We start from the raw sequence: 72,089 nt of genomic DNA on the forward strand, positions 1-72,089 counted from the left end.
TCTCCCTCTACACTTCCAAGCTTCAAACCTCTCAAGTCCTACACCCATTTCTTCACCAACCCATAGCCCCACCCTTCTATCCTCCATTCCAGTAGCTTGAGGTTGTTCTTCAGAGCCTAGGAGTGCTATATTTTGGTCCAAAAGGCTGTCAAAGAGTAGTCTTCAAGGGTAAGTCCTCTTCTCCCCTTTTTGACCCTTTTCTTGGTTCATACTCTAGCTCCTTGTGCCTACTTTTTCGAGCTCCGACCCTAACTGAAAATAGAATTTTTTTGAGCTCTATTTAATGTTTGTTTGAGGGCCTCTCACTGTTTGAGGCTTCCTTGTGGCACTTGCTTCTTTACCTTTCTTTATGCCATCTCCTTGCATAGTATTTTAGGCCTATGTATAAATTGTTTTGAGCTCTATCATAAACTGTAAAGTGGCTTATTTTGAGCCCTTCTTCAACATTGTTGAAGGGCTCATCACTTTTTGAGGCTTCCATTTTCCACTTGCCTTTGTATCTCTCTTTTGGCTCCATTTTTGCATGAGTTGTTAGCCTCTTATGCTTCTATTTTTGGGATCTGGCCCAAACTATAAATGACCTTATTTTAACCCCCTATTTATGTTTCATTAAGGGTCTTTTACTATTTGAGGCATCCTTTTTGTACCTTGTGTTATAGCTCTTTTTTTGGCCATGTTTTTCATAGTATTTTGAGCATGCTTGTGCACTGTTTTGGGTTTGATCATAAACTGTAAAATGCCATTTTTTGGGTCCCTCTACAACATTGTTGAAGGGCCCTCTCTTGTTTAGGGTCAGCAGCTGTGACTTGCTTCTTTATCTCACATTTAGGGCCATTTTCGCATGCTAGCTTAGCCTCATTTGTGTTCATTGTTTGACCTTGCTTAAAACTGTAAACATGATTTTTTTTGGGCTGCCTTGAATCTGTCTTCACATTTAATGATCAAATAGTGCATGTTTTGTATAGCTATAGGCCATTGCGCATGCCTAGTTTTGCATTTCGGGTCCCATTCCATGCATCGGGTGCCATGTTTCCATGATTCGGGGCTATTTTGGGTCATATTTTAGTGCTGAAATTTGCATGCTAGTATGCCATATTCCATGCCTTGCCATGTCTTGTTAGAGTGGCATTCGTGCCTTAGGTTCGGTCCTCGGTTTGCGTGCATGTGTGCACGCATTCCGAGTTGTCTCATTTTCATCTCATGGCCTCTTATGTGAGTGTGGCTGAGGTCCACTCATGTTGGTGTAAGCCCATATTGCATTGTGTATGCCATTTCATTTCATAGCATTGTGTATGCTAGGTTGTATGTTAGCGCATTGTGTATGCCATGTTATCTCGTGCATCGTGTATGCCATTTCATAGCATGTTGCATGTTAGGTTGTATGTTAGTTGCATTTCATGCATATCATGCATATTGCATTGTGCTTGGGCTAGGAGTTAGCCCGAGCACGGGAAACGAGGGACATTTCGTACTTCGAGTGACGGAACGTGTCTCAATTCCCAGTCACCGACACTCCGGATTATCCATGATAGAGTTAGGTTTTATTTGAGTTTTCATGTGCACCCATCCTATATTGAGTAGTGTAATTCGACTCCTCGGCCATCATGCATCGGGATGCGTAATTGGTGGCACGAGGATCGAGGCATGCATACATTTGTGAAAATACATTGCTATGTCCCTTTCCTGCTCTCTGTTGCAGCAAATCAAGAATTAGCAACCTTCCGGAGCTTGGCGTGCTTTCCAAGAATAATTGTAAAACAGAGGCTAATTGGGGCATCCCAGTGGATTTCCGCGCAAGACAGCCCAAACATACATCATTCATCAGAGTCGAGGCAGTCCCTGGCTTGCATGCCGTGTTTATAGCTTTCTTAGATTAACTTGTAAATTAATTAGGTTTTTTTTTGTACTTATTCGGGACTGTATTGTTTATTCATTCGGGACTGTATATTATTTATTCGAACCCTCTGCGCGAGGGCACAACTGGAATAAGTGTGCGTGCGTGTGATGTATGTCTTCTAACCCCACGTCTTTCTCCCTTTTATTTACCCGCTTATGATGGTTAGATTAGGGCATGTTTAAATTAGCATACAGTATGACAGCATGTTTACATCATTCATCTGTATTGCATGCACCGGGCTCGGCGCATCATACTAACTGCATTTGTACTTCAATTTCAAAGTTGAATACTTGTTAGCTGTTGCATCTCATATGCCATGTTTAGAATAGCTGAGCCTGCTATAGTTGCATTTTGCATGTGTTGCATTAGGCATTTCTGTATAATTAGGATCATGCATGGATTTCTAATTAGCTTCTATTTTGGCTTGGAGTACTCGGTAAGTTTTATGCTTTAGCATCCTTGCATGTGTGTGAGTGACTGCCATGAATAGCATGCTTACCATGAGGCTATATGCTTATGTGATATAACTGCCTGAATGCCTGTGAACGTTGGGTTATTTGAGTTGAAACAATTCATCAAATGTGTGTTTTAAGCCCACTAGATAGTGGCAAAATCATGTTTTTCTAAGCCCACCTGAGGGTGGCAAATCTACGTCTTAGCCTACTTGTGGGTAGCACCATCAAACCATTTTCAAATAAACAAACATGAAATGTTTTGTTCCAATTCAGGCGATCCAGTCTATACTTGTATGCTGTGCGCATCACATAGTAAATCTAGGCTAATAACCGGAATAAGAACACACAATGTTTTCAAAAATAGATATAATGGTTAGTAGAGGCCGATCTTTGATCGGGCGAGCGGGGGTGCTCACGAAGTGACCTTCTCCAATCGTACCCAAGTTCCCGAGCCGAGGTAACTTTGGTGATGACGGACACGTGGCCTTAGGCAAACGAGTCAGGGTTTCCTAAATTTCCCCAAAATAAAATATTTAGGTGGCGACTCTGTATCTGGCAAAGCAGTCCATGTTTGGCACTTCTTTAAAAAAAATCTGTTTTCTCAAAACGATTTGCCGGATTTGGACTCTTTGGTTCAGATTACGAACTGTGACAATTTGAGAGTCCTGAGCTGTAGTGAGCCCAAAACGAACGGAACGAGGGGGGGGGGGACTCGTTCCTCGCCGGGGCGTTCGGGAGACGTCTATAGTTTCTGGCGACTCTGCAAGGGAGTTAGAGAACTTGACTCGAACTCATGATATTTGGTTTTGACTACACTTGTGTGTTTCTTTGCATTGCATTTGCATTGGTGCGCCTAGGACACCGTGTTTGCCATCTGCTATTCCTGAATGGTTTGCCAGAGGCTTGTCTTGTCAAGGCATGACCATAAGGCTGACCGGTTGTGGGCTCTGCCAGTATGGGAACACAAACCCCGGTTTTACCGGAGCACCCCTTTTGACCATTCGACCTAGTGCATATTCGGATCCATAGTGACCATTCCAAACTAGGACAGGTTGCTTACCCGTTTATAGGTTGTTTGAAACCGCTGCGTGCGTAGTGAAACCCTAGCTCCTGACAAAATAGGACAGGGAAAACCCTACCCCAACATAGGGGTGTTTTGGCTCTCACTTATCTGCTATGTGCTTTTAGAGTGCGTCTCTACAGGGAAATGCATGTATCAGTTTATGAGTTTTGGGCATCAGGCCTGCGGGCATCAGTCAGTGTTTGAGAATCAGTTATCTGCGGGTATCAGAGATTCAGTTTTGGGGACAGTGATTCAGGGATAATAATCAGTGTTGGAGGATAGTGTGTATTCAGCTTGTCGACCGTGTGTTGTTATGCCCGACTGTGTGTCATGCATTTACTTTAAGCTGTTATACTGTCCGTTTATCTGTTTATTTATTGCTTTATTTATCTTTTTACTAGGGCAGTTCTAGCACAATTGCTTCTGACCCAGTAGATATTCCCCAAGCACTTTGGACAAGAGGTCGCCGACTCAATCGATCCGAGGATCTGGTTGATGGACAGCCAGTGTTTCATTCTCTACCCCCAGTTGTCAGAAGAAGGCCAAGAAGACGCAGTGTGTCTGAGCAGAGGTTACCAGAACAGTGGTCTACCCTAGCAGTGAACAGTCGGGCTGAGGTTTTAGTTTCTGCCATAGAAATACACATGCCCGTCAGTTAGCAGGATCAACAGAGTGTAGCCGAAATGGAGGATATGATGCGCTAGCTCCAAGAGAGCATGAAACAAATGCAGGAGGACGCCGCCCGCCAAGCAGAGTTCTCTAGACAACAGGCCACAGTCATGGCTCAGCAGGCCGAGCTAATCACTAGACTGCAACAGCAAAATGCAGCATCGGCCTCACATCAAGTTCCTCCTCCGCCAGGGGTCTCGTTACCCGAGCAAGCACCTACTGTCCAGAATGCTCTGCCAAACACCCAGAACACCTTACCCAATGTCCAGAACATCCAAGAGGACACGGACCTTCCAACGGGGCCAGTCCCGCCCCCGCTTCCACCTTAACTGTCCAAAACCCATACACCCAATCACCCGGACTCTCCTTTCGAGTTCGAAATAGACCATACAGCTCTGAAACTGAGCAAGCTCAAGAAGTTTTTCAAGAAATCACAAGGGGTAAAGGCTATTCCGAATATCGAGGACGGATATACCGATGTGGCCGTAACATTGCCAGATAGATTCAAGATGCCGCAGATTGATCGTTTTGACGGATCCGGAGATCCCATGGTCCACCTCCGGTTATTCTCAGATATACTGCGGCCAATGGGCCTAACCCGACCACAAAAGCTTTCGCTGTTCGGTCGAACCCTGTCGGGTGTGGCCGCTATCTGGTACGCAAAGTTAGAAGATGAGGTAAAGAGAAGTTGGGATGAAATGGCCGAGGCCTTTGTCGCACAGTACTCGTACAACACCCAGATCGAGATTACAACTCGTGATCTCGAAACGACAAGGCAGGAGCCCAAGGAGACTTTCTCAGATTTCGTAACTCGGTGGAGGGCGAAGGCATCGATGATGACTTTGAGGCCCACTGATAAGGACCAAATCCGAATGATTGTGCGCAATCTCCATCCAAAATTGATGCAGAAGATGATTGTGCTCCCCTTTCCCACCTTTTCGGATCTACACGAGATGGGGGTACAAATCGAGGATGCGATGAAGCAAGGTCTGATCGACCAGGACAGGGAGCAACCCCGGAGAACATTTAACCGCAACAATAATGCAGGCCCGAGCGGCGCTGCAACCGCAAGAGCTTCGGAGGTCAGCATGGTCACCACCATTCCCCCTCCCCTTCCAAGACCCATGGCGGCCACACCCTTCTCCGGTGCATCCGGAAGTAATACTCAAACCTCTAAATACCAGCCCAGAGGCCAAAGAACCTTCACCCCACTATACATGCCTTTGTCTAAGGCTCTGGGGGTCTTGATCAGAAAGGGGCATCTAAAACCCCTAGAGCCGAGGCCATTGCCGAATCCACTCCCCCCCTCTCACAACCCAGCCAAGTACTGTGCATATCACCAGCAGCACGGTCATGATACTGACCAATGTTTCAGGCTGCGTCACGAGATTCAAGACCTCATTGACAAAAATGTGATTTTGCTGCCAGAAAAACCCAACGTCACAACCAACCCCCTCCCTACACACAACCAAGCTCCACCTCCCAAAAGAGTCAATCTTATCCAGACTGGGGTCGTGTCTTACGATCCTAGCATCTATATTACTCCCACCCATCTACCTAAGCCGGAGTTGCTCCTTCCCGACTGCACTGACTTCTCGTGCATGTTGGACATCTCCACAACCCAACCAGAGTCGACGGTGGTGACCATCGAAGATGGGGCAGGGCAGACTTCAGGAAAGAATGGGATTGTTGAGTCTAGGATTGAACAGAGTTTTGCTGGGAAAGTCTATGATCCAAGTGAGTACATCCTGTCAACAAGCCAGAGAAGGAAGAGCTGTGTGTGATCCAGGAGGATGGATTTGGGCAAGGGGCAAATGATCTGACAGCCGTGGAGGAGGACTTTGCCAGCCTGTAATTTTTCGATGACCAAGAATCAGGGGGCGCGGCAGTCAACTGGTTCGATTATGAGGAATCGGCAGAGGCCACTGGATGGCTGGATGATCAACTAGATGTGGTGGAAGAATTCTAACCAGAACAAGGCTCGGCAGGGGCGAGAGTATCAGCTATGGTCGGAAGGGCTGAAAGTCAGGTTACATTGCCGGAGAGCGCCGGTACAAAGAATTTCGCTCAGGACAGAAGCATTGTGGATGCAGGGAAAGTTGAACAACAAACTGCACTAACGCAAGTAGAACAACAGGGTTCTGAGAGAACAGGGAAAGCCAAAATCCATGAGGGGATCGGAAGTGCTGCAGGCACAAGAACAGAGGATGCTGTGAGCATGAAGGCTGAAAGTGCTGTGAGTACAAACATACCCGAGCCAGATAGGTGCCTTCTGAATGCCAGTGGAATGTGGGAAGACGATGACTTATGTCTTGCCCAAACTGGGGAGGCAATCAGCCAGACGACACCTGGTACCTCGATGAGGTTGATCACATGACAAGAAGTGGGTGGTACTTCAAGCCCCCGCACCTAGACCAACCCGAGGCATCTGGGAAGGATAAAGAAGCTGAGAAACAGAAAGAGATGCAGATCGAAGAGGAAGCTGTACTAAAACAGCTGAAGAAGATACAAGCAGACATCTCCATCTGGGGATTGCTTATGGCGTCGTGAGTACATAGACAGGCTGTCTTATCTGCCATGGACAAGTCCAAACTCTCTATAGATACTACACCAGAACAGCTGGTTGGGTTGGTTTTTCCGGGAGGAGGTTCCCCGGCATTAACCTTTTCAGACAAAGAACTACCGCCTGAGGGCACAAATCACAACAAACCCCTCTACATTTCCGTGGAATGTAGAGACAAGTGGATACCGGTGGTACTTGTTGATACCGGGTCCGCCATCAATGTCTGCCCAGCCAAAACAGCGTATGCAATCGGGTTGAAGCCCGCGGACTTCGTGCCGACTACTCAAGTGGTCAGAGCATACGATAATACTAGCAGGGAAGTGATGGGGACTGTCAAAATTCAGACCCAGGTTGGTCCCGGACAACACAACATTGAATTCCATGTCTTGGAGGTTCCCATAACCTTCAACCTACTTTTGGGGCGACCGTGGTTGCACCAGGTCAAGGCAGTCTCTTCCACTTTACATCAAATGTTGAAGTACCCTCACGGGAAGGGGGTGGCTATTGTCTTCGGGAATTCATCAATCCATTCGCCGCCGGAAGTGTCCACACCAGTCTTGGAAATCGAGCATGGCACTGAGGATGTGTTCTTATCAGGGTTCACTTTGGCTGAGGCTCGAGTGGTGCAGAATATTACGGCTGTGAATGAGGGGGTGTACATTAGTGCTCAATCCGTCTACCTCATGAACAAGTTACAACACATCCCCAGAATGGGATTGGGAAGGAGCGGCCGGAAGGGCGTCGCAGCATTGGCCGAAGTGCCACACAACCCTCACACCTTTGGCTTGGGTTATCTGCCCACCAAAGAGGACCAGGTGAGGAAGGGTAAAGAGATAACTAGGAGAGCCAGAGCAAAAAAGGCAGGGAAGCCTTTTGAGTTAATGCATCGGCCCATTCAGGGTACCCTAAACGGACGCTTCGTCCGGGAGGGGGAGGACTTCCCATTTTGTGGCTTCCCAGAGCCATGGCTGAACGCGGAGAGGAAGCGCATGCCTGGTTTCGAGATCTTCTTCGACTTGCAACTACCCGGGGATGACGTTGCTGAAGAGCAGACAGACCCATCAGCTGGGGTTGGGCAGTGTAAGGCAGTGGATTCCGAGAGCACCGAACTTGAGATGGGGGTAGCACTGGCATGTCTACTTTCAGATCCTTCGATCGACCAAAAGTGCTTGGGAGATAACTCCTTGGTTTCCATGATTAGGGATGAAACGGCTGCGGGCCTTCCAGCGACTATTTTGAATGCATCTATCGCACCCTCCCTCACTTGGCAGTACGAGGAGGGATTTTTGTCCAGCAGCACCGGGTCAGGTAGTGAGCCGGAATCTGATTCCACCGAATCCTGTGAGTCGGAATCAGGTTCCAGCTCGACTGAGTCTGAGTCTGGTAATCTTGGGGATGATAACCCGGATGCCACAGTTATGTCCAGGTCGTCTTTTTCTTTCTCATTTGAGTCTGTTGTAATCGAGAACTCGGACGATTTGGATGTGCCTAATGAGAATCAAGTAACTGTGGTTTCTGAGTACTTTTCTGTGCCCTTAATTTATTGCATAAACTCAGACTTTCAAAATTTTGATGAAAACGATGAGGACGAAATTCCTCCGGTTTTGCAACGTTTAATTGAGCAGGAGCAGGAGAGATTTGTCAAACCCTTAACGGATGAAATCATTACCGTGAATATTGGTACTGAGGAGGACCCGCGGCTGGTCCAGATCGGGTTCACGTTGTCTTCGGAGGAACGCGAGCGCTTAGTCGCTTTACTAAAAGATTTCAAAGATGTTTTCGCGTGGTCCTACGAAGACATGCCTGGGATCGATCCTGAGATTGTACAGCACCGGATCCCCCTTGACCCCGAGGCCCGACCTGTCAAGCAGAAACTCAGAAGGATCTGCCCGGACTGGGCTCTCAAGATTAAGAAAGAGGTCACCAAGCAAAACGATGCAGGCTTCCTACTAATATCCGAATACCCGACTTGGTTGGCCAACATCGTTCTAGTGCCGAAGAAAGATGGCAGGATCCGGGTGTGCGTGGATTTCAGGGATTTGAACAGAGCTAGTCCGAAGGACGACTTCCCCTTGCCGCATATTGATAAGTTGGTGGATTTCACAGCAGGGCATGCTTTGCTTTCATTCATGGATGGCTTCTCAGGGTACAATCAGATAGTAATGGCACCAGAAGACAGAGAAAAAACTGCATTCACCACCCCGTGGGGAACATACTGCTACAGAGTAATGCCGTTTGGGTTGAAGAATGCCGGAGCTACTTATCAACGGGCCGCGACCACAATATTGCACGATATGATCCACAAAGAGGTTGAGGTGTACGTGGACGACATGATTGTCAAGTCCAAGGAAAGAGATGGCCACTATACCGCCTTGCAAAAGTTCTTTCAAAGGATCAGGGAATTCCGGTTGCGGCTAAATCCTCAGAAGTGTACGTTCGGTGTTACAGCGGGAAAAATGCTGGGATTTCTGATTACACAAAGGGGCATCGAGGTTGACCCTTCAAAAATCAAGGCCATCTTAGAAATGCCACCACCAAGGACTGAAAAGGAGGTGTGAGGCTTTCTGGGTAAAGTGCAATTCATAAGACGGTTTATCTCAAAATTAACCATGACTTGTGAACCACTTTTTGTTCTCCTGAAGAAAGGCAAGAAATTCCAATGGGACGGCCGATACCAAGCTGCTTTTGAACAGATCAAGAAATATTTACAGAACCCGCTCGTGTTGTCGCCACCAGAGCCGGGAAAACCGTTGATATTGTACCTTTCAGTGACTAAGACTACAATGGGCTGCATGCTCGCACAAGAATCGGAGGATAAGGTGGAGAGGGCCATCTACTATCTGAGCAAGAAGATGTTGGATTACGAGACCCGCTACACTCCGCTTGAGAAGGCTTGCTTAGCTTTGGTATGGGCTACCAGGAAGCTGCGACACTACTTGTTAGCTCACTCCGTAATGTTGGTTTCACGACTAGATCCCATCAAATACCTTTTTGAGAAACCGGTACTTACGGGTAGGGTAGCTCGTTGGCTGTTGTTGCTCTCCGAATTCGATCTGAAATATGTAACACGCAAGTCAGTCAAAGGAAGAGCAGTGGCAGAGTTCTTAGCCGATCATCCAGTCGAAGGGGGTGAAGCAGTTGAGTACTTATTCCCAGATGAAGCCATTTTGCACATCGACGACGAATATTGGACGATGTACTTTGACGGAGCGTCAAATCAGTACGGGTATGGGATAGGAGTGTTGCTGATAGCACCCGACAATTTCCGTATCCCTCTAGCCTTCAAACTCCGGTTCAAAGTCTCGAACAACGAAGCAGAATATGAGGCATGCATTGCCGGTCTAGAAGCGGCCCTAGAATTAGGGGCAAGACGGTTGGACGTCATCGGGGATTCAAACCTTGTTGTATCTCAAGCAAAAGGAGACTGGAAAGTCAAAGAAGAAAAGATGATGATGTACCACCAGACCTTGGACTTGTTAATCCCTCGGTTTGAAAAGCTAAACTTTGCTTATCTTCCAAGAGAGAACAACAGGTTCGCAGATTCTTTAGCAACTCTATCTTCTATGATAGACATCCCGTTTGGAATCCGGATGCGTCCAGTTGTCATTGACCAGAAATTTGCGTCAGCCTATGAGTCGATCGCTGCTATAGATGAGGTTCAGGACGAAAACCCCTGGTATTACGACATTTAGAATTTCTTGGAGAAGGAAGCATATCCGCCAGGGGTAAATGCCAAGGATAAAAGGGCAATCAGAAGAATGGTCGTTCAGTTCATCATCTGTGGGGGTAAGCTGTATAAGAGGTCATCTGGGAATGCACAAGCTGTGTGTTGAAGACGAGGAATCGAAGCGCCTGATGGAGGCCATCCATGGAGGAGAATGCGGTGCGCACATGAACGGAGTAATGCTAGCACGAAAGATCCTCAGACAGGGTTACTATTGGTCCACCATGGAGGAGGATTGTATTAGTTTTGTTCGGCGATGCCACAAGTGTCAGATTCATGCAAACCGCATGAACATCCCGCCGTCGAAGCTGTACAGCATGACTTCGCCATGGCCATTTTCAGTTTGGGGAATCGATGTGATCGGGGCTGTCACTCCGAAGGGGTCGAATGGGCATGAGTTCATCCTGGTTGCGATAGATTATTTCACGAAGTGGGTCGAGACCTAATCGTATGCGGTGTTGAAGGCGTCACACATTGCAAAGTTTATCAGAAACAACATCATTTGTCGTTATGGGGTCCTGAACGAGATCGTTTCAGATAATGGTTCCCACTTCAAGAAGGAAGTGATTGACTTGTTGGAGAAATACAACGTGGCTTTCCATAAGTCATCTACATACCGGCCGCAAACCAACGGAGCGGTCGAGGCCGCCAACAAGAATATCAAACACATACTGCAGAAGATGGTGGAAACCTACCGGGATTGGCCAAATAAGCTGCCATTTGCTCTGTGGGGCTACAGGACTTCAATTAGAACTTCTACCGGAGCGACTCCGTATTCATTGGTTTATGGGATGGAGGCCGTTCTACCTATCAAGATTGAGGTTCCGTCGTTACGAGTATTGGCTGAGTGTCAAATAGCCGAAGCAGATTGGCAGCAGAGCAGATTTAAGGAACTCATGCTTTTTTGCGAGAGAAGACTGAAAGTACTGTACCATGTTCAAGGCTATCAGCGCAGAATTGCCCGGGCTTTCAACAAAAAAGTTAAGTCCAGGAATCTAAAGGAAGGAGATTTGGTGCTCAAGGACAACCGAGCTCCCATCCACGACCCAAGGGGCAAGTTCAAACCCAATTGGACTGGTCCCTACATCATCAAAGCTATTTGGTCAGGTGGAGCTGTGGTTCTGATGGATCTAGATGGCCTAGAGTTCTCCTAACCGATCAACATGGACAAGTTGAAGAAATATTACCCCTGAGAGGCTCGTTAGGCCGAAAACCCGAAAGGGCGACCTAGGCAAAAGTTAGAGCACAAAAAATTGAAAAATATAAAAACTGAGCTCGTAAGGTTGAAAACCCGCAAAGGGCGACCTTGGCAAAAGTTAGAGCGTAAAAGGGGAGTGAAAATACTCGAGTGAACCTAAGCCTGAACTACGTAAGGCTTGATTCCCATCTTTGGGATACGTAGGCAACTTCACCCTGAAGTTCAGCTATAAACTTTTCCCCGATCAACTTTGTCCATTTTGACCATCTCAGTCATCTTTATCCATCAGCATTTATCGCAATCTCCGGTGCAGTGCTATTCAGACTAGGGGCAACTTTTCATTGCCACACGGTATCACGGCACTCTTCAGACTAGGGGCAACTTTCCAGTTGTAGGGATCCGGGGTTGTGCATCTCAGTGACAGATCTTAGGCGTGTCTAGTTCTGATCCATATCAAAATGGTTTTGGAAAGTTTTAATAAAAGTTGACTTTGTTCAAATTAATCTCTTTACAACTAAGACCATTTTTGGACCAAAGCGGAAAATTTTCAGTACCACAACCTTCAATTTCAGTGATTTCAAAACAGAGTTCTCCTGCTCTTGCATACAATCGAAGTTGCTTTTATTACATTCATAAAGAAAACTTGAAAGTACTAATAAAGCAATAAATCCGGGGCATAGTCAAGTCAAGTATCCCTGCGCCCCCTCCCAGAGCTGGTCGAAGCCTCTGACGCCAAGCTAGGCCCAACCTGTGCCTCTTCATTGAGCCAGTCCAAGCACTCGTCTGACAAAGTGCAACTGAAAGTGGGAGCAGGAGCGAGGAGCTCTTTAGTCCTCCATGCTGTGGCATATCGGGCAAGCTATGCACCTCGGACTGGGAAAGCAGCCGGGTACTCAATCCCCTCTGGCAGGCAAATCTGATCATGACCGAACTGGCGCAGGAACCGGAATGAAAAGTAGAACACACAGTGGGTCAGACCAATCAATTGGATCCCGATCAGCCGGGACATGCTATAGCTCATTGCCGGGAGATTGAGCCAAGGACAACGCCAAGCAATGCGATCTGCGGACAAATTGCACATCCAGTCAAACCACCACCTTTCATCAGGGGCATCGACTAGGCGCTGTCGAAAGAAATAGCCTCGAGCTGAGTAGGCTGGGCAAGAGTCCACAACTTGCAATTTGTCCATTAACCATACCTGGGGAGGGATGAAAAATGAGAGAATAAAGAATAGAGAGATGTACGATGAGGGAAAAGCGAGAAAAAGGCTTTTGTGAGAAAGACCGAGCCTGAGGGCTGAGTGATGTGAGCAAATACATATGTAAGATTGGGTGGGAAACATTACCTGCAGCAGCAGTGGACTCCCAGCAAATCTAGTCGTCTCCCGGCGATAGATAGAATCCAAGCCCATCAGCGTCTCGGCCAAGGTCATGGCGATGCAGCTCTTTCCTTCTTTCAAGCCTTGAGCAACTTCAATCAGACGAATGCTAAATTTGCCAAAGCCCGGGGAAAGTAGAAAGTGAGACAGCAGGCACAAGCAAAGGGCGTGTTGCCGGAAACCTTGCCAATAATGGTTGCTGCGGTCACCGGCATCAGAAAAGCGATGAATCAAACCAAGGATATCCAGTTCCCCATTACAGATCAGAGACCGAGCATCATGCGCGGTGAGTCCACACATCCGCCCTAAAGCTTGGGCGTGGCCAAAGCGGAACTGGGGCAAGATCTCTTCATGACATTCAGACTCTATCAAAACTTGAAAATCTTCAAAAGTTGGACATACCTCTTGACCGCCGAAGCTAAAGACATGCGTCACCGGGTTCCAAAACCTCGCCGCGGCATGGAGGAAAGGGAGATGTAGCGGGGTGCGGCTCAGCGTGAATAGTGCATTCAAGCCGAAACCCCGGAAGTTCAACTTTTCCGAGCCATCTAGAGAAGCGATCCAAGCTGTAAGATTTTCAACGAGAAACGCCTCCATTTTTGTGCAAAACTAAGGCGAATTGAATCAAAACACGGAGCTAAGGCTTTTAAAGAGGAAAAGACACTATTCAGGGGGACAAGTGTCAAAAATTGGGTGGTCGCTGTGCTAAGTGGCCGGCCGGCCATCTTTTCTGGCAGGCCGGCCATTTCTTGTTTCAAAACTGGCCGGTGGCCCCCCTCTCTGCAATAAATCTGGCCGGCCGGCTCCCAAAAGTGGCCGGCCATGCTCCTATGTGTGTCTTCAGCCCTGTTTTACCCTCCGAGGGAAAGTTTCAAGCATTTCCATGCGACGGATGTGTCGAAGGCCTCTATTTCTCTCTGTTTCGGATGCGTTCCGTTGCCCAGATCGTCCGAAGTACACTTCGTTTTGTTTTGTTTATCAAGTTGTTGTTTTGTTTGTCGAGTTGTCGTTTTGCTTATCGAGTTGTTTGTCGAGCTGTCGTGTTTTGTGTTTTTGAGTTGTTACTCTTTGTTTAAGCTTTTTGTTTGAGTCTTGTTTATCAAGTTGTCAACACTATTATGCTTTGCTTATTAAGTTGTAAACTTGCTAAGGTTTTGTTATATCTTAGAAAGTTAAGTTGTTGCGTCGGTTCACTACCTGACTGGGCAAAATGCACAATGCACATTTCCATTCAATCTTATTATGATGCAGAATGATGCGATATGATGCTAAATGTTTAAAATACAATACTTTTTTCAAAAATTGTTTCATCCCATCATGCCTCGCTTGTTACAACATTTTACAGACTAAGGCACAAGTTTTACAGAGAATAAAACTGCCCGATAATGTACAATGTACTACAACTACTAGCAAAAAGATAAATAAAATAGGAAACAGCCGCATCTGTGCTCTCAAGAGCAGTAATAAGAGGCCCTCTTCGTCCTCTTCTGCGGAATAGACTCTCCGCCACCATTGCCATCGCCATCATCTGAATCGGAGTCGTCATCCTCGGGATCCCCCTCAGCCTCGCCTCCACTCCCGGAACCAAGACCGGAGCCGTCCTCTCTATCAGCAGATGTCTCCGACTGACGGTCTACAGCCTCCTCCTCCTCATCCTCACCAGGCTCCTCCTCCACAATATGTGCTCTGCGTCTACGAGACGACCCCTCCCCTCGAAAAGGCCTGGATGGCCCAGCTCCGTGAAAAGGCCTGGATGGCCCAGCTCCGTGAAAAGGACCGGATGGCCCAGCTCCCCGAGAAGGCCCAGGCGGCCCGACCTGCGGCTGAACATATACCGGGGGCATCTGAGAATAAAGAGTTCAATTTAAATACATCAGTCCAAATATGTACATCAGATGCAGATACAAGAAAAACTACATGAAGTGGGTACATGTCAACACGGTGTATAAGTGAGGTGTGTGTCAGATGTGCTCTACACAAGTAGCCTATCAATGTAGTAGAAATCAGCATATCATCAGAAGTATGGTAAATGCCAAAAAACTAAAGGGTACCTGGAAGCCCATGATAGACAACTGTGCCTCCCTCCGCAGGACCATCCCCTCAAGTGAGGCTACCATCTCGAGCACCAGATCCATATACTCAACGGGGGGCTGCAGATGCAAAGGCAAGGGCATCAGTAAAGGAATGAAAGTCCAAGTATCTGAGTAATGAATCAAAGTCGTAAAACATACCGGTGGTGAGTTGGGGTCTCTGACATATCGATAACCGGGCATCGGAGGCTCTATCGGGATCGGAATCGGAGAGGTAGTCCCATACTGCCACCCCAGCAGCTCAGTCGGCATATCCGGCCACCCAGGATGAGGAAAAGTCAGAGGAATCGGGGGAACCGATCCACCCCCACCTCTAGATGTACCAGCCCTGCTGGTGGAAGGGGCGTCTGCAGCCCGAGCCCAGGCCTAGCTTGAAAATGGCATACCAGCAGGCCTCATCATCGGAGTGCGAACTCCCGTCAATGGAGGCATCAGGTATGTGTGACGGTAAGTGGCGTAATCCCCCTCCTCAAGATATAGCAAAGCGTCAGTACCCAGCATAGCATTAACAACATCCCGGGAAAAGAGCACATCAACAATCCGCATATCGACTGGGGGTGCTGAGGGAGGGTCTTGAGAAGTGTACCCCCAGACCTGACGCAAGAAATGCTCCCCCAAAAACTAGGCCCTACCAACCGGCCCTTTGAACAGGAGCCTGTACCGGGAGGCACCCTACCCTCCGGCAAATTGGAATCGGAGACCCTCACCTAAGGGTGCCCAGGGCTGCCATGTAATCTGCAGATAACAGGCGCATAAACCAAGCAGAAATCGAAGATGTACAGGACAAATCAAAGATGAAAACAAAAAGAACTGAGAGTTCTGAAGTACCTCCGATGAGCGCACCGTGTCGAAATACTGTCGCAGGGAAAGGAGAGACTCCCGAGGTCTTGGCCGGTGCTGGCCTTCAAATACAAGTGAGTATGGGGTCACGAGGGGTCCCGCTACCACCAACTCCAGGGCCAATGTCGGGAAATATACATAGACCCACAACTGTAGAAAACAAAGCAGAATATGAAGTGCTGAGGGCAAAATGCACGATACAGAGTATAAAGTGCGCCGTGTGTGCGATGTGCAGGTAATGAGGAGTAGAAATGTAAATCAAAAGGGCAGAAAGTACCTCCCAGGCTCTCCAATAGCCGCCAAGTAAGTCCCCCCGTCTGCGTGAGGTCGCGCTCATGTAGCAATAAAGGGTGGCCAAGCCGGCGCCACCACAGTCATACTGCCTGACCTGTGACAGGTCCACCAAGGCACTCAACAGATAAAGCCCAACAGTGTTCCCTCTGTCGGCAAACAAAGTGGTCCCGAAGAGGAACATCAAAAAGCCGCGGGCATACTGTGCTGCCTCCTCAGGAGTCCCGGGCTCCATCTCCATCCGCCGGAAATGGGAAGAGAACCAGGTGTATCGGACTCTCCCCGAAGCTCTGTCAACAGGCGGGCAAGCCCCCAGCAGATATATCCAAGCGGCCTCCCACTGGCCCATGTCCTTGTCGTAAGGGATAGGCCAACCTCCCACGTCAAGGCCAGTCAGCACAGCAAAGTCAAACGGGGTCATGGTCAAGTCCCCCGTGGCAGAAAAATGAAAGGAGTTGGTGGTGTCCCACCATCTCTCCACCAGGGCGGCCATCAGCTTCTGGCAGGACAACGAGATAGCCCAGTACAGAAGGGCCCGAACCCCACTAAGTCAACCAAATCCCGAACAGCCTCCGGGAGCTCTGCGTACCAGTCTCTTGCCGCGGTAGAGCCATACCCCCGCACGGTGCGAGAAGTCACCTGCATTCAGGATGAATACATGTTTCAGCATAAAGTGAATAAGCTGCGTGCAAATAAAATGAATAGGCTGCGTGCAAAGTAAAGTAAGTTGAGCTGTGTGTTCAACTCTCAATCAGTGTGTGCTGCGTGTTCACCTTCAATTTGGGCTGTGTGTTCAGATAATCAATGTTTTGAGCTGCGTGTTCAGAATATCAGTGTTATGGGCTGTGTGTTCAGATAATCAATGTGTTGGGCTGTGTGTTCAACTCTCAATCAGTGTGTGCTGCGTGTTCACCTTCAATTTGGGCTGTGTGCTCAGAATATCAGTGTTTTGGGCTGTGTGTTCAGAATATCAGTGTTTTGGGCTGTGTGTTCAGAATATCAGTGATTTGGGCTGTGTGTTCAGATAATCAGTGTTTGGGCTGCGTGTTCGACCCTCAATCAGTGTGTGCTGCGTGTTCACCTTCAATTTGGGCTGAGTGTTCAGAAAATCGGTGTTTTGGGCTGCGTGTTCAACCCTCAATCAGTGTGTGCTGCGTGTTCACCTTCAATTTGGGCTGTGTGTTCAGATAATCAATGTTTTGAGCTGCGTGTTCAGAATATCAGTGTTATGGGCTGTGTGTTCAGATAATCAATGTGTTGGGTTGTGTGTTCACCTTCAATTTGGGCTGTGTGCTCAGAATGTCAGTGTTTTGGGCTGTGTGTTCAGAATATCAGTGATATGGGCTGTGTGTTCAAATAATCATTGTTTGGGCTGCGTGTTCGACCCTCAATCAGTGTGTGCTGCGTGTTCACCTTCAATTTGGGCTGAGTGTTCAGAAAATTGGTGTTTTGGGCTGCGTGTTCAACCCTCAATCAGTGTGTGTTGTGTGTTCACCTTCAATTTGGACTGTGTGTTCAGAAAATCAGTGTGTTGGGCTGCATGTTCAACCCTCAACCGATGTGTGCCGTGTGTTCACAATCAATTTATGGGCTGGGTGTTCAGGAATTCAAGTGATTAGACCGTGTGTTCAGAATGCAAACAGAATGCAAGAAAATTCATAATACGTTGCAGAAAAGGTAAGAACGAAGTAAATACCTCTCGTGCCTCATGGGAGAGATGATACTCTGGCTCCCGCAGAAGGAGATCCCCGGGTGCTCGCTCGTCAAAATCGGTGAAATGATGGAAAACAGCCCGCGGGAGAACGTGTACTGGTGGGTCATACCTCTCGGGGATGAAGAGGCGAACCCTCGGAGGCAAAGATATGATGTCAGGCTCGCCTTTGGCACCTGGAGAACCTCTGCCGTGGGGAAATTGACCCGCCATTTCAAGAAATCTGCAAAAGGGGCAAAAATGAGCCAAAATTGGAAAAAGTCAACAAAAGTCAACTCTCGGGAAATGAAAAAGTCAACAAAAGTCAACTCCCGAGAAAATCTTCCAAATATTGAGACAAACTCACCTCAACTGGCGAAAATGAGAAAAGAAGCCCCAAAACCATAATTTAATCGGTTTAAAGTGCTTAGAACTGAAAGATTTCGCGAAAACAACTTGCGTGGGACGTTGGAAAACGCGTATAGAGCCCAGATCTGAGAGAGAAAATGGTTTGGGAAGCTAGAGAAGGTGTTTTCGGAGCTACACTTGTGAGCCCGAAGTGTTTGGATGGATGTATTTAAAGAAAAGCGGCCGAAAAGACAAAACTGCCCCCGGATTTGGCAAAGTGGCCGGCCGGCCACTTTTTCTGGTAGGCCGGCCATTCACTTTTCAAAAACTAGCCGGTGGCCTCCCTCTCCCAATAAAACTAGCTGGTGGTGTTCCCCACATGCCCTCCAAGGTCCCTGCAAATTTTGGGTAGGATTGGAGTCCCCGAGACCTGAAAAAGTATAAGAGAAGTGCACTTTCTGTCGCGAAATCGCTCCGCCGGAACTTCAGCTTCAACTTCCGATGCATGTCTCATCGTTTGCTCATCGAAAGTGTGGTATATCCTTCTTAACATGTTGTAACCTCTTCGGGAAGTGGACCAGAGGCCGCGATCGAGTCGCCCTCGCCGAAACGCGCGTTTCTTCCCGCATTGCAATGCACTTTTCTATCAAACACCGTGATTGTCTGCATTCGATATCACATTGAACGTATGCTGTTAGATATGTTGTGCTTGTTGAGTTTCTTTATTTTGCAGGCACGATATTGTATGTACGGCTCATTTGAGGCTGGTGCGACCAGACGAATCGCGCAGGTATCGTATCTTCTCCGTGTGAGACGCGACGAGAATTGAATAATTCTCTGCATTCTTAACTGCATGAAATGTAGTTGTTGCTTTGCATTCTTGCTTAAAACTGTTGCATCTATTGTGAATACTTGCTTCATTACAGCTTGCTGCATTTGCATGACCCTGAGTTACCTTTGGCTTCTTGCATTATCAGTTGCGTTTTGCTCCTGCTTGCGGGCATGCCTGCGGGCGCATCTCTGTTTATCTCGCCTGTTTGTCTAAGTCTTAGGCCTTGTCAAAAATGGGTCGTCTCTGGGCTTTGACATTCACTCCTGTCACTTATGACTTTCGAGTTTTGTCAAAGAGGGGCAACTGTAGACACCCCATTTTTAACCGACCTTAAGACTCAGACGTCACCGATTGAGCGCTTGGTGATGTTGCATATCGTGCTCATTCAGAGGTTTCGGAGTCTCGGCTGCAAGCCTTGCCTCCCGACTTTCGGACTTTTTTGTGCTTTGCTTCGGTTTGCGAACCAGGCTTTGTTTTCTCTATTTTCTCTTCCCGAAGGGAGGGAGAGGTCCCGCAGATCATCTCTCAGTGGCCGTAGGCTACGTTTTGTGGTCGTAGGCCATTTTGCCCGTTTGGAGTCCAGTTTCTAGTTTTTCGGAGCCGTTGACCGTGTGCCTCGGTTCGGGACCGTTTAACCACCTCCGTTCGCTCCGGTTTTTGGCATACATCTTGTTTTCTCCCTTTTGAGGGACACTGTGGCCCGAAAAATCAACTTCGTGGTCGACCACCACTCCCGGTGCCTAACAGTCAGTTTTCGGGGCTCCGGGTTGCGCGTTTCGGCCCCCGAACCTTCATTTTGCATCGGTTTTGGTTTGTTTTTGGCAGGGACCTTTGTTTCATTGGTAAGAAGGTCGTAGAAGGGTGGGAGGCCAACAATTGTTCAAACAACCAATTTTATTCCTCCATCGCCCCCCGTCGCCCGTTTTTCCTCACTTCAAAGCCAATGTTGACCACCCTTGAGCCATTTTCTTGAACCCTAAATCCCATATTTGTGATATACACATTTGGGAGGCCACCAATATTTGGTGGCCGGCCAGTAATTGCTTTTGAACCTTTTGAACCCCTTTGAAAAATGGGTTGTTCTCTCTCCTGGTTCACTATCTCCAGTGTTTGACCACATGATTGTGTTGAGCACACATGGGAGGCCACCAATATGTGGTGGCCGGCTAGCAATTGTTCTTGAACCTTTTGACCCCTAGCCGACCGGCCGTGGGAAGTAGCTGGCCGGCCACCTGCAACCTCAATAACCAGCCGGCCATGACCCCCTCCACTGATACAGTTCAAATATGTATCTCTTTTCCCCCCAGATTTTGTATCCGGGGGGCCAACTATTTGGGGGGAAACTTGAATTGTTTTCCCCCCATTTTCCCCCCATTTTCTCCCCCCTCTTTTGCCTATAAAACCAGCCTCCCAGCTCTGTAATAAGGGTTAGAAAAATCACCTTTGAGCTCCCATATTGTATCTCTCTCCCTCTACACTTCTAAGCTTCAAACCTCTCAAGTCCTACACCCATTTCTTCACCAACCCATAGCCCCACCCTTCCATCCTCCATTCCAGCAGCTTGAGGTTGTTCTTTAGAGCCTAGGAGTGCTGCATTTTGGTCCAAAAGGCTGTCAAAGAGCAGTCTTCAAGGGTAAGTCCTCTTCTCCCCTTTTTGACCCTTTTCTTGGTTCATACTCTAGCTCATTGTGCCTACTTTTTTGAGCTCCGACCCTAACTGAAAATAGCATTTTTTTGAGCTCTATTTCATATTTGTTTGAGGGCCTCTCACTTTTTGAGGCTTCCTTGTGGCACTTGCTTCTTTACCTTTCTTTTATGCCATCTCCTTGCATAGTATTTTAGGCCTATGTATAAACTGTTTTGAGCTCTGTCATAAACTGTAAAGTGTCTTATTTTGAGTCTTTCTTCAATATTGTTGAAGGGCTCATCACTGTTTGAGTCTTTCATTTGCCACTTGCCTTTGTATCTCTCTTTTGGCTCCATTTTTGCATGATTTGTTAGCCTCTTATGCTTCTATTTTTGGGCTCTGGTCCGAAATATAAATGACCTTATTTTGACCCCCTCTTTATGTTTCATTAAGGGTCTTTTACTATTTGAGGCATCCTTTTTGTACTTTGTGTTATAGCTCTCTTTTTGGCCTTGTTTTGCAAAGTATTTTGAGCATGCTTGTGCACTGTTTTGGGTTTGATCATAAACTGTAAAATGCCATGTTTTGGGTCCCTCTACAACATTGTTGAAGGGCCCTCTCTTGTTTAGGGTCAGCAGCTATGACTTGCTTCTTTATCTCACATTTAGGACATGCTTGTTTTGGGGCTGCCTTGAATCTGTCTTCACATTTCATGATCAAATAGTGCATGTTTTGTATAGCTATAGGCCATTGCGCATGCCTAGTTTTGCATTTCGGGTCCCATTCCATGCATCGGGTGCCATGTTTCCATGATTCGGGGCTGTTTTGGGTCATATTTTAGCGCTGAAATTTGCATGCTAGTATGCCATATTCCATGCCTTGCCATGTCTTGTTAGAGTGGCATTCGTGCCTTAGGTTCGGTCCTCGGTTTGCGTGCATGTGTGCACACATTCCGAGTTGTCTCATTTTCATCTCATGGCCTCTTACGTGAGTATGGCTGAGGTCCACTCATGTTGGTGTAAGCCCATATTGCATTGTGTATGCCATTTCATTTCATTTCATAGCATTGTGTATGCTAGGTTGTATGTTAGCGCATTGTGTATGCCATGTTATCTCGTGCATCGTGTATGCCATTTCATAGCATGTTGCATGTTAGGTTGTATCTTAGTTGCATTTCATGCATATCATGCATATTGCATTGTGCTTGGGATAGGAGTTAGCTCGAGCACGGGAAACGAGGGATGTTGGAACGTGTTTCAATTCCCAGTCACCGACACTCCAGATTATCCATGATGGAGTTAGGTTTTAGTTGAGTTTTCATGTGCACCCATCCTATATTGGGTAGTGCAATTCGACTCCTCGGTCATCATGCATCGGGATGCGTAATTGGTGGCACGATGATTAAGGCATGCATACATTTGTGAAAATACATTGCTATGCCTCTTTCCTGCTCTCTGTTGCAGCAAATCAAGAATTAGCAACCTTCCAGAGCTTGGCGCGCTTTCCAAGAATAATTATAAAACAGAGGCTAATTGGGGCATCCCAGTGGATTTCCGCGCAAGACAGCCCAAACATACATCATTCATCAGAGTCGAGGCAGTCCCTGGCTTGCATGCCATGTTTATAGCTTTCTTAGATTAACTTGTAAATTAATTAGGTTTTTTTTGTACTTATTCGGGACTGTATATTATTTATTCGGACCCTCTGCGCGAGGGCACAACTGTAATAAGTGTGCATGTGTGTGATGTATGTCTTCTAACCCCACGTCTTTCTCCCTTTTATTTACCCGCTTATGATGGTTAGATTAGGGCATGTTTCAATTAGCATACAGTATGACAGCATGTTTACATCATTCATCTGTATTGCATGCACCGGGCTCGGCGCATCATACTAACTGCATTTGTACTTCAATTTCAAAGTTGAATACTTGTTAGCTGTTGCATCTCATATGCCATGTTTAGAATAACCGAGCCTGCTATAGTTGCATTTTGCATGTGTTGCATTAGGCATTTCTGTATAATTAGGATCATGCATAGATTTCTAATTAGCTTTCGTTTTGGTTTGAAGTACTCGGTAAGTTTTATGCTTTAGCATCCTTGCATGTGTGTGAGTGACTGCCATGAATAGCATGCTTACCATGAGGCTATATGCTTATGTGATATAACTGCCTGAATGCCTGTGGGTGAACGTTGGGTTATTTGAGTTGGAACAATTCATCAAATGTGTGTTTTAAGCCCACTAGATAGTGGCAAGATCATGTTTTTCTAAGCCCACCTGAGGGTGGCAAATCTACGTCTTAGCCTACTTGCGGGTAGCACCATCAAACCATTTTCAAATAAACAAACATGAAATGCTTTGTTCCAATTCAGGCGATCCAGTCTATACTTGTATGCTGTGCGCATCACATAGTAAATCTAGGCTAATAACCGGAATAAGAACACACAATGTTTTCAAAAATAGATATCATGGTTAGTAGAGGCCGATCTTTGATCGGGCGAGCGGGGGTGCTCACGAAGTGACCTTCCCCAATCCTACCCAAGTTCCCGAGCCGAGGTAACTTTGGTGATGACGGACATGTGGCCTTAGGCAAACGAGTCAGGGTTTCCTAAATTTTCCCAAAATAAAATATTTAGGTGGCGACTCTGTATCTGGCAAAGCAGTTCATGTTTGGCACTTCTTTCAAAAAAAATCTGTTTTCTCAAAACGATTTGCCGGATTTGGACTCTTTGGTTCAGATTACGAACTGTGACAATTTGAGAGTCCTGAGCTGTAGTGAGCCCAAAACGAACGGAACCGGGGGGGGACTCGTTCCTCGCCGGGGCGTTCGGGGGACGTCTACAGCTGGCAGGGAGAAAAGTGGTTTCCAGGGAGAAAGCTGGTCTCCCACCCTTGTACCACCTTCCAAACAAGGAAAACAAGGTTCATGCCAAAAATGAACCAACATGGATGCAAAACGAGAGATCGGGAGGCAAAGCGGGCGGTCGAGTGCCTCGAAAACTAGCTGTTGAGCACCGAAAGTGGTGTACGACCACAAAAGTGGTCTCCCGGGCCACAGTGTCCCTCTAGACAGAGGAAACAAGGTGTGTTCCAAAAATCGTGCCAAACAGAGAATGTTAAGCGGTCCCGAGCCGAGACGCGCGACCGACGGCTCCGAAAATCGGAAACTAGTCTCCAAACGGAAACAGTGGCCTACGACCACGAAAAGTAGCCCACGACCACTGAGAGGTGGTCTACAAGACCTCTCCCCCCTCCAAGAAGAGGAAACAAGACCTGGTCCGTAGACTGAGTCATAGCACAAAAAGTTCCGAGGCTCGGAGGCAAGGCCCTCAGTCGAAACTTCAAAATCTCAGAACTAGCAGAGCATGGACCATCATCGAGCGCTCAATCGATGATGTCTGAGTCTTAAGGTCAGTCAAAAATAGGGTGTCTATAGTTGCCCCTCTTTGACAGAACTCGAAAGTCATAAGTGACGGGAGTGAATGTCAAAGCCCATAGACGACCCATTTTTGACAAGACCGAAGACTTTGACAAACAGGCAAGATAATCAAAGAGATGTGCCCGCAGGCCGGGGCAAAATGAAAAAGACATGCACGAGGCCGAACATAACTTATGATCATGCAAAGAAAACTATAATGAAGCACATATACACAATAAATGCAACAATTTAAGCAAGCGAATACAGACCAAACTATATTGCATGCAGAAAGGATGTAAGAAGATTATGCCATCTTAGCGAACATGTGCGATAGATACACAAAAGTCAACGAAGTGTGATAGATACACAGAGTGAGTAAGTATGTGCGATAGATACACCAAGTGAGTGTAGTGATAGATACACTAAAGTGAACGTGTGATGGATACACAAAGCGAGCGTGTGATAGATACACAAAGTAAACGTGTGATGGATACACAATGTGAGTGTATGATAGATATACAAAGGGTGAACACAAAGTGTGATAGATATACTTAGTGAACAAAGTATGATAGATACACAAAAGGTGAACACGAAGTGTGATAGATGCACTAAGTGAACAAGTGTGATAGATACACAAAAGGTGAACACAAAGTGTGATAGATGCACTTAGTGAACAAAGTATGATAGATATACTAAAGGTGAACACGAAGTGTGATAGATGCACTAAGTGAACAAGTATGATAGATACACTAAAGGTGAACACGAAGTGTGATAGATGCACTAAGTGAACAAGTGTGATGGATACACAAAAGGTGAACACAAAGTGTGATAGATGCACTAAGTGAACAAGTGTGATGGATACACAAAAGGTGAACACAAAGTGTGATAGATGCACTTAGTGAACAAAGTATGATAGATACACTAAAGGTGAACACAAAGTGTGATAGATGCACTAAGTGAACAAGTGTGATGGATACACAAAAGGTGAACACAAAGTGTGATAAATGCACTAAGTGAACAAGTGTGATGGATACACAAAAGGTGAACACAAAGTGTGATAGATACACTAAGTGAACAAGTGTGATGGATATACAAAAGGTGAACACAAAGTGTGATAGATGCACTTAGTAAACAAAGTATGATAGATACACTAAAGGTGAACACGAAGTGTGATAGATGCAAGTGTGATGGATACACAAAAGGTAAACACAAAGTGTGATAGATGCACTAACTGAACAAGTGTGATAGATACACAAAAGGTGAATACAAAGTGTGATAGATGTACTAAGTGAACAAGGTATGATAGATACACAAAAGGTGAACACGAAGTGTGATAGATGCGCTAAGTGAACAAGTGTGATGGATACATAAAAGGTGAACACAAAGTGTGATAGATGCACTTAGTGAACAGAGTGTGATGGATACACAAAAGGTGAACACAAAGTGTGATAGATGAACTAAGTGAACAAGTGTGATGGATACACAAAAGGTGAACACGAAGTATGATAGATGCACTAAGTGAACAAGTGTGATGGATACACAAAAGTAAATGAGGTGTGATTGATACACTAATGGTGAATGAAGTGTGATGGATACACTAAGGTGAATGACCTTAAACGAAACTTATTTGAATGAGCCGTACATATAATATCGCCTGGTTGCGCCAGTTTCAAATGAACTGTACATACAATATCGTGCATGAATGAGAAAGAAACTTGATAGGTACAATGCAATACAATGCATAATGTTTAAGGAATGCAATAAACAAACCTAGCGGCGCTTTAGTAAGCACCTCAAGGGGTGAGCGGCGATGAACCGCTCTACTCTGACGGGGATCTCCCCTCGTGCTCTTCGAACACTTACCTTCAACTTACAGTACAAAGGCTCTGAAATACTGACAAGGGTTCTTCACGTAGAACACTTTGGATGCTGCCTTTCTTCCTGATCATATTCACAACTTTCCCTATTCTCCAACGGGGTGACAGACTAGGTTGGTTCAGTATCCAAAATTGAGGTGCATACACGCTATCTCAACCTATGGGGCTTCCATACAGATTTCAAGCCGAGAACACGCCTTTGGGTATTTAAACCAGACTTTCGTCTCGAAAATCCTGAACCTTTGCGTTCTAGGTAACAGCCATTCGAACTGTAGTTTCCACTGTCGCAGTTGGTCTCTTAGGAACTCATTGCGAACATAGCCAAGATGCTTCTGGCAGGGAATGGTACTCAAGGAGAGCACTTTTGATCGCCATTCTGGCTTGAAGCAGACTTGATCTTGAGCTTGAGGTAGAGGCACACTCATACTTCGGAGCATTGGCAAGACCTGAAGAGGTACACACGGAATGCAATCTCAGAACTTACTGAAGTTGAAACAAACCCAGATACCCAACATTTTCCCTCTTTTCTTTTGCTTTGCAGTCTGGAACATATATAGCTTTAGATAGGTCCTAGTTTTACTGTTCCCGTATGACCTGATTTGAACCTTGCGATTTTACGAAAGAACGAATCTTGTTTTGCACAGATGTGGAGAACGGCACGGCACTCGGATCGCAAAATGATTTTATTTTTGAAATTAAGAGATGAGTTCTTGACCGGGGTATTGAGCCTATGAATGAACACAGCACACTACGACTCAACAACGGAAAACAAAAGGTAAATAACCTAAACACATCGAGTAACACTCGAAACGACTCAAAATAAGAATCGAGATAAAACAAAAAGACACAACACTCAGACGTGCACAGGGAGCCTATTTCTCTGGGTATTGTTTCCCACCCTTTCTCATTTGTGATTCTCACATCACTCAGTCCTCAAGCTCTATTTTTTTCTTTGAAAAAGCCTTTTTCCTCACTTTTTCTCTCAGCTCATATCTCTTTATTCTTCAATCTCTCATTTTTTATCCCTTCCCTGGGTGGTTGATGGATAAACAAGAAGTTGCGGGCTCTTGCCCCTAGCATTCTGCTAGATTCTCTTTCTTCTGTTCACAACAGTGAACTTCCCTTACAGAGGGGTTGTGATGCGGCTAGATGTGCAACAGATCTGCAATTGACATTGGTTGACGATGCTCTACTAGGGAGTTTGGACGTGATTAGATCTATCCAGATAAGGGAATGGAATATCCTGCTCCATTTCCGTTCGTGCTTCGTACTTAGCTTGATACCTCGCTGCTCGGAGAATGAGAGAACTTTCGACATTTTGCTGTTAGTTTCTATTGTGCCCTTTTTTGGCAGATACGGTGCCCTTTTTGGCAAGTATGTTGACAATGGGAAAAAGACAGAACACCTGACTTAACTGTGCCCCTAGTTCATTATTTTGACCATTCTTTGTTTTTGATGTTTTGCTAAAACAATTTTGACCAACATGAGAGTTAGATTAACATGCTTGTTCGATTTTCTGATTTAAAATCATGCAAGTTAGGTTATGAGCACTAAAAATTTTCCTTTTCGGGTCCAAGAAAATGGTCCAGTTTTGAAAAAATAGAATAGTTTTCGAGAGAATTAGTCAACCTCAGTAAAAATTCTCAAAAACTATTTTTGCAAATGGCCACTGCTTGACCAACGTAGAATTGACTCTTGAGATGCACAACCTCAGATCCAAAAATAATGGAAAATTGCCCCTTGTCTAAAGGACACTGCACGGCAATAGAAAGTTGCCCCTTGTTTGAATACACTACAAGAATTACCACTTTTGGCAACAAAAAAATTGGTCGCTAAAAGTCAATTTTTGGTCGGCAAAAGTTATCCGCGACCAATTTTTTTGGTCGCTACTTTGGTCGCCAATTGAGGGTCGGCAAAAGTAATTCGCGACCAAAATTGTGGTTGGTCGGCAAAAGTTGGATTTCGCGACTAAATTTTTGGTCGCTAAATATTTAATTACCGCGACTAATTTATTTTGTCGCCAAAACACTTTGGTCGCGAAAAGTGATATTTTCCCGACCAAAAAGTTTGGTCGCCAATTATCACATTCAACGACCAAAAAGTTTGGTCGCCAATTGTGACATTCCGCGACCAAAAATTTTGGTCGCCAATCGTGACATTCCGCGACCAAAAAATTTTGGTCGCCAATCGTGACATTCCGCGATCAAAAAGTTTAGTCGTCAATTGTGACATTCCACGACCAAAAAAGGTTTTGGTCGCCATTTGTTACTTTTCGCGACCAAAACTTTTGGTCGGCAAAAGTGAGTTTCCACGACCAAGAGCTGTTTTGGTCGGCAATAGATGTATTTTTTGCGACCAAAACTCTTGATCGGCAATTGTCATTTTTTGCGAAAAAAAATAATTTATTTGTCGCGACTAATAAATTGGTCGCCAAAGCAGGAAAACAATACACCTGTAATTCCTAATAATTCATTCAATCCATAATAAACCTATAATTTTAAAGCATCATTCAAATTAACTGAATCATTAACATTCGACACAATACATAATTCATTAATATTCGACACAATACAACTATTCTAAGTTTTCATTCACAAGTCACATCCATCTAGCATAACAAATTGAAACAATGCATAATTCAGATTTACAGCATCAGGAAAATTGCTTAATCCACTAAGTTGCCTTGATAGCCAATCAAAAAGATCCTTGCGCCCTTCCGTGCCAAGCTTCGCATCCATCAAAGCAGTAGTGATATAACGCACCTAATAAAGAAATAGAATTGAAAAATTTATCAGAGAAGCATGATAGTGGCAGCAACACTGGATTGCAAACCCGTATCTTTGCAAAAATCAATGGCAAAACAGAAATATAACTTCACATTGAAAACATGTAGATATTATGATTTAAATAAATTAATAAATCTTATAAAAATAAACTGCATCAAAAGCATCAGTGCCACAAAGCAAATTTTTAACCATTAAATATTAAAACATTTTAAATGGCTCCCATTCAAGGAATTCAAATCTAAATGTTGTGCCAAATCAAGTATAGCCCCTTCATGGCCTTAATCATGTTGCAAGCAAGTTAATTATATAAAGTCCATCTCCCTATGAAATTCCTTTAGAAATGGAAATAGCATAGCAAAACAACTTTATTGGCCCACAATGAAAGTGGAAATATTATGATAACTGAAGCATCCACCATCCAAAAAACAAAGAAAAGAACAGAAAAAGAAGATGTGTGCAAGAATGAACAATCAAGTGTTCGTAACAAGGCAGAATGTAATAAACCAGTATTAGTTGGACTGCTTACTGCTCCCATGTTTCCAAATAAAACAGAACAACTGTTATCACCCGGAACCAGAAAGTAGTCCCTCCAGACATAATAATACTCCCAAAGGCCAAGGACGCAAACTGATAAACATCATCAACAAAATATGAAAGAGATACACTTGCTATGGCCAACCAAAGACAATAATAGAAGTACATACCGCACAGGCAAGTGCATCACATCCTGCAGTAGTGTTTTATAACAAGAAAAAATTTAATCAATATTCTACATTATATATAAAAGAAAAAGCTCCCCCAGTGGACTAGAGGAACTCGTCCGTCCTGCTTGCTTCCCATCAACAACATCAAAAGTCTGGCAGTGGTTTGAAGGTCAAAACAGAAATTTCTGAAAGGGAGTAAACTCCCCATCCAAAGACCAACTAATGGAAAGAAAATCCAACACAACAGTCACAGAAAAGAAGTAAGTAATGTTTCTTTTCTCTTTCCCAAAACCAAAAGGTAAAAATGAAGTATATCTCTATGGGAAACAGTTTGTCATATATAGAAAGATCACAAAAACATTTTCATTCTATTGGTTTTTCCAATGTAGCTGAGCAAATGAGGTTTAAAAGCAACATATATCTAACTAATTCTAGAATAGAATTGTATATGCAAATCAAGCAGCCATAGTACAGGTAAAATGTGAAAGCATATATATATATATACACGTTTATCTACACACATAGGCAAAGAGTTGTCTAATCATATCAAATTTAAAATTTTCAAATCTATTTAGAAATCAGAATCTGAAATAGCGCGAAGCAGGTCAGGGCTAATAAAATAGATGAAGAAGAGCAGGGCCCGATTGGCATTTAGCAGAACTTCTAAATATTCCCATAGTCCGTGACCAACGCACAATATTTCACCTGAATGTTGCCTCTAGCACGTGTAACTCACTAAGCATGAGATGTTTGAGAAGCAAAGGATGTTACTTCCTTTCATATAAGGCTCAGCCCTCCATTTTCTGTCCCTGGTGCGGTGTGGGATAAAAAATTGCAGAAATATGTTTACCACATTACAAAATGAAAACTCTATACCCAAGCTTAAGCCATTTACCATATCTAAGTTTGTCCTATGACTAAAATCACTAGTCCCACATCACAAAACTAATAAAACTAAGAGCCATATATAAGTTCCATTTACAAAAAAGTAGCCCTAAGCAGCAGATTGCATGGCTTCAATGACTGCAGATCAAACTTTTGATGTCTGGTGAAATTACCCTGAAATTTGGTCAACTTGCCAATTACCATCCCTGTGTATGGGCTGGGAAAAAGTTTCTCCACAAACTACAATCATTTGCTGCACATTGCAAAAGTATTAAAACTAAGAAACATGTATAAATTCCACTCTCATGTAAGTTTCAGTCTCAGAGATGGGAATTTTTTACAATCATTTGCTGGGAATAAGTTTCTCCAGCAACTACAATCATTTGCTGCACATTGCAAAAGTATTTACATAGAGCCAATCAGTTTATTAAAAACCATTAAAGTCTGGCAGGTTACCAGTAGATAGGTTCAAATTGCATTTTTATATATAGGCACGAAAACAATATCAGCGAGAGAGAGGACAACCTTTTTCATATTATTGAAAAGACACTTAGATCCATGCATCAAAAACATAAAAATAAAAATAAAATAACAGAACTTTTGTTTAAACTCCATTGTATGAAAGTAAATCACATAACGTTCATGCCTTAGCTATTGAATTGCTACTTTCTACTAAAGACAATAAGAATGGTATTTTCCTTCCTAAGTTAAAACCTTCAAGGATACTTAGCACATTACAATTAATCGTGTAGAACTGTACAATTTCTGTCTGCACCAAGTACAAATGACAGCAAAAGATGAAAGAGCAATCATTATAGGTGTCATACCATCACATTGAGGAGAAGGAAAATTTTTTAAAAGAAAAAAGGGCACAAGGAAATAAATGAGATAACACTAATGAAACCCAAAAGATATAATTCATCAAGCCATCCAAGACAAGCAAGTATGAACATAAACTGCAAGCACATAGCAGGACAGAAGCATATGATAACACTGCTTGTGGGAAATTTAAGCAGACTTGATATAGGAAGAGAAGCAACCCATGTGCAAAAAGGACCCATCTAGGAGGAATTGAATCCAGGCGAGGTGAATATATCTGCAACACTTACATGTGAAAATATATCTTAAAGTAACAACTAAATAATTACCATAAAATAAATAAATAAAAAGAAACAAGATCCATTCATTTTACTATAACAATGCAGAACACTAATATTACACACCCAAAATTTATATCCAGAATTTTACCCAAAAACATTAAAATCCAGATTCATTCCATGCATGGACCCTACAATACACCAACTAAATCTCAAACACAATTTTCCTTTCTGGGGAGATTTCTTGACAAAAAATTTGGGTGAGTAGATTTCTCAAATGTAAAATAAGGAGAAAACCAAATTCATATAGAATGATATGATAATGAGCCTCCTAAAAGGAACTAGTAAATTCATTGAATTGTACCAAAAATAAAAAGGTCATTTAATTCAATGGAATTTCTTGGTTGTTCTCTGTAAAATACTCCTCCCAATATGATCCATAGTGATGATTTTTTGATTTCCAATAAATAGGTGTAAATAAGATATATTATTTTTTATATATAAATTATATTTATAACATATCTCTTTTTTGATACAATGAAGGAAAATAAGAGGTCCAAGTCATAACTTCTAATGAAGCACATAAAACTTTGGTCTCTACACTAATCTCAATAATTAACTTGTAAGAATTTCAATATCACATATCTTTCAAGTTGCATCAGCAATTATAGAGCCATCCAATAATTCTCTATATACAAACCTAAACAACAAAAACTAATTAATAATGTAATGTATGGTTTCATCATCAATAAAGATTTTCTTTGCTGATTAAAAAAAAAAGATGTGAGCCATTTAGTTTTCACATTATTTTTACAAATATATATACATATATAGGTTAATTATTCAATCAAATAATATTGACCACTTATTTATCATGTTAATTTATGCTTCTTTTTTTTTTTTTTTTTTTTTTTGTAACCTAATTTTATGTTTGTAAACTTATACAAATGGACAGTACAAAAAAATAAAATAGGATCCCATTGTACCAACATGCGTATTTAATTTTTTTTTTTGATTTAATTTTATATACATAAACTTATACAAATGGACAAGTAAAAATATATATTAAGTTGTCTGGGTGATAAGAGTCCTTGATCAATTACCATTAACTGTAGAAACAGCAAGAACACTATCTGATATGTCTTCCAATACCCTAAAATTTAAGATGAGAAACAGTTAATCTGGGTTATAGGTACAAAGATTAGTGTGTTAAGTAAAACATTAAAAACAAATATATATATATATATATATATATTGACTAAAGAAAACAAACAAAAATCAAAATGCATATTTTGTTTACCCTCCACTACTGTAAGGATCTCTCAAGCCATTGGAGAAAATGATATTGCTAGCAAACCTCTGGGGAACCAATTTTATATCCTGTATTTTGGTGTAAAAGATGTGCTTATAAGTTTCAAGTTGGTTTTTTATTTTTGCTAGAGCACCATGAGTCCCAAAAGCTTAAGATGTCAGGAAAAGAGCCCAACAATGCATATCAAGCTTTCCAACACCAAACATCCAAACAAGTAAAAAAATATGATGCAAACGGAAAAACAAATGCAAATGGAGAGACTTGAATCCAAGACCTCTCTTAACCTAAGCTCTGTTACCATGTTATCACTAGTCCCAAAAGCCTAGGAAAGGGGGCCAACAATGCATATCAATCTTTCCAACACCTATGAATGTTGATTACAGCAAAGAAAATTTTAATGCAGCCATTCAAAGGTAGTAGTCATACCTGTCAAATTCATCTATGCAACAAAGACCACCATCTGCTAATACAAGGGCCCCAGCTTCCAACATCCATTCCCCTGAAAGTTCAATCAATGCGTTTAGTATTTTCTTTTTCTTGTTCTATAATTAAATACATTCAGTATTTTGTTGAACTGAAGTTTCCATATATGTTATCTTTTAGTGAAAGGCAGGTCCAAGGAAAAACTTTCCAGGGATTTCAAAAAGAAAATTCTCAAACAAATTGACTTTCTCATGTGATGCCAAAAAGATCTATAGTACAACAAGAGAACTATAGTTTAGTGGAATATCCTATGTAGTTTGATACGGGGAGATATGTTCTCACTTTCCAAAGTCATCCAACCACAACAACAAGTTTCACCAAACACACACGCAGAGGAGGGAGGGAGATGGATGATAATTATGACAATTTTACACCCCACCAGTAGTCATTCCTGGCTTATTCCCACAACAATGCAAGTTACAAACCATTTGCCATAGCTCAGTCAAGAAAAAGAATGTATTCCAGCACCAAACAAGTGACTAAATCTTACACTGACCACTGAGAATCTTAATGAAAACTCCTTTCATGCCAAGCTCCCTTCATGGGATCAATCAAAGGGAGAAACACATTCTAAATTAGGGAAGTATAAATTTTTCAGTTGCCTCACTAAACAGCTACATAACTTCTGCTGAAATAAAACTACAAAGCACATTATCTGATGAAAGAAACAAAGAAAGCAAATAAAGAGACACCTAAAACAACAAATATGTTGCAAACTTGACCCAAGTTCAAACATAACTATTAAGCCAGAAGGTCAACAAAGGTTACCTCCATCCTTGACTGCAGTAACTGTCAATCCAGCACTAGTGCTTCCCAAACCAGTAGTAATAACTGATCTATTGCTCAATTTAGCAGCAAACTTCAAGAATTGAGACTTTCCAGTACCTGGTAGAGTTATAGAATTACAGAGAAGCTTTAATGCATCAGTTTTTGTACCATTTAGCAGTTGAAACAAATTATGAAATAAAAATTTTAGATTGGTATTTATTCAAGACCAACACTAAAAAAACAACGCCCAATTAGTATGTTTAGGAGGGGAAATATTGGGTACACACCTAACCTTTGGCATAGTGCACAAAGATTAGGTTACTTGTTTTCATCTAGATGTCTGTGAACAGAAAATAGCCTTTGCTCAAGTTAGTCATCCGATTTAAATATATATGTACTGTAGCCCAAAAGCAGACATAATTTTACAGTACTTTGCACAAGATAACTTAGCAGTATTACTCCCTCTAGCATATTGTACTTCTAATAAGTAATCATAATACCAAAACCAGGAGGTATTAAGAAAGTATTTCAGGTTCAATGTTCTAACTACAGGAATGCATATTAAAATTACATGCTACAATTTTCAATCTAGCTCATGAAGCAAAAATGACATATATTTGTGATATGAGACTAGTGTAAATGTATGGTAGTGTAAGATCAGTATTTAGAATTGTAACAGCATCCTCAGTGCCATGCCAGGTCTAGTCAATCATGAATGGACTAGATCAACAAAATGTCATGATTGATTATAGGGTGGAGTGAGGATTTAATTTTTTAGTCCAGTTTTAATTATAGTAACGCCAAAAGTAGAATAATTTCCAAAGGTTTAAGAGAGTTTATCAAGTGAAAACTTAATACTGAATTAAAATTTACAAAATCAAAGCAAAACTCTAGTCAGTCTAGAAGTGTAAACAAGTTTAAGGAAGCAATGACCATGGGTGGGGCAGTGTAGTTAATAATGATCGACTATATTCACGATTTCTTTGCTTTTGAATTGTTCAAATTTATGCCACAAGAAGCACGCAAGAATTTACTTATAAAATATGAAGTATATTATATATGAAAAGAAAAAGGTCACCTGGATCACCAACCAGAAGCAAATGAGACTCTCCTCGAACTTTCGTCCCAGAAGCATCAGCATGTTGCACACCTCTAATAAGTGTTAATGCAACTGGATTGATGGAAAATCATCACTAAATATAGTTATTTTTATGTCCAAAACTGAAGCACACAATGCAATGGCAACCTTAGAAGTTATGTGAAAAGGGACAAATTAAAATGGGATGATAAAACACCTGCAAGCTTTATAGTAAAGAGTCCAAAAATCTGTGGGCATATACCTCGCAGAATGGCATTCCTCCCTGTGGTGACGTTGACGTGTTAGGCAAAACTAGAAAAGTAGAACAGCAACCTAAACAACTTGGTGCAGAAGCAAATAGAATCCAAACATAGATATATGTATGTGTATAAATATATATAACCAGAACTTCTTGAATTTTATAAGATGTTTTTACCTTTTAAAGGTGTATCTTTGAAATTCAACCAGAAGTTCTTGAATTGATTAATAACGTCATCAGGAACATCAATGTCTGTCTTCAACTCCTTAACTCTCCTAAAAATGAAAATAATTCATTTAAAAGCAAATATTGGGGAAAGGACAAATCACTTATTTCAAGTATTCAACCTGATTAGAATTATGAACCTATGACTGCAATTCACAAAGTAAGCTTGCAATAGGGTGAAGGCAGCGAAGTACGCTTCAAGCTTTTAAAGCAAAGTATTAAGAAATAAAATGCAATCGAGTTACTTCTGGCCAGAACCAAGAACACATATCATTATGAAACATGAATAAAGGGATTAAATTATCAATAATAAAATAGCAAATATTCATCATTATCAAGATTATTGAAAGGCTCAGACTCCAGTAGATAATTATGGGTGCCATATACCTGCCTTAGTTCTGGAATAAAAATGTAAAAGCAGGTTTAAGTTATTGCTGCCCACATAATCCTGTGCCATGCCAATGATGGTACTGGCAAGACTCTGCTCACCATGATGGCAAGCTGAATGCTCAGATGCATAACCAGAGAATTGAGCAACTTTTGCTTCCTTCACAAAGTTGCGCTTGAAAGAACAGAAAAGGATCTTCCTTTGACCTGGTTTCAGGCTATCAACCATTGAAGGAATTGACCAAGAAGATAGAACACTAATTGGCAGTATGATCTCTATCAATAACATGAATGAAGTACATTAACAAACAGACAATCCAGAAAATCCAAGTAAATTGCTTTGAAAATCCAAGTAAATTGCTTTCAATAAAAAAAAATAAATTACATGGAAGGACAATATCTCATCAAGAGCAATGAAGAGTTGATCACTATTTCAAATGTACAATCACCAAAGTATGTGGATTACAATTTTAACCACTGGCTTAGATGATGACAGCCAGAGACGTACAGATTCAAAATCGTGACTGTTAATTGTTTCCAGATAAAAGGACCAAGACCCACTATAGGTGATAAACAAGAAGGGTTGTGTGAGTATGTGTGTGCACGCTAGATATATCTGCATTACAATTCTAAAAGTCCAAGTATCAAGGTTGATACAACATATAAATGACATTTGAAGATTAGAACCAATTGCTAGTTCTGAGTTAGTGAAAAAAAAAATAACAATTTTAAACCCCTTAGAACCATATATGTGGGAGGTGGAAGTTAGAAAAAGCACTTTTATGGAGTTTTACATAAATTCTAAAATTGCCTTTTCTAAAAAGCAAAAACTGCCAATGTTTGAGTCAAGTTGAGTGGGGAGATAGCCCCAGAAAAAGGAAGACTGAATGAGACCAGCTGTTGCACTGTTCCAGTTAAACTCTTGTGAAAATGGAAGCATTGCAATGCTCATATTCACCTAACAAGAAAAATTTAGAGCAGTTAGAATTTGAAAATATGATTTCATCTTTGTTAAGAATTGTTCAATATAATAGAACTGCCTTGCAGGTTGCAACTACTTAGGAGGAGAAGAAATATTCACAGTGAAAACTAAAAATTATTTCAGAAAATATAGAAGAAAAAAAAGATTCAAGATTTGGTTTTTATAGACTATCCTCTGTTTCCCAATTACCAAATAAAGTAGCTGAGGAAAATACTCACTTTTTAATGATTCCTCATTTTGATATTTGCTCAAATTTAGGTCATTTGGAAAGAATGAAGTAAAATCTCACTGGTATTGCCTAATGCGAACAACTAATTGGCTTCGGTTGGTGATTTTTTTTTTTTGGGTGAATAAGACATAAAATAGAACAAAAAAATTTACAAGTTTATAGGGGACATGCCCTAGGCCCTACCCACACAACACAACAGCTAAGAAGCCACATGTAACGAAACCACTGAAGCAAAGCCACACAACAACAACAGCCACCCAACACTCTCTTCCTTCCGAAACAAAAATGCATACTTCTATAAAAACCATACTGAATACAGAAAAATCTAGCATGCAATAAAACTTGTACATCAGATTAGACTAGAACACAGGGGCAAGAAACAATAAAAGAATTGTCAAGGTGCAACATAACTGAAATTTATAAATTCAGAATGCAATTTTAGAACTCAAACCATCCACTTAAATCTTGGGATTGTAATGCCATGCATACCTAGCTGATGTGGCCAACATATTTGGTTTCCCAGAATTAAATCGAACATATATAACTGTGTCTTTTCCCCACTCAAAGCTATTCGCAGGCTGGGACCTATTTACAATGAGAAAAAATAGCATGTAAAGGTAGAAAAAATTCAGGAAGTTAAAAAGAATCAAAACAAGTAGAGTTTCAAAACCTATTATGATCCCATATATCTACTTGAGCTCCAGCTGTGGCAAAGATATTACCCTCATATTGGTGATCAACAGCCCTAAAAAACATATTCATCACAGATTGAATGTGTTAAATCAAAAATTAACTCCAAAAACAGATTTAATTTTAATTTTCATAACAGATTGATTCAGAATTCCTGAAAATATAAAACAACTAAGAGTAGTAGTTACAGATTCAAACCATTCCTTAAGCACAAACCATTCAATTCCAAAACACTCAGACCTTGATTTTCAATTTAAATTTAATTTAATTCCAAAACACACAAACCATACAAACATTCAAATTTAATTTTCAATTTTTACAGATTTAAATCCTAATCATTTAAAAAATCACTCTAAAGAATCTAGAATCATAACTCAGACCTTGATTTTTAGATAACAGACATATACTCTTACCTTTGATCTAAGATCAAACAGATTCAGATCACACAGAACACACAGAACACAGATTCAGACCAAAATAGATTCAGACCAAAACAAACACACAGAACACAGATTTAGATCTGTTGGTCCAACAAACACACAGAACACAGATTCACATTCGATCGGGGCAAGAGAGAGAGAGACAGAGATTGACAGAGAGAGAGAGAGAGAGAGAGAGGCTTACCCGTGAATAGATCGGTGCGATGAGAGAGTGAGACGATCGGTGCGATGATATGAACAACGAGAGAGTGAGAGAGACAGTGATGAGATGAGAGTGATCGCCGATCGGTGCAGAAGATGAAGATGAACAACGAAACGAGAGAGTGAGAGAGACAATGATGAGATGAGATGAGACTGAGAGTGAGGTATAGACAGCGATTAGGGTTTTTTCTTTTGTTTGTTATAGATGAGGTGAGTGAGATGGTGAGAGATGGACGGTTAGATTGAAAGAGGGAAAAAAAAAAGTAATTTTGGCGACTAAAATATTAGTCGCTAAAAATATAATTTGGCGACTAATTTTTTTTTGTTGCTGAAAATAAGTTTTTGGCGACCAAATTTTTGGTCGCCAAAAAATATGTGACCTTCCGCGACCAAATTTGTAGTGGGTCGGTAAAAGCATGCCACTTTTTGCGACCAACTCATTTTTTGGTCGCCAAAATATAACCTTCTGCGACCAATAATATTTGGTCGCCAAAATTAATGATCATTCGCGACTAATTGATATTTGGTCGCCAAATGTCATTTTTTGGCAACCAAAATTTTTTTGGTCGGCAAAAGTGGTCGCAAAATGTGTAAATTCTTGTAGTGATAGCACCGTAACACACTGTATGGCAACGGAAAGTTGCCCCTTGTTTGAATAGTACTGCAGCGTACTATAACCAGTCTCATGGTGAGGGTCACAACCGAACTCTTGGATACAGAAATGACAAAGATGACCCGTTCAATCTCATAGACAGGACAGTTGAATTTGAAGTGTTTTACGGCTGGACTTCAGAACGAAGTTGCCTACGTATCCCAAACATGGGAATCAAGCCTTATGTAGTTCGGGGTTAAGGTACACTCGGGTATTAACCTCTCTTTTTGCGTTCTAACTTTTGCCAAGGCCGCCCTTCCGGGTTTTCAACTTTGCGAGCTTTGTTTTTCTTTTCTTTTCATTTCTTTTTCATTTTTTTTCTTTGTTCAGAATTTTTCATTTTCATCACTTTTCATTTTCTCTTTTTTTGTTCTTTTTTTTTTTCTTGCTCTAACTTTTGCCTAGGTCGCCCTTCCGGGTTTTCGGCCCAGCGAGCCTCTCAAGGGTAAAAGTATAACTTGGTCCCTGTCAAATGGTTTTGAGATTTCGATACCATCTGAATCCAGAAGAGTGGTCGTTGTTCGCTGATGATGTAGGAGTCCATCCAATGGGGGGCTGAATTGCCCCCGGTGTTGTGGATAGGAACTTGGTTGTCCTTCAGCAATACTTCATTCTTTTCCTCCTTTCTGGGATTTGGCATTCTTGTCGATCTTCGTTAGCTTGAGAAATGCCCCAACTTTAGACTGTTCGAGCGCATTTGACATTTTTACTGCCCCTAGCTCGAGGGGTGCTTCTGATCTAGCTTCACAAGCTTCTTGATTTGACTTTCTTGCCCCTAGTTCGTGGGTTGCTTAAAATCTGGCCACACAGGCCTCACATCATGATTGACCTTTGAACGTTTTGAATCCAAGTTCAAGGTTTGAAAGTAAGAGGTTGAGTCTTGAGGCTGAGATCGATCTTGGGCTACACAATCTTAAGAGCAATTCCACACAGGTCTTCGCAAGACGGCGCAAAACACATTTTTTTTGAAATCTTTTAAGAAAGCGACTAGTCGCTCGCGCTGAAGACAATGCGGAACCAATCTGGATCAGGCCAGGATCCTTCTCAGTACTCACATTAACAAGCATGATTTCAATTATTAAGGGCTTAGCATGCCTCTCTTTCTCTCAATTGATCAAATTTTGCAAAACCCGAGGAATTCCTTCCTCTTTGTTTTCATCACAATGTTCAAAAAGGTTTTGAAAAACTTGGGTCGATGTAATGACTTAAAGGCACAGAAAAAAGGTGAAAAGCACTGTCGTTTCATTCAAGTTTGCTGGCGTAACAGGCTCAAAGCAGAAACAAGCACAAAAGCATGAAAACCACAGCTGTTTCAATTAGATCTTCTGGTGTAACTGGCTCCCCGGCAGAAACAGACTCAAAAGAAAATGAAAAGACAAACACAAAACAAAATAGCGATATCTGAGGTAACGCCCCCGGGATCACCCGACTCTAACAAAATAGGACTGACTCGATACAACAAGACAGACCCAACTGACTCAGCATGAAAAGACTGACTCTATACAACGGGGCAGACTCTAAATGACATAACAAAACTGACTCAATACCCGAGTCAGAAAGTACAAAACCAGCATTCATAAATGCTCAAAATAGTGCGTGCCATACGCCACATCTGGAGTAAACTGAGTGCTGCTCGTAGGTGGTTTATCCCCTGATCACATATTCGTACTATCCCCCAAGTTCACTGATCTAGTGCCGATAGACTTTGCTAAGCTGGTGCGGCGATGACCTTGTTGTCAAATAGGTCTTGTACATCATGGCGAAGACGAAAGCAACTGTCAGTGTCATGATCGATTTATTGATGGTATGCACAGTATTTAGTCTGGTCATGCTTTAGAGGGATGGAATCGGGTAGAGGTTGTTGTTCCAACGGTTTCAGATATCCTTTCCGAAGTAATACCTCTAGAGCCTTTGACAAAGGCATATAAAGTGGGGTAAAAACCCTCTTGACTCGAGGTGGATATTTGGTTTTTTGTGAGCTACTTCTGGACGCACCGGTGAGTGGGGTAGCTGTTTTTGATGCGGTGGTGGTGACCATGCCCACTTTAGAAGGTCTTGTAGCTACATCACCACTGGTGGTCGCATTCGAACTGCGGGAAAACGCCCTCCTGGGCTGCTCCTTCTCCTGGTTAATGAGGCCATGCTTCGTAGCGTCCTCGATCTGTACCCCAATCTCATGTAGATCTGCAAAGGTGGGGAGGGGGAGAACGATCATCTTCTGCATGAGCTTGGGCAGGAGGTTGCGCACAACCATCTGAATCTGATCTTTGTCAACAGGCCTGATGGTCATCATCGAGGCCTTAGCCCTCCACCGGGTTACAAAATCGGAGAAACTCTCCTTCAGCTCTTGCCTAGTGGTCTCAAGATCACGGGTTGTAATCTCAATCTACGTGTTATAGGAGTATTGAGCTATGAAGGCCTCAGCCATCTCCTCCCAATTCCTCTTGACGGAGTCCTCTAGTTTTGCATACCAAATAGCCGCTACACTCGACAGGGTCTGGCCAAACAAGGAAAGCTTCTGTAATCTGGAGAGGCCCATTGGCCTTAGTATGTCTGAAAACAGTCGCAGATGCACCATAGGATCTCCAGACCCGTCAAAGCGGTCTATGTGTGGCATCTTAAATCGGTCTGGCAGCGTTACCGCCGAGTCGATGTACCCATCCTCAATATCCGAAATGGACTTCACACCCTGAGACTTCTTGAACAGTTTTTCAAGCTTGCTCACTTTCAACGCTGTGGGGTCCACCTCGTACTCAAAGGGAGAATCCGGTCGGTTGGTCTGCGCTTTGGATAGCTGGGGTAGGATCGGGGGCGGAGCCGGCCCTATTGGAATGTCCGTATCATCCTGGGCGTTAATTGTTTCCCCGAGTATAGGAACTCTTGGTGGAGGAGGAGCCTGGTGTGAAGCAGATGCTCCAGTCTACTGCTGTAGCCTGATAATTACCTCTGCTTGTTGGGCCATGACCTCAGCCTGCTGTTTGGCAAATTTTGCTTGACGAGCAGCGTCCTGCTGCATGGTTTTCATACTCTCTTGGAGCCGATGCATCATCTCTTCCATTCTCGCCATACTGGCCTGATCTAACTAATCTATCGGTATATCTGTCTCTGTGGTAAAAGCAGATATCTCAACCCAACTGCACACAGGTGAGATGGATAATGACTGCTGATCCGAAGGCTGTTGAACTGATGATCTGCGCCTGACTGACCTTTCTACCCTGCCTTTGGCGAAGGAACACTGATTTGCCCATGAACTGAATCTCTGACCTGACAAAGTCTATCAGCATAAGTCCAATGTACCGGGGGATATTGGAGCCTTCTGAAGCTATGGTTCCAAGACTACCCCTAGCAAAAGAGAAAACAGGCAGCATCTCAGCCTAATTTCACCAGAACAGATATGAGCATAGTTGAATGACTGCACTCTCTACTGGATTCTGCCTAAAATTCTTCCCTGTAAACTGATACCCACAGGTAAAATTGATTCTTCCAAATATTGATGCCCTCAGGCCTGATACCCAAACTTGCAACTGATACATGCATTCTTATAGAGACGCACTCTAAAAGCACATAGCAAGTGAGGGCCAAAACATCCCTATGTTGGGGTAGGGTTTCCTTGTTCTATTTTGTCAGGAGCTAGGGTTTCACTACGCACACAGCGGTTTCAAACAACCTACAATCGGGTAAGCAACCAGTCCTAGTTTGGGATGGTCACTATGGATTCCGATATGCACTAGGTCGAATGGTCAAAAATGATGCCCCGGCAAAAATCGAGGTTTGTGTTCCCATCGTGGCAGAGCCTGTAACCGGTCAGCCTTATGGCACGCTTCTCAAAGTGAGCCTCCGGCAAACCGTTCAGGAATAGCAGACGGCAAACACTGTGCCCTAGGAGCACTAATGCACATGCAATGCAAACAAACACATAAGTGTAGTCAAAACAAGATATCATAAGTTCGAGTCAAGTTCTCTAAATCCCCAGCAGAGTTGCCAGAAACTGTATACGCGCCCGAACGTCCCGGGAAAATCTCGTTTTGTTCATTGGGCTCACTACAGTTCGGACTCAATGTCACAGTTCTTAATCTGATCTTGCAAAGTGCAATGCGAGATTGATAAATCACCAAAGAGTCCAAATCCGGCAAATCGTTTTGAAAAATTAATTTTTAGAAAGAAGTGTCAAACATGGACTGCTTTGCCAGATACAGAGTCACCACCTAAACATTTTATTTTTGGAAAATTTAGGAAACCCTGACTCGTGCCTAAGGCCACGTGTCTGTCATCACCAAAGTTGCCTCGGCTCGGGAACTTGGGTACGAGAGGGGAAGGTCATGCAATGAGCACCCCCGATCGCCCGATCAAAGATCGGCCACTACTAAGCATGATATCTTGTTTTTGAAAACACATGTGCTCTTATTCCGGTTATTAACCTAGAATTACTATGTGATGCGCACAACATACAAGTATAGACTGGATCGCCTAAGTTGGAACAAAACATCTCATGTTTGTTTTTGAAAGCGGTTTGCTACTCGCAAGTAGGCTAAAATATGGATTTTGCCACCCTCAAGTGGGTTTAAAACTCGCAATCAATGAATTGTTCCAATTTAAGTAATCCAATCTTCACTCACAGGCATTCAGGCAGTTATATCACATAAGCAGTTAGCCTCATGCCAAGCATGCTATCATGGCAGTCACTCACACACATGTAAGGATGCTAAAGCATAAACACTCACCGAGTACTTCAAGCCAAAACAGAAACTAGTTAGTAATCAATGCATGATCCTAGTTCATGTTAAGATGGCTAATGTAACACATGCAAAATACAACTAAGATAGGCTCGGCTATTCTAAGATGGCATATGAGATGCTACAAATAACATGTATTCAACTCGGAATTGAAATACAATGCAGTTAGTATGATGCGCTGAACTCGGTGCATGCAAGACAAATGAATGAATGCAAACATGCGAAGCATAAGGATGCTAATTGAAACATGCCCTAAAACTAACCATCGTAAGCTGGTAAATAAAAGGGAGAAAGACGTGGGGTTGGAAGACATGCAGCACACACACGCACACTTATTACAAAATTTGCCCTCTCGACGGAGGGTCCGAATAAATAATACAAAACCAACTAGCTAACCTAAACTAATCTAATTAAACTAGTTATTACACAACGAAATGAATAATAAGCTACAGCTAATTATTACACAACATTAACTAAGTATGCAATCTAAATGAGCATACAAACTAAATGAATGTGGGCTGCCTTAGCTCTGCTTTGAATGACAAAGGACACATGCACGCTTGAATTGCCTTGTTCAGAAATCCCTCACGACGCTCTAAGTCGCCTTTGTTTGTAATTGATCTTAGAAACTTGCACAAAGCTCCAGAGAGATGAAACTCCACTCTGGGAATCTGTGGGAAGGCTGTCGACCAGCTTATAGGCATGGGAGACCAACTACCGACCACTTTTTGTGGTGGAAACCAAAAAAAGTGGTCGGCCTGCCAGTAAATCTGGTCGGCCGACCAATTTCCTCTCCTGATTTCTGGTTTTCTACAACAAAGGGAAGAGAGAGGCACGACAAAGTATTTGCAACACATGTGTGCACGGCCACTCTCCCCATCATTGCATAAGCTTAAGGGAGTGTAGTCCTCGACCCTCGGGCCACCAATCACGCATTTCGATGCATGATGGTCGAGGAGCCGAATTGCACGACTCAATGTGAAATGAATGCACATACAAGCACCTAAAGCCGACAACTCCGTCATGGGTAGTCAAGAATGTCAGCGACTGGGAATCGAGGCACGTTTCGTCACTTTGAGTATGAGACGTCCCTCGTTTCCCGTGTTCGGACTAACTCCTATCCCAAACACAATGCAACAAACATGGCATGCACAAATGCAACTCTAGCATGCAATCCTAATGCAATGCAACTAAGTGATGCAAACATGCAAGGGATAACATGCAAACATGCAACTAGCATACACAATGCTATAAGCTACATGGCATGCACAATGCTCATGACACTAGCATACACAATGCACATGGAACTAATATACACAATGAGATGAACAAGGCATGCACAATGTAATGATCAATCATGCGACAACGTGGCATACTCAATGCTATGAACTGTAATGGCATACTCGATGCAAAATGGACTTAAACCAAAATGGATAGGCCACAGCCACACCCAAATCAGTGGCCAAAGATGATGAAAACAAGGCTCTGAAACTCATGTAAACATGCCCAATGCAATGGTCCCAAGCCTAAGGCATAAAACACAACTTTCCAAACGCATTGAAAATGATGAAATATGGAGTGCAAGGACACATGTTCCAACTCTGAAATGGCATACAAAATGACTCCAAATGATGTAAACGACTCACACAATGCATGTTGAATGGCTCAAGCACCGAAACTAGTGAAGTGTATTACACTATAGGCATACAAGGCAATGCTCAAATGGCCAAACCAACTCCAAACAGACCCTTTGTAGGCCAGAATAAGAGCAAAAATGAACTAAGATGATGGCTTGAAAGGCACAAAAATGAAGCTCATGCAATGGCTCACAAATGGGGTATAATAATGCAACTCTCAAGCACATTGAAAGAGTGACAAACATGAGAATATGGCTAAGAAATAAGCTCTGAAATAACATTCCTCACAATGCCAAAACACGCAAATACCTTAAGTTAAGCATGCAAGGGACCTCAAAAACTCAAAGCTAGGCAAGGCTATTACACTACAAGTGTGCATGGCAAGCATCATTTGACCAAGAGGCCTTAAAATAGAGCTAAGGCAGCCCAAAATATGAACAAAATCAGTTTGGATCATGGCCAAAATATGCTAGAATAGAGGGCCAAAACATCATGCATTTCAAGCTAGCAAACATGATTTACACTACAAGCATATGAAGCATATGAGAGGCTACCAAACCAGCCAAAAATAGAATCATGGCATGCCAAATGATGGCCAAAAACCCACTGAGACAAGACCAATACATGCAAGAATGAGGTGCTACTTTGATAAGCCATGAAAGGGATTATTCTACACATGCAAGAGGCAAACACAAGGTGACCAAACCAGCCATAGATAGAGTCTAGTCAGGTCCCAAAAGTCACCAAAAAGGGCCTGAACCAAGCCTTGGAAGTATAAAAGTATGTGCTCCTTTGAAAGGCCAAAAATGCAAACAAACAAGGCCAAAAGAGAGAGGGTCTCCCCTCTCTGATTTAGGCCCTAAAAACCATATGCCAACCAATGAAAATCCGTTGGATTTCAGTGGCTAAAAGGCCAAGCAAAGATCAATACAAAGGTCTCATGGCATGGCACAAAACAAGGTTAAATAGAGCATGCAAGAGGGTAGATGACCCTCAAACCCAAAAAAGCCTTAAACAACATGAAAAACACTTAAATATGAAGCTTTTTTAAGTTGACAACAAATCCTAAATATGCATGCAAGTATGGCTAAGAGAATGATCAAGATAGAGCTTAAAAAGAGGGAAAAGGAGTTACCCTTGAAGCTCAGCAAAACCAACAAGTTTTGAGACCAAAAACCAACTCTTCAACCTCTGAAAATACCCTCCAAGAACCTCAGATCAATGGTGGAGGTGTATGGCTATGAGGTGTGGTGCAATAGGTCAAGAACAATACACACTTTGAGCCAAAATATAGAGATATAGAGAGAGATATGTATTTTGCATTCCACCAAAATTCTGAACCTGTGCCAAGGAAATGGAGGGCCTCTCTTATAGAGGTTTTAAGCTAAAGCTTCCTCAAGAAGCTAAAAGCTTGGATGCAAATCCTCCATACACGTGAATGGAGGATACAGTCTGTGCCTTCCAGCTGGCACAGCTGGCATCCACATAATCTAACAAAACAGGAGGAAACCAGCCGACCAGAAAAGGTGGTCGGCCGACTACTTTCCCTGGTCGGCCGACCAGGGCAAGTGGTCTCCCAGATAAAAAGTGGTCAGCCAAGGGTATTGGTGGTCTCTACACTGAAAGCAAGCCAATGGTGGGGTGGGAAACTAGAAAATGTGGCCCAAAGACCAAGAAAACCAGTTTCCCGACCAGAAAACCGGCTAGCAGGGAGAAAAGTGATTTCCAAGGAGAAAGCTGGTCTCCCATCCTTGTACCACCTTCCAAACAAGTAAAACAAGGTTCATGCAAAAAATGAACCAACACGGATGCAAAACGAGAGTTCGGGAGGAAAAGCGCGCGGCCGGGTGCCACAAAAACTAGCTGTTGAGCACCAAAAGTGGTGTGCGACCACAAAAGTGGTCTACCGGGCCACAGTGTCCCTCTAGATAGAGGAAACAAGGTGTGTTCAAAAAACTGTGCCAAATGGAGAATGTTAAGCGGTCCCGAGCCGAGGCGCGCGGCCGATGGCTCCGAAAATCGAAAACTAGTCTCCAAACGGGAACAGTGGCCTACAACCACGAAAAGTAGCCCACGACCACTGAGAGGTGGTCTACAAGACCTCTCCCTTCCTCCGGGAAGAGGAAACAAGACCTGGTCCATAGACCGAGTCAAAGCACAAAAAGTTCCGAGGCTCGGAGGCAAGGCTCTCAGCCGAAACTTCGAAATCTCAGAACAAGCAGAACATGCACAATCACCAAGCGCTCAATCGATGACGTCTGAGTCTTAAGGTCGGTCAAAAATGGGGTGTCTACACTGGCAGTCAGCGACCTCTATATCATAGCCTCGACACCCGTGTTTCAAAATCAACTCACCCCCAATAGGTGATACAACACATATAGGAGATGCTAATTGTGCCAACTCTAACCCCAAAATAAACGCAAATGCAGCAGATATAAAGGAATGGGATGCACCTGTATCAATCAACACATTGGCAACTGAGTTACAAAACAAAAAGGTACCTCACACAACAGATGGAGCAGGTACAAGATCCTGCTTGGTAACAGCATACACGCACCTTGAAGGTTTCTAATCTACCTGCTCACCCCTAGGAGCAAAAGACTGCTGCACAGACTGGGATGACGAAGCTCCCTGATTGGCCCATAAGGCCTGAACTAACTGTACTGGCTGAAAACTCTGCGTCTGCCTCGAACCAGATTCACCCGATGTGGCACTCAACTGCGGGCAGAACCTCTTCAGGTGCCCCGCCTGATCACACTGATAACATAGGAGCAGCTGGCCTCTGCCCTGACTCTGGTTCTGAGGTCGAGCCGAAGATAAAGCTGCTCTCTGACTTCCTCCCCTCTGCGGGCAAGCTGGAGACTTGTGGCCCAGCTGACCACACTTGTAACAAGTAATGTCTCCCTAACTGCCTCTCCCAGAACCTGCACTTGGCACTGGAAAGGTAGATCTAGCAAAACCACCCTGAGATTGCTGAAGGTTAGGAACCCTCTGTCTCCTGCCATCCCCCTGGCCATCCTAACTTCTCTTGGAGCCCCACAACCTCTCTTCTTCCTCATGCATCATAATCTCCATATGGCCCGCAGCGTCCATAAGGCGCCCATACTCCCGAGTCATAGACCCGCCAACTCTCATCTTGAGCCCATGCCTCAATTTCCTCTCAAACTCGAGACAATGACGTTCTTCAGATGCCATAAGCTCAGGTGCAAACCTGGATAAACTACTAAACGCGGCCTCAAACTCGGCCACTGATGAACCCAGTTGCTTAAGCTAGCAGAACTGATCTCTCAATTTCTCCCTGACAGTGGGAGATAGAAATTTCTCCTGGAAAGCATCCACAAAGGCCTCCCAAGTGCCACAAACACGACCCCTCATGAACTTCCACCATTGACCCGTATCTCCCTTAAGTTAGAAAGACGCCAAGGTCACCTTCAAAGCCCCATCTTCGATGCCAAGCATCTCAAATGTCTTAGTCATCTGCTCCAACCACTCATCATCATTAAGTGGCTCTTTCGAATCCCCCAAAAACTCATCTGAATTAGATCGGAAAAACTCCCTCTTCAGAAAGGAGGGTCCTGCATCAACAACCTGGGCCTGAACTTGATTCTCAGCTCTAAGAATGCCCATGGATTCCCTCAAAGCTCCTGCTATCTCGCGAGCTAAGGCACCCATGGCCTGCTAACCCACTAGCTCGGCCACATTGGCCTGGCCAACACCCTCCTGCTGTGTCGGAATCTCATCCGGTATAGGCGCCTCCTACCTACCACCCCTACCATGCCTACCTCTGCGTCCTCATCCTGATATCCTAATAAAGGTAACAGGAACATTAGCACATTCACAAATGTGCCGAAACTATAACACTCACGTCCTAATGCAATGGACAACTGTAATTCATTCCACGTAAGCACATAATCACATAAGCACTTACGAATTCCATTTCCGGATAATGACAGTCCCGATTCGTTGCTACAGTTCCAATTAGAAACAGCATTGATCAAGTGCTTTTCCAATAGGACTCCCAGAAACCCAAGGATCCAATCAACATCCTAGAAACTAAATCCCATATCCAAGTAGTCACATAAACATGTTATCACATAAGCACATAACATTACACTTAAGTCTCTACCAAGCGAGTCAAACTCATTGTGGTACTAACCACTTCCCGTGTACCCAAAGTATTCGAACCCGGTACGCTTTGATACCAAGTTGTAATGCCCTCAAAATAATACTTAGAAACCCACATTTTAGACGTGCATAGACATAAGTAAACAGAACTTAATTCCATTCATCAGAGTATTCCTTACAAATGTATTACATGTTGACAACAAAAGTAAATTCCCAATGGCTTACAACTTTCCAAGCCAACACTTGGTTACACAAAAGAAAGTACTAACTCATATCATATAAAGCCCTTGGCTTGAATGTACATGTAATACAACAAAACATAACAAAATAACAAAGAGTCTTCAACTCCTAGAACCTCCCAAGCTATGTCCTTGGAGGTGGCATATCACCTGGACCTGAAAATGATGTCCCATAAAGGGTGAGCCACAGCCTAGTAGAGATATAATAAACCAAGTATAAGCAATGACTAAAACAATAGTATTTGATAGGAGGTTAACACTTATAAACCAATTTATCTCACAATACAGTTCCATGACAAACATGTCCATGTTACATTTCATTTCTCCTTTACTTATCAAAATCAATTTATATTACATGGCTCAGAACCTGGCCAAACAATTCAATGAGACTAAGATTCATACTAAAACAATTCCATATTTTCATAATTCATAAATGAGATTTCATCTCATATTCAAACATTTCCATACTCCAAATAATAAACATATTCGCTATATTAACACTCCCATTTAATACACATGTTTGCTGTATTAACACATAAATCTGATACACATATTTGCTGTATCAATGGAGTTCATCCCTTATCTCCTCCCAAACCAGTTTGAGAGTCCATCCCCTATCTTCCCTCAAACCATGGAGTACATCCCCTATCTCCTCCCACACAATACACGTATTCCAAGTATATAAACAATTATCATATATAGGGATCAATCAATACACATATTTGATGTATTATTCCAACTGTCATATTCATTGACAAATTCAATGTGATTAGTTTCGGTTTTCCCTAATCAACATGCAGTGTCTACAACAATCAAGACTATCCTCCACTGATAACCCAAAGCAGATATTTCTAAACAGAACATAAATGCATCAACAGATATAATATCAACATTTTCCATAGGTAAGTGATAAATTAATCCAATTACACCATATAACCCCATAATTTCCCAATTTCATGATTCTCAACTCAATTTCTCATTTCTCCAAAATTTATTATACAAATTAATTTGTCATAATAACTAGGGCATTTTCCCATATTTCACATATTAACGCTAAGGTTTGATTTCACCAATCTAACAACAATAATTCCATTTTTCAACAACTCACATACACATAGGTCTTAATATTTGAAAACCCCTCTTTCATAAATTACATAACAAACCCTAACTTTCTCAATATTACCCAACATCACCAACTATTCAAGATGACCAAAATTAAAGACAAAACTCATAAGATGGAGTAGGGTATCCCTACCTCGAAATGAAGAGACCAAAGGAGAAGATGGTGAAAATCCAAAGTGCTCCAAATCCACAAATTTTCAGATTAAAACATAGCCCAAACAACCCTCTATCTTTCTTACAAAGAACTTAGGATAGAAACACACTAAAAATAGATGAAACCCTAGAGAGGTGTGTAGAGAGAGAGAGAGAGAACTCGGATATAGGGTTTTGAAACCAAAAGAGATGAAAAAGTGAAGTGTTTACCCGCTGCTGTCTACTGATATAACACAGGCTCGCTCGAGTGAAGGATTGGTCGCTCGAGCGACCAGACACAAAGAACTCTTGTTCGAGCGTAGAAAGCCTCGCTCGAGCCAACAATACGAAGCTTCAAGTCTGCAACCCAGAAGCACGCTCGAGCGACAGAATGGTTGCTCGAGCAAAGAAACTCAAAACATACACCTCGCTCGCTCGAACGAAGGAAAGCTTGCTCGAGCGAAGAATTGCAACCTTCAAGTCCAGAACCAGACGCAGACGCAGACGCAGACGCAAGCTCGAGCGAAGGACTTCTCGCGCGAGCCACCAGATACAAAACTCAACTCTCGCTCGAGTGAAGGATCTAAAACACAGAGCTTGCTCAAGCGACAAAAGGCTCGCTTGAGGGAATGACCAAAATTCTAAGCAGCAACCATTTGCTCCCAATCACACCCAACCTGTAACAAACCTGCCCAACACATCTTATAACTCAAAAATACGGAATTAAAGGATGACAACAAGATATATACAACAACAAGCTCCACGGAACCTAAGTTCGGATACAACAACCAAATGGGGAAAGACCGAGATCGCTATAATTTAAACCCTAATCATATCAATAATACAAGTAATAGGCAACTCACGGGCCCCACCAATCCAATTATTGTAAGACTCGGTAGCATTAGATGACATCTCACCATATCGTTTCCTTCTAAAAAATGCATTTGCCCACTTATCATTTTGCAAACCATCCAACATACTATCAACTCTACCATTCCCAACAATACGCCTCAATTTCTCCATATAATGTTAGAAAGAAGCAACAGTTGGCACATAAATACATTTAACTAATATTTTCATCAAAGTCAACTTATAATTAGTACGAAGTCCCACCAATTTGTCAATCAAATTTCTTTTCAAATGGTTCAAGCAATATGCATGATGTGCATTGGGAAAAACCACAGATAGAGCGTCTAGCAATCCATGTTGACGGTCGAACACAAACGTCAATCTTCGGACTAAACCAATAGCTTTCAACAACTGACTTAAAAATCACATCCAATTATCTTGATTTTCAGCATCAACAATCGCAAAAGCCAAATGAAACAGGTCTGAAAACAAAATAACATGATTTTGCAAAAATTAGCAGAATCACAATACAATAACGAAAACCAAAATCTACCAACTACCAAAACACACTAACAAACCAAAATTATACTAACTGCAAATAAATATATACCTTGATTACCATCCTTTGATGTTGCTGCAAGCAAATGCCCCTTGTAACGCCCCTTCAAGAATGTACCATCAACAGACAACAACGGACAACAAAATTGAAAGCCATACAAACATCCATGAAATGCCAAAACAACCTCTGAAAACAACCACTACTTTCATCCACATCTAATTCAAACACACTTCCAGGATTCATTCTCATACCCGTCTTAAGGTACCATCGAAGTTGGTCAAGAGAAGATACAAAATCACCAAACAACTCACATCTTGCCTTATCAACTCCTAACCATGCAACTTGATAAGAAACATCTATACCATATTACTTCTTCAATTTTTTTTTAAACTTTAATAGGACGAGTCAACGAATTATCACTAATATCATTATGCACAATATCAGAAACAAGTTTAGAACTAACCATTTTGCTACAAGATCTACAAGCAACAACCCTACAAGTATGCACATTATCCAACTTCATTTCATACACAAACCATTTACAACTCATGGACAACTTCTTCATACTGTAGTTACTCTTGTTGCATCATTCTTCAAATAATTCACTGCAAAACCACACTCAACTACATACTTAGCCAATGCAATGCGGAACGCCGGCACTCCACCATCAAATTCTTGACCAACATCGTGTATAATCCCCTTCCAACTAGCAGATAACAAAACTTTCTCTGGTTCTGGATAAAAACTAAGCAACAAACCACCAAAATCATCATAATCGTTAACCAAAGAACTCTCACAAATTACAGAATCAATCCTAGAAAAATTATCATCAATCTCCACAATTCTCCTATCACTCACAACAACATCAACAACATGAAAACCACTAGAAGCTACCATTGACATCATATTCCCCAAATCATCATCACATTCAACAATACAATTAGAATATCCAGGAATAGAGAAAAACAAACAAAAGTTACCAACACTCAACTCCTTGAACTTTGCACATATTTTCTCAACAACTTTATGATAACTACATCTCTCACTAATCTTAATAGCAGTACAAGACTTACTATATTTGGACATTAACATGAAACACCCCTCCATATTACAAATCATAAACTAGAAAACAATTTTTCACATATTCCAACCTGTAAAATTATACAATTATAACATATCAATATCAAAACTTCAGAATTCACAATTCCAAACTACAAATTCAAAACACATTACACTATACAACAAATAGAATAATAAAAAATCAAAATCATTACACTATATCACATACAAAAATCACAAAATAAATATCAAACAAACAAAATTTATCACAAAATAAAGAACTATAACAACATTGACGAACACAAACCAAAGATCACGCAAATTTGCTTATCTATATATACATACATATATGTATCGAGAGAGAGAGATGCAAAGAGAAAGAGCATACGTAGAGATAGCTTATACACAGAGATTCAGATCGCACAAAGAAATCGACCTCATAGCACAAAGAAATCGACGTCACAGAGAGAGATCGAGATCGCAGACAACCTCGCATAGGCGAGATCCATAATCTAATATTTGATTTTTCACGTATATATATATATATATATCTCAAATCAAAAGGTAATACAATCATTTAAAAAATAAGAAAATAAAAAATGGGACCTCCGGGTATAAAACTTAAAAAATTGTGAACCTATTAGTCTATTAAAAATATAGTGGGATTAGAAGGGAAATAAATCCCCTACATAGGACTACATAGTAATTTTTTCATTTCTTAATAATATAATGGACTAAGACATTTGGGAAGCCCTAGTTCGGCTCAAATTTTGGGGGCCCATGAGGAATCTTTCGTGCCTTTGCCCAAGACTAGGCTTGACCTCGGGTGCTATTTCTGCATTATAAGCTCACTTCGGGATCTACTATATTGATTTGAAATGTTTATTTTTAATGCCTTTCGAATATGTTATTCATTATAAAAATTAAGTTAATTGGCAATATTAGTAGTCACATATTTGAATTATATTTGTGTTAAAAAAAATTGGATGATTTGTCTTTAAAATTCTTGTTTTTTTTTTTTTAACGTCAAATCTGATGCAAATATGTAGCTATTGATTAATCTGATTTTTTTTATATTATTTTATGAATAATTTAATTGAGAGACAATAAAAAAAATGATTTGAATCAACAAAATGTATCAAAAATGAGACCAAAATAACTTAAATTGAACTCTTTAGTTGAAATCATAGACATGAAGGAAGCTCATATCTTTGTGGAATATAATGGAGCCTCTTTCATTTATTAAACCTTTCAGGCTATGTTTAGTTCATAAATTTAGAAAAGAATAAAAAACAAAGAAAAAATGTGTGTGAAACGTAAGTGAAATATAATTATATTTTATTCACATTTTACTTATATATATTTTTTCCTTTCTCTTTTCAAATTCATCAATCAAACGCAACTTTAGACATACTTTCTCTTGTCAAAGAGTGTAGGTTCTTGTATCATGCATAATTGGTACATAAAGTGTATGGTATCATAAAAATATCTAGAAAATTATTATGAATTTCATATGGGTAAATTACATTGACACCCCTTGAGGGTTGCTTTTGATACAAATTGCTCCCTAACATTCTGCAAATTACATTCCCCTCCTTATAATTTTGAATTGTATTACAATTTCCTCCTTCCGTTAGTCAACAGCTAGGTCAATTAACAGAAAGAATTGATGTCAGCAAATTATTTTTCAAAAATACCAATTTTAACCCTAAGCTTTCTCTCTCTACATCTCCTTCCTTCTCTCTGCCTTTAACCTGCTCAAACCCACTACCAGAAAAATGAAAGAAGATGAAATTGAGGGTAAAATGGAAAATTCACACCTTGTATGAAGGGTATTAAGATCAATGAAAATTTTCTGTTAGTTCTATTAAGAGACAAACATTGATAGGAGGGTCAATGTAATTTTTAAAATGTCAAAGAGAAACCCGTATTAAAGATAAACTTCAAGATGTGTCATTGTAATTTACCCATTTCATGTTAATGGTGTATATTGAAAGCTATTATTACCATAAAAAAAAGTTACTATTATGAGGTCACATTTTAAGTGAATATTGATCATTGACATAAAATTCTGAAAAACTTTTTGATTTTTTTTATACTTGAGATTGTAGCATTTTGTAATGGTGACGTAGTGTGATAATGTGTAGTTGCCTCGAAAATTTACCCAAAAGGGTCGATGATCTTTTGGCCGTTAAAAGAATAGGATTGTTTCATATTTACAAAAAAATTACTTCACCTTCCCATTTGTGACATATAATTAAAAAAATATTCAAAATGATGTTATAAATTTATGTTTATTTTGAAGAGACATATCAAAATAATTTATTATTCTATAAAAAAATATAATTAATTATTATTATTTTCACTGGTAGCATGAGGCTGACAATACATGATGCCTTAATCTCCCAACTAAGGATTTTCTTTGTCTGTCCCAAAATATTTTAAGATTATATAGGACCAAAAAAAATAACCAGAAAATTATCAAGAATTTATAATCTAAGATCATGATTTGAATTTATGGATATTTCACTGGTGTTGATTTCTGACCACGCAACCAAATGGGGAACTTAGCTGGAGAGCACCGGTAGAATAGATTAATCCCGAACACCTGCCAACAAGAATATGAGAATACCGCGGTGGTTCGTCCACCTGGGGGCACTCCAATAATCAAGTCAGTAATCTTATCTCTCACAGATATTAATACAAATACTTAAACTTCAACAATGAAAGCATAAAAGCATCTTAAATAAAGCATACCTTAGACCTACGAGGGTGCCTTACTTTTATAATGATCAGTGTCCAACTTCCCCTAGAAGTCTCACTTCATGGGACTATCTTTTACAATGATAACATTTATCACAACTCATACAATCAGATTAAGATGAATTCCCTCAAGAGGCCCATCTCTATCCAAATAGGTAGCTTGATGTCATCTAGGACTCTAGTCCTTTATCCAAATATCTCAAATTCCAGTATTATCGCACCACATCTCGACACCATGGTCCGCCTACGTGGCACCTCGGCTAACAACCTTGGCTATGTGGACTACCTAAAAATATGTCTCCACAACTGCCCCTAGGTTCTATTACCTCAGCAAACTGAGGTGATGGAACCTGTACATGTACTTCCCCGACCGAGATCATGACTCGTTGGCACAAAGAAACAAGGACTCAAATGTCCACTCGTCAAGAATCAAGAATCAAGAACCAAGAACCACAAACCATCATGTTCCATTTCATCTAGGTCCAACATCTCGACGGAGATCGCATTGCTAGCAGAGATCATGACTTGCTAGTTCAAGAATATCAAGATCCTAGTGTCAATTCATCAGAAAGCAAGAATAAACAAGTTCTGCTCCTATTCAAATTCAACATCTCAACCAAGATCAACATCTCAACTGAAATCATCATGTTAACCAACATCACCATCTCAACCGAGATCAATATCTCAACTGAGGTCATCGTGTCAACCAAGATCACCATCTCAGCCGAGATCGCCATCTCAACCAAGATCATCATCTCTATCGAGATCAATATCTTAACTGAGATCGCACTTCTCAATCAAGATCATCATGAGATTGGAGCGTACCAATCACGTCCCCATCATGTCGCATCAGTTCTGTCCCCCGCCGTTTAACGTCAGCACGAGCACGTCAAGACTCGAAATCATAACTTTTTCCCATATTTTTCTAATTCCAGCAAAATCATTTCATCTTCCTATTTCGTCTCTATTTGTGCCCCTAGACTCTCTTTCTCTTGGCCTTTACAAACCATCATCGCTATTCTTGAAGCATTCATTCCTATGAAGACTCCCTTTGTGCCTAATGTTCAAACTCTACCAGCTGAACCAGACTAGCAGCCAAGCAATTCATCAGCTGCTCTACACATCAACCCACTATCTCAATGGCAGTGAAAATAGCGATAATCTTGCAGCTAGAACTAGGAACAAGAAACACCGAGGTCCTAAGATCCCAGCCTTAGACCTTGATAATTTTCCAATCGCCTTATCTATGAGTAACCATTGTCGTAGCCAATAACGACATGTCTCACTGAACTCTTGTCGTAGAAGACCTTCTTGTTGACATCCCTGATTTCATAACTGTGCAATCCACTCCATCTCCTTAAAGTCAATCCAATATGCTCATGCCTCCAGCAACTCAATATCTCAAAAGAGAAGCACATGAAGCAAGTGGATCAAGTTACTGCTAAAAAAGCCGAGGCCATTGCTAAGGCCGAAAAAACAAGTCAACATGGCTTACAACAAACGCTACTATCTTGACTAGATGATAACCCTAAAAAAGATGTCTGTCCCTGAGGACTCACCCCTCCGTGATATGGGTCAACTCAATGCCCTTTTCCCTCCCTCTTCCAATCAATCTGAGGATGAGGCCGAGGAAGTAGAAGAAGCCGACGACGAGGAGACTGGAGACATGGAAGAGACCGAAGCTGAGGTTGCCGAGAAAGAATCTGAAGCTGCTGCTGGGGCCAAGTCCCCAACTTTGAATGAGCAAGTCCTTGACTTGACTCAAGATGAGGAGGATGAGGTTCAAAAGACCACTTCTGAGGCTGAGATCGAGATTGCCAACAAAAGCCTAGATGACACACTGCGTGAGATCGACGCCGAGGTCCAAGCTGAAAAATCTACCCAGCTGTCTGCCAAGACTGACACAATGCCAATTACCAAGGCAGGGCAGACTGTGGAAAATGCATGAACTTTGGTTTTTCCGTCTTTTTGTACTTTTCCTTCTTATTTTTGGACAGCTGTAATCTTTTGTTTGAAAAATGTTAGCTTTATATTTGGCTGATGTGCCCTTTTTGTCTTTGTAAATGAACTAGTAATCTCTTATGCCAGGCCGAAGTGCCTTTTTGTATCTAAACAAGTTTCTTTTCTGAATGCAAGTTTTATATTTTCTTCCATGTGTTGAATGTATGCCTTCTTTTTCTCTATGCATGTTTGCTGCTTTCTTTCATGCTTTTCATGCTTCCAAACTTAGAATATTTTTGCATTTCTTTAAAGTGTACCTTAACTGTATAATAACTTTGGGATACAATACCTCGGATAAACCTTGACTGTTTGCCTCGGCTAACCATTTTCATACTTCGACTAACACTTTAAAATAAAAATATTTTTTTAAGTGTTATTGTTTTTTTACCTTCATACGTTATCTTCTATTAAGACTTCACCCTTTCCAAGTTTTAACAACTTGGTTGGTCACCTTAGGTAACATGTACCTCGGATCCTTTATTCATCATTGCATCGGCTAACTCCAACTTGTAAATTTCTCTGAAATTTCAACAAGTGTTAAGCCCATTTCTGAAAATTTCAATAAGTGTCAAGCTCTTAAGTTTGTTCATCAGTCCAGCTCCTTACCCCCTAATGTGAACCTAAATTCCACTTAAGTTCACATTAAGCATGTAACTATGGTCTTTTGCCGAAGTCATATTCAAACAAAGGCTTCCCGAGGTGTTTCAACCTTGGTTTCTCTGTTAATGAACTTAGTTCCATTCTGAGTTTGACTCTGCCGATATAGTAAGTCCAGGTTAATTCAACTTAGTTCAACTCCATTATATGCAAGTATAATTCAACTGTGTCATATAATGACTCTAAGTTATTCGTCCTGTTTAATTCAAAAACATTGCCAACTTAATTCAACTCTATTATATGCAAGTATAATTCGACTCTGCCATATAATAAGTCTAAGTTATTCGTCATGTTTCATTCAGAAACATCGCCAACTTAGTTCAACTCTATTATATATAAGTATAATTCAACTCTGCCATATAATGAGTCTCAGTTATTCATCATGTTTCATTCAAAAACATCGCCAACTTAGTTCAACTCTATTATATGCAAGTATAATTCAACTCTCCCATATAATGAGTCTAAGTTATTCGTCATGTTTCATTCAGAAATATCGTTAACTTAGTTCAACTCTATTATATGCAAGTATAATTCAACTATGCCATATAATGAGTCTAAGTTATTCGTCATGTTACATTCAGAAGCATCGTCAACTTAGTTCAACTCTATTATATGCAAGTATAATTCAACTCTCCCATATAATAAGTCTAAGTTATTTGTCATGTTTCATTTAGAAACATCGCTAACTTAGTTCAACTCTATTATATGCAAGTATAATTCAACTCTATCATATAATAAGTCTAAGTTATTCGTCATGTTTCATTCAGAAACATCGCCAACTTAGGCCTAGTTTGGGAAGACTAAATAAGTGTACTTTTTGACTTTTTATGAAATATGGGTTGGGTTTGGGTTGGGTTTGAAGTGATGTGTTAGAGAGGTGATGTGACTTAAATAAGATGATGTGACTTAAATAGGATAGTGACTTTTTGACTTTTTGTCTTTTTTTTATCATGCCAAACTAGGCCTTAGTTCAACTTTATTATATGCAAGTATAATTCCACTCTGCCATATAATAAGTCTAAGTTATTCGTCATGTTTCATTCAAAAACATCTCCAACTTAGTTCAACTCTATTATATACAAGTGTAATTCAACTCTGTCATATAATAAGTCTAAATTATTCGTCATGTTTCATTTAGAAACATCGCCAACTTAGTTCATCTCTATCATTTGCAAGTATAATTCAACTTTACCATATGATAAGTCTAAGTTACTTGTCATGTTGACCATGGGAACATCGCCATAAGACATTTCGGTCTTATTGCACAATCATGGATTCCAACAACATTTTCACGCTTTTTTACATAGGCTTCGGCATCTTTTTGCATGTAGGGTCACCAGAATCCCTATGATATAACTCTATGTGGAAGGGATCTGCCCCTTGCATGGATCTCGTGTAAAAAGTCTTCAATCTGGGAAGGATATACACATCACAATAGAGGTCCAGTAAAAGTCCTTCTGTATAGATGGCCTTCTGCAGACAGGTAGAATCTGGCCGACTTCAGTCTGATCTTGTGTGCTTCTTTTTTGTCTTCTGGGATCTAAGATCTACTCATTTAGGCTGAGCTTTGTCTTCTCGGACCTACTCATCTAAGCGAAGATCTTGTCTTCTGGGATCTAGGATCCGAGATTTGGAATCCGGGATCTGCTCACTTAGATTGAGCTCTTGTCTTCTCAGACCTAATCATCTAGGCCAAGATCTTGTCTTCTAGAATCTGGGATCCGAGATTTGGAATTCGGGATCTGCTCACTTAGGTTGAGCTCTTGTCTTCTTGGACCTACTCATCTAGGCCGAGATCTTGTCTTCTAGGATCTGGGATCCGAGATCTGGAATCCGGGATCTGCTCACTTAGGCTGAGCTATTGTCTTCTCGGACCTAATCATCTAGGAATAGATCTTGTCTTCTAGGATCTGGGATCCGGAATCTGTTTGTTTAGGCCGAGCTCTTGTCTTCTTAGACTTAATCATCTAGGCCGAGATCTTGTTTTCTAGAATCTGGGATCCGAGATTCGGGATCTAGAATCTGGGATCTTCTCACTTAGGCTGAGCTCTTGTCTTCTCGGACCTAATCATCTCGGCCGAGATCTTGTCTTCTAAGATTTGGGATATGGGATTTGGAATCCGGGATCTGCTCACTTAGGCTGAGCTCTTGTCTTCTCGGACCTACTCATCTAGGCCGAAATCTTGTCTTCTAGGATCTGGGATTCAAGATCTGGAATCTGCGATCTGCTCACTTAGGTTGAGCTCTCGTCTTCTCGGACCTAATCATCTTGGCCGAAATCTTGTTTTTTGGGATCCGGGATCTAGAATTCGAGATCTGCTCACTTAGGCTGAGCTCTTTGTCTTCTCGGACCAACTCATCTAGGCTGAGATCTTGTCTTCTAGGCTCTTGGATCCGCGATCTGGGGTCTAGGATCTGCTTATTTAGGCTGAGCTCTTGTCTACTTGAAGGTCATCTTAGGTTGTCTTCATCTCCTCGGGAGCGCTCATGCCCCCTTATCTTTGCATTCATCCCTTCTGGAAGGGCCTTCATTCTGTCAATGTTGACGTATTCTCCATCTTCGCTAAACTCGTCGTTGTCAAAATGTTGATCTTGTACGATGATGGCCATCTATTCTAACTAAGTTCCCACAGACGGCGCCAAATTGTGGGTGTTTATTTCCAACCACACAACCAAACGGGGAACTTAGTTGGAGAGCACCAGCAGAATAGATTAATCCCGAACACCTGCCAACAAGAATATGAGAATACCACGGTGGTTCGTCCACCCGGGAGCATTCCGACAATCAAATCAGTAATCTTATCTCTCACAGATATCAATACGAGTACTTAAACTTTAACAATGAAAGCATAACAGCATCTCAAATAAAGCATACCTTAAATCTGTGAGGGTGCCTTACTTTTATAATAATCAGTGTCCAACTTCCCCTAGAAGTCTCATTTTATGAGACTCTATCTTTTACAAGGATAACATTTATCGCAACTCACACTATTCATATTTAAATAAATTCCCTCAAGAGTCTCATCTCTATCTAAATAGGTAGCTTGATGTCATATTATCGCATCATATCTCGACACCATAGGCTGCCCACGTAGCACTTCGGCTAACAATCTTGGCCATGTGAACTACCTAAAAATATGTCCTCACACAGACCATTAATTTAATGCCCTATAGTGTATATATACATCTCTTTTTTTCACAAAGAATCTCACATGTTGATAAAAGAAAAGGTAACAGAATTGCTTGATTGAAACACTACTACGTACTGTAATCCCGTGCATGATTTTACTGTGCAGAATCTCTTAGCCACATTTCTTAATTTCCAATTAGGGCGATGTCATCCAAGAAATGAACAATGCTATTTAGGGCGGGTTTGGCATAGACTATATAATCCATCTTTTTATCTTATTATTTTTTTCCCATCACATCACCTTTCTACTTTTCTGCACATCTTTTCGTAAAAAGACAAAAAGTGCACTTTTTTAAGACACCCCAAACCAACCCTTAATATATATTAGCCTATCACCCGTGCTATGCACGGGATAATTATAGATGTTTATATTTATTTTAATTTATTTTAATATATAAATTATATTTTTTAAGATTTTTTATAAAAATAATTTAATAATCTTATCACTAACTATAGTGTACAGGAGAAATTAAAAAGGCTACTGCAGTAACTATGAACGGGCTGTATCTATAATTATTTTTATGAGGAGATTTTGGTGGTGTTTGGCAAGTTGGGTTGGGGCTAAAATAGCCACAAAAGACAAAACAGGCTATTTTAGCCACAACAAACAAAACATCACATCCAACCCATAATCATTACACTCTTCTCTCACAAAAAAAATCAAAAAAGCCAAAAAGCCAAAAAGCCCTTCCCAAACCAAACTTTTTAGCCCAGGCTAAAATAGCCAAAAAAGCCAAAAAGCCAAAAAGCCAACCCACTTCCCAAACGGAGGCAAATTAAATGCTAATCAGGTATTTTGACCAAATCATTAAATGCAGGCATGTGGATTGAAAAAAGTTAATAAATGCTGATCAGGGGATTTTGACTAAATCAATAAATGTTGAGTTTTTTTTTAAAAAAAAAAAAATTAGAAAATTAAGATTGAGATATTAGAGCTCCCACAAGCCTTGGGGTTTAGAAACACCATTTTTTCTTAATATATTTACAATTATCTATATATGTGAATTGCGATTTTTAAATGTTTTTTTTTAAATGTTTTCTTTTTTTCCTTCTTTATATTATATAAAAATTTAATATTTTGATAATAATCATATGTGTTGCACTTTTCAAGGAATTAAATATCTTCTTTTTTTTATTATATTATATTATATTAAAGTTTAATATTTTGATAATAATCATATGTGTTGAACTTTTCAAGCATTTTTTTTTTATGTTTATTCTTAATGCATTAAAGTATTATTATGCTGATCAGGGTAGCTCCTATAAGGCTTGGGGTTAAAAACCTCCTTTTGCTTAATATATAATATAGATAGGCTTTAGCAACTAAACTTTTTATATTCAAAAATGGAAATTTTATTAAAAAAAACATTGGCTGATCAATTTGTGTTGTCAGAGTAGTCGTTAGTGAAAAATCGTTCCGGAAAGTTAAAAATTAATTTTTATCTCGACAAGATTTTAAAAATGTTGCTAATAAATGTAATTTTAAAAGAAAAAAGAAAAATCGTGCAAAAAAATTTACTTTTTAAGATGAGTCCGGTGTCGAATCACAAAAAGCTTCCAGCAGTCAGTCTATGTCCGACTGGGAGACCGCGCTTATACTGCGTGATTGCAAGGTTGACCGGGCAGTCTAAGATCTCGTTGAAGGTTTCCCAATACCTTGAATTGTACGCCTTCAGTGTGTCGCACGGTTCCATCTTGACACTTAGCAAGTGATCGACTTCCTTTGGTGTTTTTGTGTTGGTTTTGAAGCGCGTAACAAACGCCTCGGCCAACTGATGCCACCTTTGTATGCTCCCTTCCGGCAACCTCTCAAACCACTTTAAGCCCAGCTCGCCCAAACTTGACGGGAAGATTAGGCACATAAGTCCGTCATTCCGCCTATGTCCGGCCATAACCTGTCGGAAGTGACTCACATGCATGTAAGGGTCGGTTTTTCCGTCATAGAGTGTGAACTTAGGTTGGTGGAAGCCTGCCGGAAGTGGTGTTGTCTCAATTTCCAGGGAAAAAGGAGTGGCACTCAGCCTGGCCAAGTCCATATCTTCGAAGAGTGGAACTACTATGCGGGGTGGAGGCATTCCGACCTCCTCACTGGCGTGAACCCCATAGGATAACCGCTGGAAAGCAGGTATCCTCTGAGCTTTGCGCCGGCGGGCCCGCTCCTTTAAGACCGCCCGTAAATCCTCTGACTGAGCGGAGTATGAGTACCTCGACGTCGTCGCCGGACGTGAGGGTTTGTAGGTGCTGTCTTGCGCGCTAGACTTTTCTGCATGCACGTCGGAATCACCAACCTGGTAGCTTCTGGTGATGGAAATGGACTGAGTACGTCGCTGACTCTGATCGCCTGACCGGCGGGATGGGGTGCGCTCACTGTGGTCTCCCACTCCAACTACACCCTTCCCTTTGACATGCCGCTTAAGATCCTCCATCTCCGCCGCCATCTGCCTGATGACAGCGTCTTGGTCCCTCAACTTGTTTTCCAGTCGCCTGGCGTGCGAGTCTCTCCTCCGCCGGTGACCGTCTGGACTCCGTGAATGACCATGACTCCTTCCGCGCTTATCCCGCGCGTCTCCTGACTGTCCTCCAGTGGGCGTCCCCAAGTCGGCCATTGGATGGATGGCAGAAGGTCCCTCTCTCCTTCGGGTATACTCCGGGGTGGCTCCGTCGATGGCGGACAACGGAAACTCGTCGTTCTTCGCCATGGACGGCGATCAGACGAACCTGGAAGACAAGGTTTTGTCTGAAAAGTTTCCCACAGACGGCGCCAATTGTACGGGGAGCAAATATTCCGGCAAGCCCGTACTCCTTTCTTCCGAGCTCCGTCGATGTCCGATCACCTGCGAGCAAGTAACGGTGAGCTACCCGGCGGTGTGTGGCCGGAAAAACCCTCCGACGGTCAAGTTAGCACACACCTTAGGATGGATAGAGAGAAGGGAGAGAGTGTTTGAGTGTAAGAAGTCCTTACAGAGATGTTCGTGTGTTGCGTATGGGGGGCGCAGACATGCTTATATACCTTCTGAGCCCCATATCCACTCTCAGTCATCTCCTGACACGTGGCTCTGCTATCCCATCTGTCAGCATAAACCATGCCATTCATCACCTAACCTCAACTGCCTGTCATCACAGCTGGAGCTCGGCAGCCGAGCTGCCCTATCCGTTGTTGTGCCATGCCGTGCTCCATACCCTAGCACTTCACTGGCCAAGACTGAGGAGGACCGGGCTAGGCGGCATCTCGGCAAAGCCTAGCCCGAGGTGCCTCCACTGGCCAAGACTGAGGAGGACCGGGCTAGGCGGCATCTCGGCAAAGCCTAGCCCGAGGTGCCTCCTGGGGTCGGCCTTTCTGCCGGTCAGACAACTTCCTCGGATGTCCGCGCCTTCCTGGGCGCCGGTCACTCGGCCTATCTGGCTTCGGCCATCCTCGGACCGAGCATCATGGTCCGACCGAGCACTGCCTTGCCGAGCAGTTTCTGTCCGGTCCGGGGTGGCACACACAGCCCGAACTCTGCCCGGCCCAAGTTCTGGCAACCCTTCTCTGGGCGAACAATCGATCATCTCGGCCCAATGCACTGCTGGGCTTTCAACCTGCTCGGTCGATATCTCGGCCCAACTCCAGATCACAAATCACCCTCTCAAGTTTTAAACCTAAAGGTCATGTTTGATTGGGGGTTTGGGAGGGTGGATTGGATTACCAATCCGTAGGACCCACCAAACCTTTGTTTGGATGCAACAAAATATCATAGGATTAGTAGTGAAGAGGGCTTAGTAACCCTCCTATATAGGGAGATTAGTTTCGGTAAATTTTAGGTGAGATTAGGAAAATAGGGAAGGGATTGAGTCTAACCTATATAAAAAAATTTAGTTTTTAAATTTTTATTTTTTTACCAAGTGCACTTACTTGTTTTAGTTTTTTTAAGGGTAAATTACACTGACACCCCCTGAGGTTTATATTTATTACAGTTCCTCATTCACTTTTTGAAAATTACATCTCCCCCCTGAGATTTAAAGTTTCATTACAGATTTCCCTCCTCAGCAATTTAATTTTTGTATATACCAAATTTTTCCTCTTTGGGTAAATTACATTGACACCCTTCACATTTTAGAAATTACAATCCCCTCCCTAAGGTTTAAAGTAGCATTACCAATTGCCCCCTTGGTTAGTATTAGTTGGAAAAAAAAATTCATTAAAAAAAATTAAGGGGAAAAAAATTATTTGAAAAAAAATTAATTGAAAAAAAATTTTGTTAGTAAAATTTTTAAATTTTTGTTTAAAAACCAATGTAAATTTATTTTTTGAATTTATATTTTTTCCTCAAATTTACAAACTGAGACAACCATTTATAAACTAAAAAAATTTATCAACTAAGTTTTTATTACAGTTTTTTAAATTTTTGTAAATATAAATTGAAAACTGAAAAGGAAATGGTTACCAAATAGGTCTCAGATGGTAAAAATATCGTAAAATTAACAAATAATTAAATAAGTTACCAACGTAAGAAATGACTTATCAAAAGATACTTAGGTTATGTATGGTTTGATTTTTAGAAGTTTTTTTTTTTTAAAAATTAAAAATTAATTTGGTTAAGAAATAAAAAAATAAAAAATAATTATCATTTAAGAGGAAAAAATAATTATCATTTTTACTTTTGAACAGGTTATGTACATACGTATGACTGTTTCAATTTAATTTGTAAAAAATTATTTCTAACCACTCAAAAAATAAAAATTATATAAAAATGATAATTATTTTTTATTTCTTAACTAGATTAATTTTTAATTTTTTAAATTTTTTTTCTAAAAATCAAACCATACATAGCCTAAGAATATTTTGATAAGTCATTTCTTATGTTGGTAACTTATTTGATTATGTGTTAATTTTACGACATTTTTACCATCTGAAACCTGTTTGGTAATCATTTCGTTTTTAGTTTTCAATTTATATTTACAAAAATTTTAAAAATTATCAGAAAAACTTGTTTGATAATTTTTTTGGTTTATAAATGGTTGTCTCAGTTTTTAAATTTGAGGAAAAAACGTAAATTCAAAAAATGAGTTTATGTTGGTTTTTAATCAGAAATTTAAAAATTTTACTAACAATTTTTTTTTTCAATTTATTTTTTTTTTTCAAATAATTTTTTTTCCAACTAATATTAACCGATGGAGCAATTGATAATACTACTTTAAACCTTACGGAGGGGATTATAATTTCTAAAATGTGAGGTGTCAATGTAATTTACCCAGTGAAGGCAAAATTAGTATTTAAAAAAATTAAATTGTTGAGGAGGGAATCTGTAATGAAACTTCAAACTTCAGGGGGAAGAAGTAATTTCCAAACGGTGATGGAGGAACTGTAATAAACATAAACCTCAGGAGGTGTCAGTATAATTTATCCTTTTTTTAATATAAAAATAATTTATTTATTTATGTTATATAAAAATAATTTAACAACTACATCACTAATCATTTCTTACATTATCATCAAAATAAATATAATTTCACTTAACACCTTTGATTACTTCTTCCATCCACTAGGCCGATCCCCTTCACATTTCACAATATATAAGTGCCTATATATATGTAATCCTACGTGGTGAAGGCTACGTCAGTGTTGAATGGTGTCATTTGAGAACGTAGAACTACTGCACGGTCATTATATCATATTTTATTTTAATAATGTTAGGTAATTTAAAATTTTGTGACTTAAATGACTCAAATCCCTTAAAACGACATCGTTTTGAATGTAAATGAGTGTAAAACAACGTCATTTTGAGGGATTTGTTAAGAATCAATGTATTATTGATTCATTGTTCTTGATTGATATATTGTATTACAAATCAGAGTGGCATTATATAGGAGAGGGTTTGGGTAGTAGGTGAGGAGTAGTGGAGTGTAGTAGGTGAGTGTGAGTAGTGGAGTGTAGTAGGTGAGTGTGAATGGTAAATTCTAACAGCCCCCCGCAAACTCAAGGAGGATAGAAACTAACCAACTTGAGTTTGAAGAGAGGAACAAAACAAGAAAATACATAAAAATAAACAAGAAAATACAGAAAAATAATAAAAAAAAAGATAGGAGACACTGTATGGTCGTGTCAGACCGTTGGTGAAGACTCTGAAATGTGGTGCCATAACGTGGTAGAGGACACTGGATGGGTGTGCCATAACGGTGTAGAGGACACTGGATGGTGGTGTCATAACGGTGTAGAGGACACTGTATGGTGGTGTCATAACGGTGTAGAGGACACTGTATGGTGGTGTCATAACGTTGTAGAGGACACTGGGGTCATATCGGGACAGTTTATGGGGTCATGTCGGACCGTTGGAGATGCTAACCGGAATCAAATGTCGGGACAGTTTATGGGGTCATGTCGGACCGTTGTAAAAGGTTGCACCCTCAAAAGGTGTGCCTAATTTTGTCAAAAGGCGTGCCATCAAAAGACGTGCCCAATTCATCAAAAAGTGTGCCGGATTCATCATGGCGAGGCACGTGAGTGCCTTGGTTGGCGCGCCCGTTTGTCGGCTGGTGGTAAGAGGCGCGCGATGCGCGTAGCTGCCTCGGCTATAAGACAGAGGCTGAGGCTGAGGCAAAAAACCTGCGAGAGAAATTCTGAGAGAGATTGTGGAGAGAGATTCTGTAACACTCTGTTTTCTGAGAGAGAGTTCTGAGAGAGATACTGTGTAACACTCTGTTGCCTAGAAAATGGCTTCATCGTCTTCCCGCGGGCTGCTCACCCTCTTTCCCGACCTCAACGAGTCAACGAGAGAGAGAACTGGTGCGGTGGCACTGGAACCTCAACCAAGCGCCCCGGAGTTTGCTCCGTTGAACTTTCCGATGCGGTCGGTGGAGCAAAGAATGGCAGTGCAGTCGGATGTGGAGGCCAATCAGTATACTCTGAAGGCATGTGTGGAAAGCATGACGGCGGTCACAAACCTGTCGAACCGGCTGCAGAGTAGGACAAATGAGGTGCAGCATTTAAACTCCCAGCTGGCTCTGCTCCAACGCATGTATAAGGATGCGCGAGCAGAGATAAGCGTGCTAAGGGCAGAAAACAAGGAGCTGAAGCGGAAGGCCACCGTGATGTTCCGATTTGGAGGGCCACCATATGCTGCAGTGGAAGAGTTTGGGGGAGTGAACGTGCTCGGTGGACAAGGAAATACGGAGGCAACACCGTCAAGGGCCGGCCAGGACGGAGGCAAGAAGAAGAGACCTGCAGCAGAGTAGAGAAGAAAAATCCCACTGTGGGTGTGGGTGTGTTTGTTTGTATTTTGTTTTTTTTTTTTGTTTTTTTGTTTTGTTTTGTTTTTTTTTTTTTTTGTGGGGTAAAATTGTGATCGGGGTTGATCCCTAATATAAATAAAACAAAGTGTTGTGCAAATCTATAATTTTTTTTTTTTTTTTTTTTTTAATAAAAAAAAATGTAATGAAAAATTATTTAAAAAAGGCTGGCTCATTGTGCGTGGAAAAGTGTTGAAAAGAAATAAAGAAAAGAGGGAAGTGAGTTGGTGGACTAAGCACTGAGAGAATAAAAAAAAAAAATGAGAACAACGCTGGTGGAGGAATATAATATAAAAAAATATATATATATATATATATATATAAAATAAAGAAAGGTGGGGAGAGACATGCCCATGTGAGGCAATTGAGAATTATTATTATGTTATGGCTGGCTCACTGTGTGTTGTTGTATAAAAAAATAAAAACAACAAAAACGAAAAAAGGTGGAACTATTAAAAAAAGGTGATAGGTATGTGGGTAGTGGAAAACAGGGGTGTGAAAGTGAGGCAATTGAGAATTATTATTATGTTATGGTTGGCTCACTGTGTGTTGTTGTATAAAAAAATAAAAACAATAAAAACGAAAAAAGGTGGAACTATTAAAAAAAGGTGATAGGTATGTGGGTAGTGGAAAACAGGGGTGTGAAAGGGGCTCACCAACTAAGTGGTGTTTTTAAATAATAAAAGAAAAAAGAAGCACAGGGCTCTTTGGTTCTCTCATCAAGCATCAGTATTGCCCTCCGAGGTGTTCTGGATTCACTGCGTAAACCTGCAGATTCCAAAATGTTTGTGTTTGGGACCAAAGCTCTGGAACAGTTTGTGGACGTTTGATTGAGTGGCCACAGTATTGCAATCATATCTTACAAATATCTCATCTACGTGGTACTCATTCTGAGCTTGTTGCATTCATTGAAAGGGCACTTTCCAGGATTTCAGCAGGTCACGCAGAGTCAGATGGAGCACACGGTGAGATATGGGTGAAGGCGAAGATGCCGGCGGCGGAGAACGTGAACAAGTTGAAGATGAGTTTGATGAAGGGCTCTGATGAAACCACAGAGAGAGAGAATTGTATGTGTGTTGTCTGTGGTTTGTGCACTCAGCAGGTTGAAGAAAGGAAATTTAAAGGTATGTGTAGAAAAAAATTAGCAGACTAGGTGGAGGTCCGGCGGGCAGCTAAGGTGAGGTTGCCGCCCGCCGGGGAAGCGAAAATATCAGGTTCTAAACCTGCTCTGATACCATGTTAAGAATCAATGTATTATTGATTCATTGTTCTTGATTGATATATTGTATTACAAATCAGAGTGGCATTATATAGGAGAGGGTTTGGGTAGTAGGTGAGGAGTAGTGGAGTGTAGTAGGTGAGTGTGAGTAGTGGAGTGTAGTAGGTGAGTGTGAATGGTAAATTCTAACAGGATTTGACCCATTTAAACCATAAAATTTTAACCTACCAAATATTTTCCATTTTATTATAAGGATCTTCTTATTTTTAACTTTTTCACTAAAAAGTAAACTCCCAAATGGGGTTTTTAACATACAAAATTTCAAATCCTGTTATTATAAGCTATAGAAGTAAGGGGCTAACCCACCCTTTTATGTTGTATGTGTTTCATAAATTTTGGTAGAGATTTAAAAATGGAAAAGAAAAAAATATGTAAAATGTGTGACCTTTTCTTTTATGTTGTATATGTTTTATAGATTTGGATAGAGATTTAAAAATAGAAAAGAAAAAAAATATGTTGTGTTTGAAATGTAGTTATATCTTATTCACATTTCACTTAATTTTTTTCTTTTTTTTTTTCAAATTCTTGTCTAAATTCATGATTTTTTTTTTTTTTAAATTCATAAACCAAACACAGACTTAAACAGCCATACCTTTTTATCATCACAGAATGCCATTCATTAGGGCGTAATTTTTTTGTCTCTACATTCTTCTTTCTCTTTGTTTTTTTGATAAATTACAAATACACCCCTTGGATTTTTTTAAAATATGAATTATCCCTTATAATTTCAAAAATGACAAATGTTTTGCTGTCAGAATTTTTTATTTAATAGAATTAATTAAAAAAGTGAATTTTTAACTGTTCACCTATACAATAATAAAATTATCTGAATTATTAATTGAAATATAATTTTAACATTATTAAAAACTATTAATTAACTTGATAATTTATTAATATAATGATCTATTTGTTATGAAATTAGAAACCTTAGGGGACATAATGTAATTTCTTAAAGTAGGTTTAGTGTTGGACAATTATTTACTTCTTTTTTTTTTCTTTCTATATATTATAATTTTGTGCATTTTAAGTGTATGATGTTTTCACTAATACACTCGGAGATGCACCATGAAAGATGTATATGCGAAAATCAAGCAAGAAGAAAAAAAATAAATAAAATAATACGATGAATGTGGAGTAAAGATTAAAGATCAAAACTCCAAAAGCAAGCAAGCAAGCAAACAAATAAGTACAGTTTTTTTTTTTAAATATTCCATAAAAAATAATTTAGAGAATTAACCCACTTTTCAAATTATTTAGGAAACTAACTTACTTTTTGAAATTGAAATTGCATTTTCAACATGAAATTTTAACTTGAAATCGCATGTTGAAAATGTAATATATCT

General features: G+C 41.3%; 1 protein-coding gene and 2 long non-coding RNA genes across 3 annotated transcripts; 1 reads left to right on the forward strand and 2 right to left on the reverse strand.

Annotated features, from left to right (window-relative positions):
- Window positions 1-28,452: 28,452 nt before the first annotated feature.
- LOC145804726 (protein MOR1-like) lies at window positions 28,453-37,406 on the reverse strand. Its single transcript, XM_082899639.1, has 7 exons — window positions 35,507-37,406; window positions 35,288-35,353; window positions 35,071-35,163; window positions 33,993-34,109; window positions 33,168-33,240; window positions 32,533-32,582; window positions 28,453-28,719 (listed from the first exon to the last, which is right to left on the reverse strand). The coding sequence occupies exons 5-7, from the start codon at window positions 33,178-33,180 to the stop codon at window positions 28,549-28,551; spliced, it is 234 nt and encodes a 77-aa protein (XP_082755765.1). The 5' UTR covers window positions 33,181-33,240; window positions 33,993-34,109; window positions 35,071-35,163; window positions 35,288-35,353; window positions 35,507-37,406; the 3' UTR covers window positions 28,453-28,548.
- LOC145804727 (uncharacterized) lies at window positions 28,713-29,983 on the forward strand. Its single transcript, XR_014347076.1, has 2 exons — window positions 28,713-29,040; window positions 29,778-29,983. It is a non-coding gene; the product is annotated as an uncharacterized LOC145804727 (long non-coding RNA).
- Window positions 37,407-37,641: 235 nt separating the features above from the next.
- Window positions 37,642-38,718, reverse strand: LOC145804728 (uncharacterized). The gene is made up of 3 exons (XR_014347077.1): window positions 38,467-38,718; window positions 37,823-37,897; window positions 37,642-37,737 (listed from the first exon to the last, which is right to left on the reverse strand). It is a non-coding gene; the product is annotated as an uncharacterized LOC145804728 (long non-coding RNA).
- Between the last annotated feature and the right edge of the window lie 33,371 nt (window positions 38,719-72,089).

The sequence above is a fragment of the Camellia sinensis genome, chromosome 12 (assembly GCF_055761805.1).
Source record: "Camellia sinensis isolate YWXY chromosome 12, ASM5576180v1, whole genome shotgun sequence".
NCBI lineage: Eukaryota > Viridiplantae > Streptophyta > Magnoliopsida > Ericales > Theaceae > Camellia > Camellia sinensis.

Coding starts and splice junctions, on each gene's coding strand:
- LOC145804726 (XM_082899639.1), bottom strand. Junction 28,720..32,532: donor TGCTGTTTCTACAGTTAATG/GTAATTGATCAA, acceptor TTTCTTTATTAG/GTGCGTTATATCACTACTGC.